At 34.9% G+C, this 68,584-nt stretch overlaps 4 protein-coding genes and 2 pseudogenes across 6 annotated transcripts; 4 read left to right on the top strand and 2 right to left on the bottom strand.

Moving 5' to 3' along the window:
• Positions 1-6,143: 6,143 nt before the first annotated feature.
• Positions 6,144-10,838, top strand: LOC143574365 (transcription factor PIF3-like; annotated as a pseudogene). The gene is made up of 9 exons (XR_013142578.1): positions 6,144-6,358; positions 6,694-6,856; positions 6,946-7,789; positions 7,876-7,980; positions 8,088-8,153; positions 8,386-8,451; positions 9,254-9,628; positions 10,370-10,454; positions 10,546-10,838. The product of XR_013142578.1 is annotated as a transcription factor PIF3-like (transcript).
• A 587-nt stretch (positions 10,839-11,425) lies between these two features.
• On the top strand, positions 11,426-14,186 carry LOC143574367 (uncharacterized). The gene is made up of 9 exons (XM_077059010.1): positions 11,426-11,600; positions 12,517-12,611; positions 12,722-12,786; positions 12,861-12,904; positions 12,996-13,073; positions 13,142-13,295; positions 13,511-13,618; positions 13,718-13,777; positions 13,867-14,186. The coding sequence occupies exons 1-9, from the start codon at positions 11,458-11,460 to the stop codon at positions 13,975-13,977; spliced, it is 858 nt and encodes a 285-aa protein (XP_076915125.1). The 5' UTR covers positions 11,426-11,457; the 3' UTR covers positions 13,978-14,186.
• Positions 14,187-33,589: 19,403 nt separating this feature from the next.
• On the top strand, positions 33,590-37,461 carry LOC143574366 (uncharacterized). Its single transcript, XM_077059009.1, has 10 exons — positions 33,590-33,805; positions 34,896-34,990; positions 35,064-35,128; positions 35,227-35,270; positions 36,251-36,328; positions 36,428-36,581; positions 36,658-36,840; positions 36,912-36,971; positions 37,055-37,172; positions 37,292-37,461. The coding sequence occupies exons 1-9, from the start codon at positions 33,663-33,665 to the stop codon at positions 37,160-37,162; spliced, it is 930 nt and encodes a 309-aa protein (XP_076915124.1). The 5' UTR covers positions 33,590-33,662; the 3' UTR covers positions 37,163-37,172; positions 37,292-37,461.
• Positions 37,462-39,747: 2,286 nt separating this feature from the next.
• Positions 39,748-40,320, top strand: LOC143574364 (uncharacterized). Its single transcript, XM_077059008.1, has one exon. It carries the CDS (start codon positions 39,748-39,750, stop codon positions 40,318-40,320), a length of 573 nt encoding a protein of 190 aa, XP_076915123.1.
• Positions 40,321-40,620: 300 nt separating this feature from the next.
• LOC143574384 (intermediate cleaving peptidase 55, mitochondrial-like) lies at positions 40,621-46,483 on the bottom strand (annotated as a pseudogene). Its single transcript, XR_013142581.1, has 14 exons — positions 46,305-46,483; positions 45,974-46,048; positions 44,468-44,731; positions 44,293-44,385; positions 43,295-43,500; positions 43,094-43,197; positions 42,943-43,009; positions 42,755-42,862; positions 42,551-42,643; positions 42,364-42,454; positions 42,173-42,243; positions 41,952-42,007; positions 41,803-41,863; positions 40,621-40,896 (listed from the first exon to the last, which is right to left on the bottom strand). The product of XR_013142581.1 is annotated as an intermediate cleaving peptidase 55, mitochondrial-like (transcript).
• An 8,952-nt stretch (positions 46,484-55,435) lies between these two features.
• Positions 55,436-57,384, bottom strand: LOC143574382 (dephospho-CoA kinase-like). Its single transcript, XM_077059023.1, has 3 exons — positions 57,277-57,384; positions 55,987-56,132; positions 55,436-55,880 (listed from the first exon to the last, which is right to left on the bottom strand). The coding sequence occupies exons 1-3, from the start codon at positions 57,382-57,384 to the stop codon at positions 55,436-55,438; spliced, it is 699 nt and encodes a 232-aa protein (XP_076915138.1).
• Between the last annotated feature and the right edge of the window lie 11,200 nt (positions 57,385-68,584).

Here is a 68,584-nt window from a genome sequence, read left to right as displayed (position 1 = left end):
GAATTGATAGGTCAATATAAAAAAAAACATATATTGCAAATATAGAACTGATTCTTATTTCTTACGTGATAATATACAAATATAAAACGCCAACCAAAATAAGCACTTTCATTGTTTTTATATTCATTATGTGGGTACAAGGATACTAATCGTATGATAATAATCATGTGCAGGCTACAGAGAAACACAGTCAAGTAATACATCTGCAGATAGGATTGGTGATTTTTTAGCAGCAGTGCTGTACTAGAAGTGCGTGAACTGAATGCTATGTATCTTTCACTCATAATATTAAATAATACGGAGTACATCATACATTAAATGTTTAAATTTTCACATATAAAAAGAATTAGGAACTAACTACTGTAAATCGCTCATATATTATTATACAATTATTATATCTTAGATGATTATAAACGTTCAGTTAATAGTATTGTAAATGGCATTGTCACACTCCGACTTAAGGCCTAGGAGCGTGACCCATCAGTTGGTACCGATTTTGTAAATAAATCATAGTTGTGGTTTAAATTTAGCGGAAGTCTTTAATAAAATATTATTATTTTGAAAACTTATTAAAAAGTCGGGTTTAAATACCCGTTCAATGTTTAAAATACATTTCTTTAGAAAACATAACTCTTTGTGATATTTTGAAATAAAATATCTGAGCCATCAGATAGTATCTAATGACTATAACTCCAATCTTCTATTCCTTCTTGCTTGTCTGACATTTCTTGTTTCCCTGTAACATTGGTGGGAAAAAACGACAGCACAAAGCTGGTGAATAACGCTGACTCTAAAATCTCTTTTCAATACCTTTGTGAAACCAACAATAATACCTTTGTGACTACTCATCCGGCACCCAACTAAATTGGGATAAAATTTACCCTAAGTACCATGTACAATTAATTATATACACAATATCATTTCTCTGAACAGTCCCGTAGACCTTCAGAGACATGTTGATGATATGCATGGCCTCGGGGAACTCCGAGTCACCATGTATGTTTGGATCCAGACACATGTATACTCTTAATCAGAGTGTCCGTTTCTTATTATCGTACACAAAGTTTTTAAGGATTCGTAAATCCTATGCAAACATTCAGACTCAGTATAAAAGGTTTGGGGCATATTCACCTTATCTTTTTATAATCAGTTTCTGTTATTGATTCCTGTTTTCTGATTCTGTCTCTTGATTGGTTACCTCGGACCTATAGTACGAGAATAACATTTGTATAAATAACTAGATCATCGATCTAGCTTCAGACCTTTAGTCTGTTTTGTATAACTTTAACCTTGATAAAATCATTTAAAACATTTGGACCTTTAGTCCTCTTTCTTTATCAATCATATGCTACGTTTCTTCTTCAAGAGGAAACGTCTATATTGAGTTTCTTCCTCAAGAAGAAATATTAATTTAACTATACTCTTTGAATATTATATCAGCTATACCTCCGACTATGGTTTAAGCCATTTATAATAATATAATAACTTAGGCAGAACCCCTTACCTCTCACGGGTATTCGGAGTTAGATATTCCTAAGTTTATACGGCCAACACTTCTACTCTATGCACGTTTCTCGAGATGTTCTTGATCAACCCTTCATGGCACGTAAATCGAGGTGATGTTTGGTGGCCGGGTCGTGCACGTATTTCAAGACGGAATGTCGGGTTTCTTGAGTGGCACACACTTCGAGGAAACACCGGGTATTTGGCACGTATTACGATGTGTTATTTGTCGGGTCGGTGGCACGCAAAACGATGTTCGGTACGCAAACCGAGGTAGAGATAGAGAAATTTTCTAGAGAGAGAGTGGCTGTGGTGTGTGTGAAATGAGCCGGATCCCTCCCCTTTTATAGCCATTTTTGTGTCCCATCGCGGTACGCGATGGGTACCTTTTCCAACACCGTCGCGTACCGCGACGGGTACCATTCTGACACGTGTCGCCACGTGGTCTGACAAGTGCAAAGTGCGCCATCAAAGCGCCACATTGCGCCCAACGCCCTTCGCCGTCGCCTTCGCCTTCGCCTTTGCAATCGTCCTCGCCCGAGCCCGTGCGCGTCGGGTGCTACGCACCCTCCCCTAAGACTACTTGGTGCATGATATTCATAAAAGAATATTAATATGGAAAATCTCTTCCTTGTAAAGAGCTTCCATTTCTTTATCACTTTCCATGTGGGATGGATTCCATCTTCCTTATTTATACCTTAGTGGAATGCTTCTACTTTCTTACATCTTCCAATGTGGGATGGAATTTCTTTCATGTAAGTAAACTTAACTTAGGAAATATTTTTATTTCTTATTTTTCTTATATTTCCTTTATTTAATATTTTCCCATGACTTGTCTTTAATATTATTTTTGATCCCTCAACTTTCCTAAGTTGTCAAATTTGGATCAAAATTTTGGGGATGTTACATCCTCTCCACCTTGGAATGAATCTCGTCCTCGAGATTCGTTGGTTTAAGAGTGAATGGTTCTTACCTTTCAAACACTTTGTTGATTAGATTCTATCTAATCTGGTTCTTGTTGTTATAATCTGTATATAGGATGACTATGATCTTTATTTTATTGCTAACTTACATCTTTGAATGATGTAACCAGTAAATGGTTCAGAATGTCATTAGTAAATGTAAATTGATAAACACAGTGATCAGTTGTGTTTAACTATTTACCTTACCGTTTGTATTCTAAACATTTACCGATGTTAACTACATTGTTGTTTGGATTCAGTCTATCGAATCTATTCCAGTAAGTTGTTGTTTAGATTCAGTCTATTGAATCCATTCTATCCTTGTTCTTGGTCAATCACGTCCTTTATATTCTAACAGTACTCTTGCACTTTGGCTTAATTTCATTCGTTATACTTAGCGATTGTATTTCTTAAATATCTTTGAGCTCTTTTTCTTTGACTTTTTGATCAACCTTACTAGATAGATAGTATAATATTCTTGAATGAGCTCCTTTCGATAATATTCTGTCCTTGCATATATATATTTCCTAACGTTTGGTATATCATCCTCCTAGATGATAATTTTCTCAATGTTTTCTTTGTTATAAGTTTCGATTGAACTTTTCAACATTTGAACCTCTTGTTTGTTCTTTAGAGGCAACGAATATAAGCATTCTTGTGTATTAACCCTATCTATATGAGGTTTGCCATAATATCCCGAACAGCTTAGGAGTGGTTCTGATACCATTTGTAACATCAAATCCCTCATATCATAAATATTGTACGCTTTTCCTTATAGGGTAACGATGTGGAGAATATTAACATGGAACATTATAACACCCTAGGCTACACCGACTGTGCCCAAGAGAGATTCTTGGTTTATAAGACATGTCTTGTCTCTTACATCACTAACGCGTTTTGAGATTAATTGGTTGTGGAGCAGATGAAAAATCCATAGTTTGACGTGATTATGTGTGGGTAGTATATGGACATGTGACCTCTTGGTGGTATGAGTGGTCAAATGTTACAAATAATTTAAATTTTTTTTAAGTTAATTCCAAATTAATTTAAAGTTGTTATAATTATTCTAAGTATTTAACAAATTATTATTATTTTTTACTATTCGAATAAGTAATTTGACTTAATTTCAGGATTTAACTAAATACTAACTAATTATTTAATTGCTAAATATGGAAAACATTAATATTTTTAAGGTGTCTTTTTTTAATTATTACAACATCCTTATTTTTATGGAACTTTCTTCATGAATTTTTAATGGATTTGTTAATTAATATAAATCTCTAAATAAGATCAACAGATCGTCACAACACATATGTTTGTGACGATTTCCATCTTTTATATAAAGTTTTGAATGTTATCAACGACAACAAGGTTTCATTTCTCTTATCTAAAGTTATTTATGTTATTACTAATTAACACTCCCTTCAACATGCAGTTTCACAACTACGTGAACAGGAAAATAAGCTTGAAATCGTAAGTTAAATAATTTTTAATAAATTTCCAAAAATGTGGAATAATTTAGGATTATCATGGCAAATTGATATGATATAAGAAGGGGCCCACTTAGATAGCAGCACATCCGTATCTTGTTGAGAATAGGGCCCATGTGGCAATGGACCATGCTTAATTATAGTAGTGTGGGTCCCATTGTAGGAGCTACAAATCAATCGAATAGAAATACGAGTACATCATGACCACATAATTTGCCACGTGTGTACATTTCCATCGATCAAATTTGAATATGATGTTTCTTGGCCTTGCATGTTATTCATACACTTTAAATATTGTGTTTCTTTTTTTTTACAAGTATGACTTTATTGTATGTTAGCTTTATCACACTGAGTTATGTTTTCTTATTCTGATTAGACTATGTTGTTATTTTAATTGGGTTTAGTCTGACTTTAAAGATTGGTTTGGGCGTTCCTCCGGTAAACTATACCATTGGCTGTCACTTGACAGTTGTCGTGCCGTCACAATAGCAGAACTCTTTAGTATATACAGTGGGATGAAACTCGAGTGGACTTGAGATTAAAACTGAAAACCAAACAAAATCTAACTCAAATCCTTCATTGTCATGAGACACAAGTGGAGATAGAACTTAGATTTCAACCAAAGAACCAAAGTCTTCCTACAATTAGGCTACAATTAAAAGAATAAAATGGAATGTAGGCATTTTCTAGTTTTAATTTTTAACAACATTTTTAGTACCTCCGATAGTCAGGTAAATCTTTTTTAGTTGATATATCAACTATAAATACTGATTTTAATTAATATTCAGATTTAATTCACTTAGAAACATCATTAAAAAGCTTTTTATTGCTTTCCATTTAACTAGTTTGAATTATGTAAATTTATTATTTATTAAATTCGCTTAATATAAAATAATAATCACAAAATCTAGCCTTCTATTATCCAATTTATAACTTAATAATGTTTCTAAAATTATTAATAATGACTACTTTATAATTGTCAATTATAATTTATACAATGCCGAATTATACTTATGGCTTAGGTGGCCGTGTCAAATCACACTCCTCCTCTTTATTCTTTTTTTGATTTTTGTTCAAGCTTTGTCATCGATTAAATATGTGTATGAATAGTTTTTTTGAATGTTTTCTATTACTTCTTTCCCTATGCAACTCATTGCTTTTTATATAAGCTAAAGGTGTTGTATGGCACAAACTCTATTATTTTAAGTGATTCTTTGAATCGTGTATACGATATTCAAATATCCTGGTTAATAATAACATGCATGCTTATATGTTATATGAATACATCTCTATATTTGTTTAATAATCTGCATTTGATCAAACTTAATCACACTTCTAAAACATAGATATTTCAATGTAAACTAATAAAAAAAGTGGACATATTAACACACATGCTTTCTTCTCAAGTATAACAATAAGTTTTAGTGATTTTATCTGTCACATTCTCCAATCATGTGACAAAATATTAGAACTCTAAAACTTTTGAAATTCAAAGTCTACTGGCGTGCACATGTAAAGAAGACTGAAGTTGCGTGGGATATAGAGTGTACGAGTTTTCTTTCAGTTGAAGACAACACATGTCCGTATGACGCAATTGCAGTGATTAATGACGTATTTTATTTTATTTTTCCATAAGTTTCCGAGTACATGAAGATCTTTGGTCATCAATGCTAAATTTCTTACCATCTCAGATTCTATGCCCCAATGATTCTGCCACTAATGAACGCCATATCAACACTTCATATATAACACAATAATCCAGATCACTTTAGAATGTCTAACCTTCACCTGACAAGCTTCTCTCAAACCATATACTATGTATGACCAAGGCCTACGTAGTTCATGCTCGTGACCAATGATGCGAAGCGACACCTAAACAAAAGAGTGTGGTATATCATACGTGTTTTGAGCCAAACTTGAAATCGGTAAAAAACTTAGAAACAAACGTTTTAAAAAAGTTAGATAATAAGATTTATTTAAAATAATTAAATAAATAAACTTGAATAGTAAAAATATTAGAATCTTAAATACTCAAATTCAAGGCAAGAAACCAAATAAAACCAAAACAATGTACAAAAACACATTGTTATTTCAAGAAATAGATAATTTAATTTTTCGAAATTGTACAAATTTGGAAGTGAGTCAAGTTAACAGTTGTATAGCAACTTATAAACTTGATTACCTCCATTTTCCGCAAGCCTTTCGCCGTCTTCTACTACTTAATCTCCCTTATTTCCATAAGATTTTACCATTTTCAAGATATTTACACCCAATTCGAGCTAAATAACAACTGGGTCTTCAATATTATCACTTATTAACATCACCATCTTCTCAAATTCATCATCAAATTGAATTGGTTTGCTTAAAGCTACTCAATTTGGGGGTTCTTGACTCAGATTAGAGGTGGGTTTTGTTTAATCTTGTTTATTTATTATTTATTATGCCTTTGTTTGTTGATTTGGATAATAAAGATGATTAATCTATTATTAGTTAGTGTTTGACTGGTACTTAGCCTAATTTTGTATATTAATTAGATTGAGTTTGACTGATGATAAGAATAATAATTGTTATTATTGTTTATACATTTATTGTGGCTAGAGGTTATATTTTGTCAGATTAAGACATCACAGTAGAGGAAAACATATAAAAAAATGTTGGGAAATAAATGCAATTATTTATGTCAGAAAAAATAGATATAAAATTAAGAATCTCACTATCTGGTCTCATGGTTTTTGCAGGTGTTTCCTCAAGTGGGGTTTAAAGCCTGTGAATTAATTTTGAATTTTTGAGATAGTTTTTGTGAAATCTTGATTCAAAGATGCCGCTTTCGGAGCTGTATAGATCATCCATCAATAAAAAGAATGAATCTTCTCAACAAAAATCAACTGATGTTTCATATATGTAAGGTTTAGTTTTTTTTTAAAGTTTCTTGATTCGTGTTTTCGATACTGTTATTGTTGGTTTATTGGTGTTTACGCGTTGTGTTACAGACCGAACGATGAGTTTGTGGAGTTGATATGGGAAAAGGGTCAGATCATGATGCAGGGTCAGTCTAGTAAAGCGAAAAAGACTCCGGTTTCAAGTAATTTTCAGTTTCAAACACCGAAAGTTCAAGGAAAAGATTGTATTTTGGATGTATCTATACCTGACATAGGATTGAATCAAGATGATGATATGGTCCCGTGGTTGAATTACCCGCTTGAGGATTATAGTTCTGATCTTTTACCCGAGTTATCGGGTGTCACGATTCATGACCCCCCTATGCATGTTGGGAATAATAATAAAGATCCAAACTTTATCGATGTAGCCCGATCAAACTCATCTAAAGGTTCAAGATTTTCAGATCCAACGGTTAGATTGGGAGTTTCTGACATAAGTAATGGTAATTATAGAAGTAAAGCTAGTAACACGAGCCATAAAGATCCAATGCAAAATCTTTAAAAAACAGTGCAAAATCATGATTCTGTAATGCCGTGTTCGACGTCCACCATGTTGAATTTTTCTCATTTTTCAAGACCGGCTGCAATGGCTATGGCTAAAGCTAGTGGTCAACATCATGGACCACAGAAAGAAACGGGTCAACTCAGTTTGGATTTGGTTAAAGCAGGTTTAAATCATGAACCAAGTAAGCAACTCGATGAGCCACATTGTGTTGACAAGTCAACAAATGATGTAAATGGAGGTAAAGGCGGTTCAGAAACTGTAAAAAGCAATGAGCCCGTTGGTGCTTCTTCTGCTTGTTCGGGGAACAGTGCTGACCTGGCGTCTAATGATTTGACCAAAAATTGTAAGAGAAAGTTTGGTGAGACGGAAGATTTTGAATGCCAAAGTCAAGTATGTTAGAATTTTGATAGCTTATTGTTTATTTTCTTGTTATGTTATAGTTTCATGTGTTGATTGTAGTTAGGGTTTTGATTTAGGATGTTGAAGATGAGTCCTTGGCGACTAAAACGGTAGCTGCTTCACGAGGGGGTGCGGGCTCTAAAAGAAGTCAGGCTGCTGAAGTTCATAATTTGTCTGTAAGGGTGAGCAATACATAATTAATATGTTTATTATGAATCTAACTATTTAAACGAAAACAATTTAGGAGGTTTTATGCGTTAAAAATAGTTGATTTTTGATTTTGAAACAGAGGCGACGGGATAGAATAAATGAAAAGATGCGTGCTTTACAAGAACTCATACCAAATTGCAACAAGGTACACGATGTTTATGACTTTCTTTTTATGTACTTTTGGTTTGGATTTGAACTTATGTGGCGTCTTTATCGTTAAAGGGCCATCCTTTTTTATTCAACAAGTTGGACTTGGTTAAATATATTCGATATATGACACATCTTGTACATTCAACGAGAGTCTTCGAGTATTAGTAAAGAATTAATTACATGTCCCTTAGTTATATTCTTTAAGATCTTAGTTTTTAAATTACAAGGTGGATAAAGCATCAATGCTTGATGAGGCAATTGAGTATTTAAAGACACTTCAACTTCAAGTACAGGTACAATGTGTTAACATTTCTTTACATTATACTAATCGTCTTTCCCTTTTATATCTCTTTATATTATCATGCATTCATGCTTATCATCATCTATGTTTACTCCCTCAATATTGGTGTAAAGGAGCCAAACCCGATTTTTTTTAACTCGAATTCGGCTTGAATAACATAAGAGAGCTCGAGCTGGAGCTCACATTAAACTCTATATTTAAAGCTCGAGCTCAGCTCGTTTGACTATTCATTATTTATTCTATTTTTCACCTGTATATGTGTAATTATTTTTATCATTATAATTATATATATATATATACATAACATACTTTATTTACTTTATTTTACATAGTTATTTTTATCGTAATTACAAAAATCAAATATAGTTATATTTATTATATTAATTAAAAAGATATTATATTTGCATAGATAATAGGCTCATTTAGGTTCGCTAGGCTATTCAAGATCAATATATAAAGCTCATGCTCGAGCGCAAACTCGTATAAGCTCAGCTCGATTTGAGCTTTTAGCAAGCTAATCAAGTAGCTTAGCTCGCTTACACCCCTATCCCTGAGTTTTGTTATATTTATTATAATTATAAAAATAATAATATTTACTATTTAATTATATATTTACTATATTTTGGTATTAAGAGTAGGCTCTTTTTAGCTCGTGAGCCTATTTAAGCTCAATACATGAAGCTCTGGCTCATTTAAGCTCGACTTAATTTGAGCTATAGCATCGTTACCAGCTCACAAGTGGCTTGGCTCATTTACATCCCTATTCCTAAATTTATATTCTACAACAATTGCAGATTATGTCAATGGGAGCGGGATTATGCATGCCACCAATGATGTTCCCGAACGGAATGCAGCATATGCATCCTCATTTCTCCCCCATGGGCATGGGTATGGGTATGGGATATAATATGGGAATGGAGATGAATGGCGGGCCCCATATGTTCCCATTTTCTCCTACTACACACGGGCCACGCCCCTCTTTCCCTTCTCCACCTATTTATCCTCATCCTAGTCAAGGAATGCCATTGTTCTTACCTCAACCACCTATGCCCGGGATTCCTGCTGTTCGGCAAATTGTGACACCTGTCGAAGTCCCGGATGTGGGCGCCAGTTCTAAGGACCCGATACTTAATAAGAACTTGCATTCGATGACACAGATATCTAGTCAGGTACCACCTAGTTGTTTTCACACAATTTTGTGTTTTGAAAAAATAACCATAGTTTATCAAATGATATGAATGGCTTAAGTACATCCAAGTGCTATTTCTTATGGCATGTTTATAACTTACTACTGATTTTTTTATTTGAATTATCAGTTTATTTTAAAACTCACATCCGAACACCCCCAAGAATTTAGGCATGTGAACGAACACGAATAAAGCATGTTTGTGTTTGTTCATTTAATTTAAACCGAACAAATGATTGAACACAAACTGTTAAGAGAACGGGATTTTCTTGTTCGTGTTCGTTTGTTAAGAAAATGAACATGTTTGTGTTCGTTAAAGTAAACAAACAAGCATAATTGCGCGAACACCAATCAAAAGTAAATTGAACATCAACAAATTAATAAAAGTGCACTAAATTGTAACTAGTGATGTTTAAGCTCTATAAACTAGACTAAATTATAATGTGCCTATATATTTAAGTGAATGCATAAATGAATAAACGTAAACAGACGAATGAGGCATGTGTTCATGTTCATTCATTTAGCTAAGCGAACAAAAAATTTGTTCATGTTCGTTCGTTTATTAAATAAATGAACATAAAGGAACTTCCCGCCGACGGTTCACTGAACGTTCGGTTCGTTTACAGGCCTACCCAAGATACATTTTTCTTATTCCAGTTATTCAGTGTCACATAATTCACTTCATGTATTTGTGAAATTAATAATATTCCACATTTGATGTCAGTCCCAAGTTGCAAACAAGGGCCTTAACCGGTCTACTTCGGTTGACAAAAGCGATAAACTTTTGGAAGTTGGATGTAGTGCACGCGGTAAGTTGGTCTCTGACTCTCTGCTAGATATGTGTTATAAGCTTTGGTTTAATTCTTGAAGTCGAATTGAATCGTGATTGTTTTGATGTAGGTGTTGATTAAACAAACAATAGAAAAGTGATGAAGGTTGTATTGACTTTTGTTGACTATCTACAATGACTGTTTTGGAAGCATCAATATCCATCAAGATCTGCATGGTGATTTTAGTGTTGTGACAGGATGTATCTTTTTGGGTCCCTTGATGTAATTAGGTTATTTGGTGTCAGTACAGATGAAAGTGTTTCTTTGTAAGCTATTACGCGATAACAAACATCAGAATCGGTGAAACAATAATTGTGTTTTTCATGTTTGACAGCAGCATGCTTTGCACAATCTGCAAGTACACTTAACATTAGGGTAATTTATATTAGGAAAATTGGATTTAAATAATCCCACCTTTAATGGGTTGGCCAATAATAATCCCACCTCCGGTATTTTCCGCTAGCAGTCCCACCTTTTCAATGTTTTTTGTTTTATAAACCAGCGTTAAAAAAAACTTAACGAGGTTAAGTTTTTGCTGATGTGGCTGGTGAGTTGGCAGTCATAATCCTACATGGCTTTTCCCTTTTAATCGTAAAATGCAATTACTATATTAATCCTACAAAAACGGGCTGCAGAGGATTCGAACCTGTGCCTCCAGCCCCGCAGTCAACACCCACATGCATAAGCCAACTGATCTGAATTAATTTGGGGTATCCATTTGCGCGCTTATTTTTAGCATAACCCTCTTGATAACATGGACGTTAGATGACGTATAACGTCTCCATAAATTACGACTACACATGATTTAAGATAGATGTGATGATAAAAAAATTAGTCAAAAAGAATATATTTTTTTATAGTACGTTTTCATGTTTGTATATTAAGAAGAAATGTGAACCAATCACGACCAAATCTAGAACACCATCGTTGACTTCATACCATAAAGAACAAGTGTCTATTATTCTGATTGTATTGTTGATTCATGGAAGATACTAGTAATCATGTTGACCGGCCAACGATCATGGTCACAAACGATGATGGAATACATGCTCCGGGACTGCAAGCTCTAGTTCGAACTCTTGTCTCTACCAATCGGTATCGTGTTTGGGTCTGTGCACCTGATTCGTACGTTCCTATCTCCCTACGTTACTGATCATGTGATTATTAATATATGTTTTAGATAGATATTCATAATCATCTTCATATTGCTAGTTGAATTATAGTATTATTATACACAAGAAGCATATGATTGAAACCATCCATGTGTAGCAACTGCTGATGATGATGCCAATTTAGCTAACTTTTATATTTTTATGTTAATAAGTCACTAGCACACAACAGGGCCGTCTTCGAAAACCTTATTTTAAATTTAGGGGCGAGTAGAAAAATCATGTTTTGAATTAATTGGGTTACATTTATGTTTTGATTCTTTTGAATTAATTGGCCCCAAAATTATGTTATAAAAAATTTGATAATTTTATCAATTGGGTTACATTTTCAAAGCCCAATATACGGATCAAAGAAAAAATTAATAACAAATAACAATAATAAAAAAAATAAAATAATAATAATAAAGTTATTAAAATAGCTTATATAAAATACAAATGTATTTTATTATATGAGAAAACGAACACCGCTAATGAGAATTGAACCCATGACCACTGTAATAAGGAGTCATTTTGTAGGCTTTTGTTCTAAAACAAACTTATATATAAAATATATATATTCTTTATAACAGTTATGGGCATCTCGAGAAAGTGGGCCTGGATCGGTCGCCCTCCTCGACTTCCCTTTGGGCCGGCCCTGGGACATAATCACATAAACACACAAAATAAATATTTGTATGCTAAAAACCAGATTATATATATAATTTTTTATTAGTATATTAGATATATATTTATCAAATAATACTTACTATACATATAAATATGATAAAAGTATTCTTTTAAAAAAACTAGTTATAGACGCTTAAAACATTATTCATAAATGTGTCAGCTCGAGCTCCTCTCGTTAATTATAGTTTTATCTTGTGTATTTTTAGCGAGAAGTCAGCTGCAAGTCATTCTGCTTCGGTGCGCGGTACCATCTCTGCAACGCCAACTGAAATAAGTGGAGCAACAGCCTTTGCTATTTCTGGTTAGTTACATATTTATGTATGATATGCTAGCTATTACTGTCATAACTGCCACAAGGCTAGTTATATATTCATTTTAATGATTATTTTTGTAACTATATTTATAACACAGGAACTCCAGCTGACTGCACATCATTGGGAGTCTCGAAGACATTATTTCCTTCAGTCCCTGATTTGGTAGATTATTAACCTTCCGTAGTTGCTTAAACGACAAGTTACATATCGAAGTTACTCAGTTGTTTTAACTACAGGTATTAAGTGGCATAAATATGGGCACCAACTGTGGTCTTCTCATGTTAGTACCACTTTGCAAATACTATTCTTACTTTATTATTTTATAACATTTAATATCATCACTTTTCTAACTGATGATTGATCAAATGCAGTGTCTTCTCGGGGACGGTGGCTGGTGCTCGGCAGGCCTTTATCCATGGCGTACCATCCGTCTCAATATCTTACGATTGGTTTGTAATAAAATGCTTAGAAATTTTATATTTAACATGTGAAACAAAGTGTGACTGAAAATTTGCAGGGTTGAGGGTAGAAGCAATATTAATGACTTCACACTGGCTGCAGAGGCTTGCTTACCGATAATAAGTGGCATTTTTGTTGGGATTGAGAATAAAACATATCCTAAGAAATGTTTTCTGAATGTGGATTTACCCACAGATGTTCTGAATCATAAGGTGAGTTGCATGTTGCATGTATTATAGGCAAAGCTAAAGTTTTGAACCCTTTGACAGGCAATCCATTTATTTACAGAATAAGTTTAACAGCCCCTTGCTCGCCAACAGTTAACTAGCCCGTTTCACATGTGAACAACTCGATTAAGTCCAGCAATTTTGTCATTGTAAAAAGTTTGGAGTATTGATCCTTCATGTTTATTGTGTTCTGTTATTAGGGATTTAAAGTGACTAAACAAGGAAACGGTACGTTGAAAGCTAGTTGGAAGCAAGTTTCTTCTGATGATAAATCTGTTTCACAAGAACCCCGTTTGTTCAAGATGGAGGTGCGTCGTTTTTTAGCATTTCAAACATTTTTCTTGATTTTCTTCACAAAACCGGATTATAAGATTATTAATGGATTGTGTCATTATACTTCCTTTCAGTTCAATGGAGTCGATGTGTACAATGATGGAACCGACTTAAGTTTCCTTCAGGAAGGATATGTGCGTTCGCACGCTTTTCCTACTTTCTAAATATTATTATTATGCAAGATCATCTGGTTATATATTTGATGGTTGTGTGTTTATTTCAGATAACTGTCACACCCCTTGGAGCCTTAACCAATGCTGATATTGACTGCCATACATTTTTTAATCAATGGTTACCAGAGTGTACATCTTCTGATCTTCGGCCGTGTGATTAATCATACCAGTTCAGACCATAGTTGTATGGTAATCTTGTTTCTGTGAATTAACAATTCGGCATATGTACATGTATGTTGATGAATAATTAATTGTGTAACAATGTGTTTTTTTCATTTTTCAAATGTAACTATTGTTAACAATATGTCATTCATGATAAGTAATTAGCCTGAGTATTAAAAGTTGAAGTTGGAGTGCATACGAATGTGTGATGACTTTGTCAGCATATTCACCAAAATGAGTTTTATAACTTCTTACATCATTTTTTTTTGCTCTAGACGCTTGTGTAATTATTGTTTTAGACTTTTCAAAACTATTATTATTTGGTCAACCAATTCAGGTCTGTTTGCCTCAAATTTGCACACCATTTTACTTATGCAATACTTGGATTAACATCAAAGCCATACTGTAAGTTTAGGCCTGTAAACGAACCGAATGAATATGAAGATGGGAATGTTCGTGTTCGTTTATTTAACTTTAAACGAAGACGAACACTTAATCAAACAAATATATTGTGTTTACGTTCGTTTGTTTAAAAAATAAACGTGTTCGTTTGTTTAAAATCTAAACGAAAAGTTCACGAACATAATTGAACAAATATAAACAAACATAAGTGAATATATATAAACTAATATAAATGAGCACAAACAAACATAAACGGACCATGCACACCCCTGCTTCCAGATATCATAGTATCCATTTGTTGGGGCTCATTGCAAAGATGGGTGCCAATTTAACATCATATCAATTAAACATTTAACACATTACACAACTACTGGGACCGACACAAACTATGGAGTTTTCCGGGAAAAATGTGACTTTTCCGGCAAAAACGTTATTCTGGCCACTTGAAAGTAATGGCGTTAGGATGCTGTTAATCGCAGACTGTTTGGAACAAATACCTTAAAAGATGAGACCGTCAACAGTCAATTCGTTAGTTGGGACCGGCAGCGATCAAAAGATGATAGTTGGAATTAATAAAAACCAATATTCCATTGATTAAACAAACACAAATTTTTTGTTCGTGTCCGTTCATTTATTAAATAAACGAACATAAATGAACTTCCCGTCGAACTGTTCACGAACAACTCGTTGAACGTTCGGTTCATTTACAGGCTGTAATAATTATTTTAATCAACTCTAATCAATTATCGGCGCTCTAAACACAAATTTTCATCAAAGCATCACTATGGGTTTTGTAGTCCATTTATGACAAATTTCTTCCATATGCATTATTAAGTTCTTAACAGTTATAGAATAGTTATTTTAATAAATTCTAATCAATTATCGGCGCTCTAAACACCAATTTTCATCAAAGCATCATTATGGGTTTTGTAGTCCATTTATGACATGCTTTTTTTAAAGCCCAAATATATTAGAAAAATAAAATAAAAGGGAAACTCACAAGGAGCCCTAATGTACAAACAAAAGGAAACAACTAAACTAATCGACAACCGACCTACGAAGGGAAACAAAACATTAACAAAATTTATGAAATTGAACCTGCATCACCTCTCTTAATCAAATGATGTTCTCTTACTTCTAATGAAAAAGACATTAGTTTATAAATGAATGTTCATTTGAGCTAAAGTTATTGGTTTCTAAATTATTATTAAGTCACTAGGTGTTTCTTGTATTTACAAATAACATTTGCAAGGTCAACCCGAAACATGACATGAACAAGACATAGTTTTAAGTGTGTCACTGTTAGGCTTATAGTTGGTGTCTTTGGAACAAATATACATACGGGTTGGGTTGTGGTTCACTTATTCGACTACTCTCATTCACAACCCAACTTTAATTAATTTCTCTCTTCCACTTATACAACCCAACCAAATTCAAATTTTCACTCACATTCACAATACAACCAACCAATATTTTATTTAATATATATACTACAATTACTTTTTAATATACTAAAAAAATAAAATAAAATTTATTATTTATAAATAACATTTATATTAAATGTTTAAATGTATAGAATCAAAAATAATAAAAGTGAAATGAATATATCATTATATTCTATAAAACAAGAAAAAAATTCTTATGAATTTTGGTAATCTTTTTATATTTTTCTAATTAAGATTAAACTTTTAAATGAATATATTTATTTTTAAAGAAATATAATCAACCACTTGGAATTTTCTAGGTGGCATATTCAATTAAGTTTGTCTCGCCCAATTGTTTTGTTGGTGTCTTGACCAACCGACTCGTGTTCGGTGGACCGAACAAGTTAGTCAAAAGAATTGAGTTTTCATTTTTTATTTCTTTACACCCAACCAACTAGATGATATATTACCGATGGGAATGGTCTTTAACTTGATAACTCAAAATCTGTCATCGCCAGCTCCTAACTTGACATAAGTGACACTCTTACTCAAACCTAGTTGCCGCTACATGTTTTTCTTACTCTACTTTATCACATACATGTAGTACTCTTAGTAAACCTTTTCTTATAAACATTCACTTACGTAAAAGAAGTAATTGAACAACATTTACACATTGCAATATACAATTAACTATCAAATAGTAACTTACATTTAAAACCAGAGCTGCAAGTTGTCACAAATTATATACATATTAAATGTGAAATTTTGTCTTCTCACATTTGTACACTATTCTACTGAAGAAACACTAAATGACTCCGGCAGATTAAGGATAATCTGGGGGTTAAGTAGATGTTTCCCACGAGGGTTAGGTCCAGCAAAGATGGTTATTCTTCTCGACCTGTAAAACAGACGCCGTGAGCTCGTCACTGAGAAGGGGGGGGGGGTTCCTCCTTGTGACCACCCTCCGGCGTGAGAATCAGACTAGATTGCTCTGAATATAAGTGTATATAGAGAGAAATAGCTAGAGAAGATAAGATGATGATACCGTTCCAAGGTGTTGGAGTATTTATAGCCGAAGGTAGGTTTCCAAGCAGGTACGGCCAGCTTTATAATATTCCTTTTCCACCAACTACGGGCTATGTTCGTGCCACGATGGGAGTTGGTGGGTAGGCAGCGGCTGATAGTGACATTTTGTACTGGAGCGTGCTGCTCCTCGTACTATTGTCGGTGAGCTGTCACCCTGTGATTGGTTCATGGGTTGCTTTTGCCAGATCTTGTCTATTTGTCCATACCTTGGTAGGTATAGTACAAAAGATCTTCTAGAAGCGTACGGACTGACTCTTTTGGGCGGGAATATTCCCGCCCTGCTCATTCCTTCTTCAGGTGACATTACTGAAGTAAGAGTTAGTGCCTTATGCGTGTAGCCTTACTGTTAGTGCGGGTAGCCCTCCTTCTTGGCTTGTATCTGCAGCTGCGGGAACAGGCAGGGTACTTTACCAAGGGAGGCTTTCCTGCGGGAGCAGCTGGCTTACTGCGTGTAAGGTCTTCATCTCTCTGAGCATGGTGGGTCCTGCGGATCCAGTTGGTCTTTGCGCAGACGTCCCTCTTCAAGGTGAGTCTTGCGGGTCCAACATGGCTTTGCTGGGACCTACCTCTTCAAGTCCCCCCAGTCCATTGTTCTTCTCATGAATTATTAATGAGGGGAACTTTTGGACTTTAAGCAAGGGGTTTTGAAAAGGGTTTTTCGTTTTTTAAGGTTTTCCGTGGGGATTCTTCCCGCAGTTTTCCTAATGTCACTTGCAGAAATTCCCGACTTTTATGCCTGATCTTTGGGTATGATGCGGGTAGGTGTGTAATCTCCTAGCAAGTCGGGAGCGTTGAGTTTCACTTGTGTAGATTCTCCACGAGGTTTTGGTAGTTTGACATAGTGATCAGTTATGTTAAACAACCAATTCCACCTTGAAGCTTCAAACAATCTAGTCTCAACGTTCTCGCCATGCGGGGGTGCTATTTCTCTTTCCGCAAGCATGGCCCATAAGATCCTTCTTGGTTTCAATTTCCTGCAGGTGCTAAGTATGTGAAGGGTTTCGCCTTGACACTGTACCCGCACTTGTCTTATGGTTTCTTGTTTTCCAAGGTAAGGGGGGTATATTCCCTCTTATTTTTGAATCTTTTTGAATCTTTTTGGAATTCGGAGAGTTGGTGAAAGGATAAGGACAGTCCAAACGGTTGAAGGGACGTTGGCGTCTTCTGACGGTTTCAGGACGTGCAGGAAGTTATGACGACGTGACAGCATGTGGTCAATCAGGACGCTTTTTCAGGCGCGTGGGCGCGAGTTTCATGTCACGTGCCATTCCGACACCTGTTGCCAGCTTGCTTTATCCACACGTGTCGCCGTTTCATTAAATTCATCGCATTCATTGCGATGAGTATATAAGGGGGGAGAGGGTGTATCTCATCCCATACCTTCACTTCACTCTTCTTTTCCTTTTAAGCGATTTCCGGCGAATACTCATCTTTTCCGGCGAGCATTCTCCTGAAACCGCTTTCTTTAACATTTAAAAAATGTCGTCTTCTACTCATGATCCTGAGGTTAACGTCGAGGAGTCTGACGTTTTCCTCGAGAACCCGACGTCTACGTCCGATAAGGATGATAAGAGTACTGCTGGCGAGTGCCAGTGTACTCTTTCTGTCGATGTATACCATTACATCGTCAAGAAGTTCATGCTGGAGCTGTATGAGCCAGAGTTTCCGGAGCCCAACCAGACGGTGTACGATGCCCATAAGGGCAAAATAGGGGTTTACGCCTCGTTCTTCATATATGGGAATCTAAGATTCCCATTAACGAAGTTCGTATACCGTGTTTTGGAGAAACACGGTGTGCATTTGACGGAGGTGCACCCAATGGCGATTGCTAAAGTTCGCCATTTCGAATGGGTGTGCCGTATTTTGGACATCGAGCCCCGCGTCGACCGTCTGATGACCTTCTACACCTGGAGGTGCATCCAGGGCTGGTATACCCTTGTTACTCGGATCAAGGGGTTGAATATCTGCGCTACTGAGCGTAGTCTTCGTTCTTGGAAGCGGGAGTTTTTTTACCTCTCCGCTCGCGTCGTCCCCATCGCGATGACGTTCAAGAATGGGAGGGCACTCCCTAACCTTCACGCCTCCAATTACCAGGAGACGGAATGGTTCGCCAAGATCTCCCAGATCCAGACTCCGGTTTATCGCTTGGCGGAGTCTGGGATGGTGATGCTTGGGATGAGCCGCGTGTGGAAGGATGCCGGGTCTGGGACGCCGCAAATACCCATCGTCCTTGAATACGGTTTGAACTATATCCCTTACGATATGCTCCATTTTTTGTGTTGGTTTAGGGTTTTTCTTCTAACATTGTCTTTTTTTTTTTATTTTAGAGGGGAACGACTTACAGTCGCTCTTGCATCCGCGGGAGACTGTTGGTCCCACACGGTTGGGTACTCGTGATCTCGATGAGAACGAGTTGCCCATTTTGGAGCAGACGGCGGATAGATTCGTAGAGGTCTACCCGCCGGGCCACGAAAGTTTAAGCGCCACTCGGCCAGGTAAGGAGTTCTTTAATCCTCGTCCTCTCCATGCTCAAACTTCTGCTGGAATTCCTCTGATTTTGTCATCTTCTGATGAGGGATCCACAGATGGGCCTTTCTTTGTGAGAAAGAAGAAGGCTGCTGGCGTGAAGGGCAAGGCGAAGGTTGCTTCCGTCGTCGACCTGGGGAATCAGTCTGATTCCGAGATTGAAAGTGAGGAGGTGGTGGGGAACCTTGATGGTAGTGACGAGACCATTGTCTCAGAGGTTGAGACAACGGCTGTCACTTCCGAGCCACCAAGCGCTGCAAAGGTGACTGGCGCGAAGAGGCCAGTTTCATCGGGTCTATCTTCGCTTGTCAGGTCTTTCAGGTTCAAGAAAGCCAGTAAGTATATTTTTTGTGTACCTTTCCGCATTTCCTTCCGCCTTTGTTTTTAATCTTTTGTTTTTCTTCATGCAGGAGTGGACTTATCCGCTTTCGAGAGCGGTGCGGGAGGAAGCGGTTCAGGACCCACGACGATAGGTTTGGTCAACCTATCCGAGGCGATGAACCAGGAGGCTGCGCCTGTTTCTGGTGCTGGTTCAGTTGCTCATACTGTTGAAGCAACTGTTCCAGTTATGACGTCATCTCCGCCGGCCGTCAGTGCCATCTTTACTACATCCTTCACCGGACCGGCGGTGACATTTTCCGCAAGCTCATCTGCGGCTGCTACCACGGTTATGAGTTCATCTCAAATGAGTTCATCTCCGATGGTGTCTACCTTAATGGCTTCTGCATTGTCGCATTCGGCGTCAGCGACTACCTCTGTTGGGGCCAGTTCTCCAGGTATGTTTAGAGTTGGAACCTCTAGACTTACCTCTGTTGATGAGGGAGTCCCACCTTTGCTTCTTTCCCATCTCCTTGACCTCTTGGATGGATATCCTTTAGGTTCAGGCGATAGGTTTAGCGGCTATCGGCCTGTTATCGACCCTACAGGTGCGTGGGGTTATTTTGGCCTATTATCCATTCTTATCATTTTTTCCTAACTGTTTTTTGTTTTTGCAGTTTCGGATTCCAATGAGGTTATGCTCCAAGGTGGAATATCCGCCGGGGAACAACTCTAAGGACGGCTGCCGACTGCGTCGACTGGGCGTGCCATGCCGCTCCAAGCGGTGCATTGGGGGAGGCAATGGCTAGCTACCAGGAGGGTAGGTTGTCCAATGAGCTTCGAATCCTTCTCGCCCGGATGCAGCCGCGTGTCGAGTTACTTTGTCGTGAAAACGACAAGTTAAATACTGCGCGTAGCCTGGAGGTGGCTCAGGCGCGATCGCTGCGGGAGGAAAACAAGAGGCTTGCCACCATTGCTGCGGAGAAAGAGAAGGCCTTCAAGGACCTTGAGGCCGAGATCCAAGCCAGGCATGAGGCCCGTTACAAGGCTACCCAAGCTGTTAACGAACAGCTTAGGTTGGCTAAGGAAACTGCACATAATGCCACCGAAAGGGCCACCAAAGCCGAAGCCGTTGCTGAGCCTCTGCGCGTTGAGAATGAAGAGCTTAAAGCCAAACTGGAGAAGCTTCAGCAGGCTCATGAGGCTTTGGCTTTAGAAGATGCCAAGAAGCTTACAGGAGCTTTTGGATCAGAGGGCTGTGCTTGATCGCACTGAGCGCAAGCTTAAAGGCGTTGAAGAGGCTGCTGCCAAGGACGTGTTGCTTGCCAACCTCAACAAGAATGAAGCCGAACGCGCCCGCGATCAAGCTCAAGCTACCATTCAAGAAGCTCTATCTAATAAGGATTGGCTTCTACGAGAAGCGTTGCCGCAGGTATGCGTAGCTCCATAACTTCTTTGCTTTGGGCTTTTTTTTATACTTAGAAAAATTTTTGATATATATATTTTTTATTGTAGGTTGTGCATCGGATTTTCGCGAACACATCCTATGATGATGCCATGAGCGCCGCCCTCAACGCTTCTCATGAGGATGGGGAGAAGGCTGGCTTCTTGCTTGGTCTAGGATTTGCAGAGAAAGGCATCCCGCCTTCCAATTTTCCTTTACACGATGTTGATACTGAAGCTGCCTATGACCAAGCTGTGAACCAGTATGCTGCCTTCCCGCATCCGGTTGTGGAGAAGATGAATGAAGTTGCTGCTGCTGATGACGGGCTAGCTGTTCTCAAAGCTTTCCTCGAACCGCCGCAGCCGACTGATGGTGCGGGTTCAAGTGGGTTTGGAGGAAGTGGTCCCGAAGCTTGAATCTTGAGATTCCTTCCCACCGTTAGGATAGATTTGTATTTTTTGTAGGCGGGTAGATACCTAGCCGTTTTGTAATGTTTGAATAACTTTTATTGTGAATATAAATGTTTTGTTAACGCCTTGCCTTGTAAACATTATATGATTTGCTCATGCATATTTTAGTTTAACTTAGCAATTTTCTAAGTGTTTTGAATAAGTTAACCTTTCGACGCGTGTTAGCTAATAGGTTAATGTTCTGTTTCCTCTATCATGATTGTGCGGGTAGGACCGTCACTTTCACTTAGTAGGATGACCAAACTTTATCTATATCTGACCTGCGTGAAGGTTTTCCTCATCTTCCCCTTAGAAATATTTACTGTTTTTTGTGTTTATGCGGGTTGTGCCGCTTTCCACACACAACGACTTACTTCCTCCCTCACTTATTTATGCGGTGAATACCGGCATATCAGTGTGGTCAGTTCATAAGTATAAAGGTAAGGTTATCAACACAATGTGATAAGGAGAATCATTTCCATTAGAAGTGGCTCTAGGCCTTTTCTTTACAAGTTTGGAATTGATCTACATGTAACATCTGCGTAATTGAGCTCCATTCCATGTTCTTGGGATGGGGGTGCCATCGAGCCTTTCGAGCCGGTATGCGCCCTTTCCCAAAACTTCTTTAATAATGTATGGACCTTCCCAGACCGGGGCCAGCTTTCCTGGGCGCTCTTGGTTCGAAGCCTCACTGTTACGCAGTATGTAGTCTCCGACATTGAAGTTGCAGAGTTTCACCCGCGTGTTGTAGTACTTTTGCATTTGTCGCTTGTAGTTCTCTTCACGCGCTGCGGCTAGGTCTCTGCGCTCTTCGGTTAGCATAAGATCTAACCGTCTTTTCGCATCATTGTCTTCTGGTTGAGTTATGACTCTTGGTGAGGGTAGACCAATCTCGACTGGGACCATGGCTTCAGTGCCATAGGTGAGGCTGAACGGAGTCTCGCCCGTGCTTGCTTTTTTTAGCGTTCTGTTTGCCCAAAGGACATGTGGAACTTCGTCCACCCAGCCGGATCTATGCTCCAAGAGTCTTTTCTTTATGCCGTCGACGATGCTCTTGTTTGCTCTTTCCACCTCACCATTACCCTGCGGGTGTGCCACTGAGGTAAAGGTGTGGGTGATTTGAAGCTCTTTCAGCCACTTTTGTAGCTTCTGGTCAGCAAAGTTGGTTATTCTTCTCGACCTGCAAAACAGACGCCGTGAGCTCGTCACTGAGAATGGGGGGTTCCTCCTTGTGACCACCCTCCGGCGTGAGAATCAAACTAGATTGCTCTAAATATAGGTGTATATAGAGAGAAATAGCTAGAGAAGATAAGATGATGATACCGTTCCAAGGTGTTGGAGTATTTATAGCCGAAGGTAGGTTTCCAAGCAGGTACGACCAGCTGTATAATATTCCTTTTCCACCAACTACAGGCTATGTTCGTGCCACGATGTGAGTTGGTAGGTAAGCAGCGACTGATAGTGACATTTTGTACTGGAGCGTGCTGCTCCTCGTACTATTGTCGGTGAGCTGTCACCCTGTGATTGGTTCATGGGTTGCTTTTGCCAGATCTTGTCTATTTGTCCATACCTTGGTAGGTATAGTACAAAAGATCTTCTAGAAGCGTACTCCCGCCCTGCTCATTCCTTCTTCAGGTGACATTACTGAAGTAAGAGTTAGTGCATTATGCGTGTAGCCTTACTGTTAGTGCGGGTAGCCCTCCTTCTTGGCTTGTATCTGCAGCTGCGGGAACAGGCAGGGTACTTTACCAAGGGAGGCTTTCTTGCGGGAACAGCTGGCTTACTGCGTGTAAGGTCTTCATCTCTCTGAGCATGGTGGGTCCTGCGGATCCAGTTGGTCTTTGCGCAGACGTCCCTCTTCAAGGTGAGTCTTGCGGGTCTAACATGGCTTTGCTGGGACCTAGTTGCCGCTACATGTTTTTCTTACTCTACTTTATCACATACATGTAGCACTCTTAGTAAACCTTTTGTTACAAACATTCACTTACGTAAAAGAAGTAATTGAACAACATTTACACATTGCAATATACAATTAACTATCAAATAGTAACTTACATTTAAAACCAGAGCTGCAAGTTGTCACAAATTATATACATATTAAATGTGAAATTTTGTCTTCTCACATTTGTACACTATTCTACCCATAGCATGTTTAATGCATCATGCACAAACTTTTAATGCACAATAAGTTGAACATGTGGGGTAACTCGTGACTTTGGTTCTCTACCTTCTTAATTGTTGATGTTGACATATAAAGATATTTCATATCAACCACTTTATTGTATTTGGCCTATAATCAAACCACAGCTTACGAATTCACTGAATGGGTAACAATTGCTTTTATGTTTTCCTGCATTTTATCTTCGTTTGATTGATTAGGCTAATGTGGTGTGTATCTATTTGGCTCTTCATATGTATTTTGGTTTTCGATTATCGTAACGTTTTTTTCTATCGTTTCTTCTTACTTTTATTGTCATGAGTCGTTCACTTAAATCTGTTAAGAAAAATCGATCGCAAACAGAATCGAAGCCTGTACGGTGTTACCGGACTAGAACTATTATGGTTGTCCATTTTGACACCTACACATGCATCACCCATTTTCTGATTTGGTAGTAGTTTTAACCCTAACATACTTTATTTAACCATTAATCTTTACTTGATTTACGGTTTTTTATATGCTTTATCATTCATTAGTTTAATTATATTTATGTAACAAAACCATGCCAATATCATACTATAGATAAATAGTGATGGCTTGGTTCTGCAATCACGTTATTGAATCACTTGGCAGAACGTGATTGTGCAACAACATTCTTTTGTTTTTTTTAAGATTTTTTTACGTTATTTTTTTTGGGAATGTGAAATATACGATGCCATTTAAATTTTGAATACATAATATTATTATCAGGTACGTACCCCTTACTAAACACTAATACAAAAACATGTTGTAAGGATCAAATGATCATCTCAAGTCGCTCTTCAATTTAGACGAAGACGGATATGTGGAGTGAAATCATAAAAACACGAAAGATAGAAGATGCATAATCGAAATCGAATGACTACATTAAACCGTATAATTGCATTACGAAGAAGTTAAATGAATCTATTAAGCCCTTTTCCACACAAGATGCGAGTAGCAAATACCCATTTTGTAACATATTTAGGTCGTACCTATAAGTCTCATTGCTACTTATTTTGCTACACATTTTTCTAAGATAATCATGTTTAGGATGATTTTACACTTTGGTCTCCCAAGTTTGTGCAGTCTAAACGTTGGCCGTACATCTATTTAATTAAATAATATTAAGTAAAACATTTGTTTTTTTTTTCGATTGCATTTTAATCCATTTCCCGACAACAAGTTCCCCGAAACCCGACATAATAAAACATTATTATGGTTTTCAAGATTTCATATATTACAAGTTTAATGTCATGTACAAAACATAATAGTTTATATGCCACACATCTTACATCACATCAGCCTATAAGCTATGAGAGGGATTAAAGCTCAATTAGACTTCTTCTTCGGCCATTTCCAACCGGCGTCTCTATTTTCTTTTTCAGCCGCCTACGTCAGAGGACCAACTCCTCCATCTTAGATACCCAGATACCATAGTGCCTGCGCAAAGTTTTGTATTGTTCAAGTTTGTTTCCGCGACTTTTCTCTTCTCTACCTCTTGATATGCAACTCTATGCCAATAATAAATTGATGCGTCTTCTACATGAACATGAAAATTTCTTAATTATAAAAATTGTAGGAATCTGAACTAGATATAGAACTTCAAATAAAGTTGTGTTACCAAAGGGTGGAGTTGATCGCTTTCGGCCGGAGTGATTTCCTTGTTAGCTTGGGTGCTTCAAATTGGAGGCATTTTTACGGTGGTTTCCAGAAAAACATACAAGTATATTCCATTCTTAAAACAAAGTTGAAAATTATAACACAAAAGTAACTTAGTTAAAATCAAGATTACATCATCGAGCATGCAATTTCATATCTTGAAACATTGATTTTATTGTTGAAAAAACATAAATTTTTCTTGGATCTTATTGACCTTGATGTTAATGGTTTTGTGGGTATGGAAAATCAGGCAAGCATCACTTCCATTATCACAGCCTAAGCATAATCAAAGACCGCATGGTAGCAACACTACCTTTGCCATCTGATTTTTGTAGCGAAGGCACATCCCATCAAATTGTAAGCGGCAAGAGGGGTTGAAACTCAATTCAACTTATTCTTTAAAGTTTCCTTTCTCAATCGCCTCCAACTCAGACACTCGGTCATCAAAGTGCTTGCACAATTCTTTGTATCATACAAGTTTTGTTTCCACGACTTTTCTCTTCTTTGTTTCTTGATTTGCCACTCTCTGCCACATATTCAATTGATTCCTCTTCTGCATGAACATGAAAATATCTTAATTATAAAAGTTACAGAAATCAAAATCGGATATAAAACTTCAAATAAAGTTATTGTCTTACTAGAGGCTGGAGTGGTGGAGCTGATCGCTTTTGACCAGAGTGAGCTCGGCTTGGTTGTTTCTGATCGGGGGTATTTTTACGGTGTCTTTGATGAGCTACAAGTAGAATAAAATGGGCAATCAACGAACATGTGGTGATTACTAATAAAAAAGCTTTTGTCATTTGATGGACTTTTATGGATTAAAATCGATTCCATCCGGGGTTTTTATAACCACGAGGATGCCATATATTTATTACTGATATTACGTGAACATTATCACCGGAACATAAATGCTCTCGTAAGAAACGTATTTGTTTTCAACCAAACAAAGAATTTGTTTAAAAAGGTAAAAGAATTAATGATTTTTTTGTAATTAATAATGAACGCGCCCGTAAACCAGGTTTCATTCAAAATAACAAGTTTTAGTTTTTTTACTTTATTTAATATATAATTGATATTATTCAAATAACTTGTAATGTTATTTAATAAAAATTAATTATTTTCATGATTTAGTATAAATTTAAATATATAAGATATAATTATTAATTAATACATAGTTATTAAAGAAAAAAAATATATTTATATGAATAGAATACAAAACAAATCCCGGCTTGTAAGAATATTATTTTATTATTCTTTTTTCTTTTAACTATAATGTATAACCTAAAAATCATTATTATTATTATTATATTATTTATATCTATGTCTATATCTATAACATATATGAACGAAACATCTAAAATTTACGTGTTATGCTCTGGTCGCCTCCCACCCTCTATGAAGACACCATGTTGCTTGATTTTTAAATGTGAGCTCTCGTTGATTTAACTCGGTTTGGACCCGAATAACCCTATGGGTCATAACATCTCTCTCCTCGTCCTTTGATTTTGTAAACCCTACTTATCTCTTTTGGTGTCTTCAGTTCTCTTTTTTTACACAATTGTAAGCCTCACAAAGATTATGCCGGACTTATCTTAAAGTTTCACCAAAACTGACATAACCGAGCTTCGGTGCGGAAGCGTGTCGAACGGTGATAAACGAGCTCGATTCAGGATCGATCTACAACATGTATTCACTCTTGAACGATCTAATGGACGGATGAGATGTATTGGGAGAGAGCCCAATTCGATTAAAAATAATCAATAAAGTATGATGAACACATATATGTAATCGAAACACAAACAAGATAGAACTGGCAGTATGATATTATAAGCCGAATGATTCTCATAAAGATGAACCACCCATACATACATTCATACATACACAAGAAATATCATCTACCCCGGGAAATCTCATCCCGGGGAGGAGACTCTCTCATAGGGAAAAAACCCTAGATCTCAATCAATACGCAATACACTCAATCACTAGACAAATGAATAAAAACATCTATTTATACTAGTCTAGCATGGCTTGGTCTTCAATCCATCCACCTTTGGTTGAGACCAAATAATATATTTTTCACCCACATATTAATTCGATGCGTCGGTCTAAAATATAAGATCCAACAAATGGTATAAGGCAAAGGTTTCCCCCCGATCTTCTCATTCACTCATCTTTTTAAACCCTAAATTCGTCATCCTCCTTCATCGTTCATTTCTAGGTCCTCATCTCGTTCATGTTTAAAAGAAACTCGATAAAAATATAAGGTTGTGATAAGTATTTATTCATTAGCCGACTCGAGTATAAAGATAATTAAGTTGTGCTCACTGACGGACTATACACATAAGTGTGTTTTTCACAGTATATTATAAATTATTTTTTTTTACAAAAAAGACATAGATTTTTAAATTCGCTTAATATAATAATGTTGTAAATATCTTTTATTATGAGATTGATTAGATTTGTATTTTTTTTAAAGCTAAATATACTGAACACTATAAAATCGGTTTTTTAACCTAAACCGGTTTTGGGTTGAATTGAACTGGTTTCCGGTTAAAGCAGTTAAAACCAGCAGTTAAAACCGGTTTTGTTCCAAACCGGTTAAAACCCGAACCGGTTAGAAACTCTGGAAACTCGAAAGTTGAAATTAGTGTAACCAGTTAGGTTCGGTTCCAAACCGGTTTTACTTGAACCGGTTTGCATGTTTGAATTAAGAAAAGCGCAGAATTTTTATGCAACATTAAAGTGGTTATATAGCTGTATATTTAATATATAAACTGATTTCCATATGTGTAAATGTGTAATAATAGTCTCACTCCCACCGTTTGAAATTTTGAAAGTTGAGAATTTAGACCGATCTACCACTAATTGATGAGCCTTAAATGGATATTTAAGACAATGGACCAGTTTGTCACTAAGACTGTGTGTAATGGGTGATAAAGTGGGGCGAATTTGGGCGATAAGGAGGAGGAAAGACCCCCCCCCCCCCAACGACCAGGGGGTGTTTTTGTCGCCGACGAGGTTTGAAGAATATTAGTATTATTATTATTTTGTGTGTAGCATATATATACATAATATATATATATATACACACACATCTTTAAAAAGGGGGAAATTACCAAAATAGACATCTTTGACCAAAATTTTACCAAAATAGACATGCCTATTTTAGCCTACATATCTCAAATTATTAGTTTTTTGACCGGTAAACAACTAACACGTCACCGAAGTTGGCTAAGCCTTAGCCGCCACTTTATGAGCACGGAATTTTATGAAAAGCAAATGAGTTCCACCTTTATCCAATAAAAATTGGTTTTTAATGGTCACAACTATTGTCTTTTGGTCATTGTTGATCCCAACTAACGAATTGGTCACTGATGGTCTCAACTTTTAATGTATTTGTTCCTAACAGTCTGCGGCTAACAGAATCCTAACGCCGTTAGTTTCAGGTCGCCGGAAAAACGTTTTTGGCCGGGAAAGTCAATTTTTTTGCCGGAAAGCACCACATGAACATCGCCACCACCACCAATTGACTCACCGACAACCAACCACCATCACTTAAACACCATCAAATGATTCCGACGATGGTTCTAGGGTTCCGGCGACCTCAATAATGGGGGATTTTACAAGAAAAAGGTTCCTAAAAAGGTATGATACAAAGTTACCATGACGTTTGAGACAAAATTGTTAGGTTTTCGGGAAAAAATTGTGTTTTCCGGCCAAAAACGTTTTTCCGTTGACCTGAAACTAACTATGTTAGAATTATATTAGTCGCGGACCGTTAGGAACAAATACATGAAAAGTTGGGACCGTCAGCAGCCAATTCGTTAGTTGGGACCGATAGTGACCAAAACGCGATAGTTGGGACTAATAAAAACCAATTTTCCATAAAAATTCGACACGTGTCAAAGGCGTCTAAACTTAGCCTACATCTATGATTATTTAGCCGGCATCTATGACTCTTAGCCGGCTTCGGGATACGTGTCTATTTACTTAGTCGGCTTCAAATATTCCTTCTTAGTCGACTCCAACTCGGCTTGTAGGCTAAAGCTTCACTTAGCCGCCTTCTTTTTTTTCATTTAGCCGTCTAATTTTAGCCGACAAAATTGAATATTTTACCAACCTTACTAACTCTATTAAATATTTAGCCGGCTTCACTTAGCCGGTGTAAATTTAGCCCCAAAAATTAAATATTTTTACCTACTCAATTAATTATTTAGCCGGCTTCGCTTAGCCATCATTTTTTTTCTCCTAGCCGACATGTTTTAGCCATCAAAAATAAATACATTTACCTACCTAATTTAATTTTTCACCAACCATTTTTATAAAACTATACAACCATATTCACTCAATCTTATAAAACTATCTTCGCCCTATCAAACTTTTTTACTTCCTTATCACAAGATCCTCAATTTTTTTAAAAAATATGTTTGTTAACTTATAGTGGTGAGAATTGGCTAAGTAAAGCCTACAACCTGATCTGAGTAAACGACGATATTAACAAACATATAATTTTTTTTTAAAATGAGGATCTTATGTGATAAAAATGGTTGGCGAAAAATTAAATTTGGGTAGGTAAATGTATTTATTTCTGATGGCTAAAACATGCCGGCTAAGAGAGAAAAAAAATGACGGCTAGGCGAAACCGGCAAAATAATTAATTGAGTAGGTAAAAATATTTAATTTTGGGGGCTAAATTTACACCGGCTAAGAATACGGCTAAATATCTATACTATATATAATATAGGAGTGATGGACCTCTTAAATTTTAAGAGGTACCACTCATATTGCATATTGTACAAGTAACAATGCATAAAATTTTAAGAATGTAAGGGTAAAATAGTCTTTGCATATCAAAAAATGATATACAATAATGGTCCTTCAACTTTAATAGAGTTTTGTTAATATATTAAATAGTTACATGTTTCCCCCTAACTCTTAACCAACTACCACACGACATTTAAACGCCCGCAACTTTTTTCACACGTCAATATTTTTTCTAAAAAATTACACCATAAAATCGAGCATTTTATTATCTTTAATTTGAGTATGGTATTGCTATAGTTTATTAATTTTTAAAAAACTAGCATGTTACATGATTACCAACTATTACCGGCAATGGGTCGGACATGTTCGACTAATGGTTTGGAACGGGTTAGGGTTGGAACAGGTTAATATAAAAAGGGTTAATTTAGTTCATGCCGGGATGAGTTTAGATTCGAAAGGGCTCATGTCAAAACGGACTTCGGGTTAAAACGTTTTCGGGTCGAAACAAGTCTGTAAAAAAGGATTGGGTTAAAAGTAGTTTATTTGAAATTATTGTACATTTCATCATTACTTCTTGCTTATCGCCACCTGTTATGCGGTTCAAGCATCAGCTACATGGATGACATTGTTTATACATACCAGGTTGCTCGCCTATAGGCATTATGTGGAGCGCTTACTGGCACCGGTTACACGCCCGATGCCACGTTAAATGCATACGACCGTCGGGTTACGCATGTACTGTTGCGAGGTTACAAACATACTAACACCGGCTTCGTATGCACGTACACCGCTGCATCGCGCGGGCAACTGGCTAGTTTAATAGAGTTGGCAAGGTTGGTAAAATATTCAATTTTGGCGGCTAAAATTAGACGGCTAAATGAAAAAAAGAAGAAGGCTAAGTGAAGCCTTAGCCTACAAGCCGAGTTGGAGCCGGCTAAGAAGGTATATTTGGAGCCGGCTTAGTAAATAAACACGTATCCCAGCTGGCTAAGAGTCAAAGATGCCGGTTAAATAACCATAGATGTAGGCTAGGTTTTGCCGCCTTTGACACATGTTGAATTTTTATTAGCTAAAGGTGGGACCCGTTTACTTTTCACAAAATTCCGTGCCCATAAAGTGGCGGCTAAGGCTTGGCCGCCTTAGCCGGCTTCGATGACGTGTCAGTTGTTTATTGGTCAAAAAACCAATAATTGGAGAGATGTAGGCTAAAATAGGTATGTCTATTTTGATAAAATTTTGGTCAAAGATGTCTATTTTAGTAATTAAACACCATTCACTGATTGGCGTCACATGTCATAAGTCGCCTCATTTTGTATCTCCTCCATTACACATAGCCTAATAGTTAATTCTGTGCATTAAATGGATGAGCTTAAATAGTTAAATGGATATTTAAGGCAATGGATAAGCCTTAGATGGATTCCAGCACTATGCTAATAGTAACACATAGGTAAACCGGTTTTATCCGGGTTAACACGTTTTTTTTTCAAACCGGTTTCAAATAGTTGGGTTCAAACTGGTTAGAGCTAAAAAAACCTAACCCGACAGATTACAGTTGTTTAAAACCAATTTATATTAAAACGGGTTCTGTTTTCCATTAACCGGTTTGTATGTCCATCTCTATTAAATACTATGACGATTAAACGATTGACCAACAAATTTATATCTAAACCATCTTACCACCCAATTAAAGTGGCCAAGTGAGAATGGCATATTTTTAATTTCTTGCTATAAATAGAAAAATAAAATATATGTAATAATGTTGTTTTGGTTTGACTACTACTAGTTAGTTTAATAATAATAATAATAATAATAATAATAATAATTATTATTATTATTATTATGACAGAATTACAAATTTTGTCCTTTAAAATAAGACGAATTACGGTTCGTGTCCTTTTCTAAGTTTCCTTGCAGGCGGTGTAATTTAAACTTTTTTTTCCTACAACTTTTGTCCTTTACGCTAACTGGGTTAGAAAAAGTCAGTTAAATACCCTCACGTGAGACGCATGTGAGGTCATTTTTGTCTTTTCGCCTGTACCTGAAAAAAGTTTATCACCACTCCCATACCTCCGGTTTCCGGCACCTGAACCACCACCTCCGTTTCCGGCCACCTGAACCATCACCTCCGGAACTTTATTTCCGAAAATACCCCTAGACCGCTTACGTCAGTCTCACCCACCGGAATCGTCACTCTCAATTCTCCCACGTCATCCTCCTCACCCACCCGCCGGCAACGTCCTCGCCGGAATTACTCTGGCGACAATTCCGACACGCCTTCTCCGATGACCATGATCGAACCGGCGAGTACAGTTCCGGCATTGCCGTATATGTTATCTGGTGGGAAGGAGGATCTGGGTGCTTTAGCTATGTTTGAGGATAGTGTTAAAAAGCTTAAAAGCCCCAAATTGTTATCTTATCAAACCCTAACAAAACCCCAAATTGATTCATCACTGGAGTTATTATCCGACTGGATGTATGAGCACGGTGGGTCGGTTCCGTTTTCGAGCCTCGAGCACCCGAAATTCACCAATTTCTTGAATTTAATCGGGTTACCGCCGGTGACACGTCGGGACTTCGCCGGAGAACGGTTGGATTCGAAATACAAAGAGGCGAAACTGGAGTCGGAAGCTCGAATTCGCGAAGCGATGTTCTTTCAAATCGCGTCGGACGGGTGGAAATCGGGTGGTGGTGGTGGTGGTAATCATCATGATCAAGGTGAATTTGAGAATTTGGTGAATTTGTATGTGAATTTGCCTAATGGGACTAGGGTTTATAGAAGAGGGGTTTTTACTAGTGGGTATGTGTTTGCTAATAATGCTGAGGATGTGTTGATGGAAACAATTAGGGAAATATGTGGGAATAATTTGCATCAGTGTGTCGGGATTGTGTCCGATCGCTTCAAGTCAACGGCTTTAACGAATCTTGAAAACGAGCATCGGTGGATGATCAATCTTACATGTCATTCGGCGGTTAAGTTGGTTAAAGGGATGGCTGAGGAGGTGATGGTTCAGGTGGCCGGAAACGGAGGTGGTGGTTCAGGTGCCGGAAACCGGAGGTATGGGAGTGGTGATAAACTTTTTGCAGGTACAGGCGAAAAGACAAAAATGCCCTCACATGCGTCTCACGTGAGGGTATTTAACTGACTTTTTCTAACCCAGTTAGCGTAAAGGACAAAAGTTGTAGGAAAAAAAAGTTTAAAGTACACCGCCTGCAAGGAAACTTAGAAAAGGACACGAACCGTAATTCGTCTTATTTTAAAGGATAAAATTTGTAATTCTGTCTGTTATTATTATTATTATTATTGTTGTTGTTGTATTTGTCACCCATAATACACGATCCTTCCATATCTATATTTGATTCCATTCCAATAATAATAATAATATTCAGTTGCAGTTCCCATCTCCATCCCTGATTCCTTCCAATTAATTAATTAATGGAAGGTGTTAAGAATGGTGATGAGCTGCCGACGATCATGATTACAAACGACGACGGAATTGAGGCTCCGGGACTGCAAGCCCTAGTCCGTACACTCGTCTCCACCAATCAATTCCAAGTTTGGGTCTGTGCTCCTGATTCGTACGTGAATTCTCAACCATCCTTTTTTACTTACTCACACATAATCAATCAATTCCTTTTATTATTATTATTATTATTATTATTATTATTATTATTATTATTATTATTATTATTATTTGAACAAACATAAGCTCTGCTGCCTGTCAATTGAAACCCTTCCAATTATCATTTTTTTCTTTTATTTTAATGTCATAAATCTTGGGTTATAAATATAATATTGCTCTCCTTACCATTAAAATTGTCTATATATTTTCTTTTTTATTTGTCCCATTACGAATGTACACATTCAAAATTTGTTAGTCAGTTTACAAGAGTACTCTTAAACACACACAACTAACATTAGTAAACAATATTGATAGACCTAATTTCCAAGGGCATTATTGCCATTTGGTAAAAAAAACTAATCATTCTATCTACTTGAACTTTGTGTTTTTCAAACCATGACACTTTTAATGGGACGGATGGAGTATTATGCATCCCGCGTAAAGGGGTGGAAACGAGCGGTTCGTTTTAATTTACTAGAGCTTGAGCTCAGCTTGTTTTGAGCTCTTTTTCTAAAGCTCGAGCTCGGCTCGTGAGTTGCTTTATCAAGTTCGTGCTCGGCTTGTTTATAATTTATAAATTAATTTATATATGTTTTTTTATTATTTTAATATATTTTGAGAAAATTCTTAAATGATCCTAAGCTAGGCTCGAGCTTGTGTAGTACCTTAAACGAGCTTGGCCGTGCAGTTTGAAATTAATACATCAAAGTCAAAAAGAGGTAAAACTTAAAAATGCACAAAGCTTCCCATACAAGGCTCGAGCTCGGGCTCGATAACTAAACGAGCTTTATTTGAGGCTCGGGCTTGAAAAAGCTCAGCTCTTTTCGAGCCTTTTATCAATCCGAGCTTGAGCAGCTCGGTCTCGTTTGCACCTCTAGAAGTGTTGGACACGACTAAGTAGCTCCAGAGCCTTAGGAAATCAAAAGTATCAAATGCAAATGGTGCAAGAAGAAACTTGCTATTATCATCTGATGGTATTGGTATCAGTTGGAATTGTTGCACGTGTGAATCAAAGCCCTGATTTTAATATTGTTTGATCATTTCAGGGAGAAATCAGCTGTCAGTCATTCAATCACTTGGCGTCATCCTCTCTCTGCAAAACAAACTGAAATTACTGGAGCAACGGCGTTCGCTGTTAATGGTTAGGATTTATACTTTATACACACCGGGACTAATTGTGTTGTTCAAAGTATTCATTTGGTAATGCATTGCAGGAACACCAGCTGATTGTACTTCACTGGGAATCTCAAAAGCATTATTTCCTTCTGTTCCTGATCTGGTATATTATTTAGCTTCATCGTATAATATAAAATGTTTCAGTATTTGATGTATATTATATTAATTGTAAATTTATAACTTTCAACTCACTCTTAACAGGTATTAAGTGGCATAAATATGGGCAGCAACTGTGGTTTACACATGTTAGTTCCTGTTTTCCTTGCTATATGATCTCTTTTTCCTATATGTTAAATATAAATATTAGATTATTAGTTATTATTAAGTTATTTTTTTTTGTTAAATGCTGCTATATTAACCTCCTGTTTTTACACTTTACAATAAATGTACTAGTTGACTTCATTGAGTTTTAGGATTTGAACCTAGTAAAAGTAGGCCGTTAAACGAACTAAATGAACACAAACAAGGATTGTTCGTGTTCATTCGTTTAGCTTTAACTGAACAAACAAACGAACATGAATTCTTAAACAAACGTATTTTCTTTTGAATGTCTACTTGTGAAGAAAATAAATGTGTTCGTGTTCATTTATGTTCATTCGTTAATATTAAACGAACGGATCACGAACACAAAACGAACACAAATGAATGAGCATAAACGAATACGTACTAAAACTTTATGTATCTCCAAATTAAAGTTTAAAAATACCATGATCAATAAATGCAACATTTAAAATGTAAACAAAGAATCAAAGATATATAATAAAGGTCTTTAAGTATGTAATTTAATTTGATATTAAATTAATATCAATAATAAATAAAGTTGCAGGAACATTTAAGCAAACGTAATAGAACGAGCATAAGTAAACAGTCTAACAGATAAAAACGAATGTAAACGAACGAACGTAAAGAGACGAACATAAACAGACAGACATAAACAAATGTAAATGATTGAACAAGGCATGTAAAAGACAATCTCTATTTTTATTCAACTAGTTTATTTGTAAAAGCATATTAATCTAGCCCAAATGCATTTCATTTTGTTAATAAACAAAAATACCAACTCTGTTTGAATTAAAACTATATTAACAGATATAATGGGAGTTGTACACTTGTACCTTAACTTCTAATCAAACATGTGTAACTTCTGCCCATTTATGATGTCATATTTTTTCCCTTCTTGTCTTATTTATTTATTTATTTTCTATAATAACTTGTTAATTTACAGTGTCTACTCGGGAACAGTGGGGGGTGCTCGTGAAGCCTTTTTCTATGGCGTACCATCGGTCTCATTATCATATAATTGGTATGTAAACCTCAATACACTCAAATTTTCACAAAGTTGACCACTTTGACTTTTTAAACATAATCTTTGAATTGGTGAAAATACTTATATTATTTGCAGGGTTGGTGGTACAAGCAATATCAATGACTTCACATTGGCTGCTGAGGCTTGTTTACCTATAATAACCGCCATTACTACTGAGATCAAGAACAAAACGTATCCTAACAAGTGTTTTCTGAATGTGGATGTGCCCACAAATATTCCGCAACATAAGGTGAGTCGCATATAGTCTTTGTAAGAATTCAAATAGTTTATTAATATTTACACGTGTTTTTATTTATTTACAATAGGGTTATAAGCTGACTAAACAAGGAAGCAGTCTCATTAGAATGGGTTGGAAGCAAGTTTCATCTGAAGCACAAGGACAAAACACTATTAGTAATATGTTATCTACCATGACAAATGGCCCGAATTCTGTAGTGTCAGACACCGATGCTAATATTTCACAAGAAAATCGTTTGTTCGTTAGAGAGGTTTTTTTTTATTTGAATTTATATTATCGTTTTATATAATATAAATTATATATATTTTAATATTCTTTTAGGTGAAAGGAGGGCAGGTGGAAACTGGCGAAACGGATTATTGTGCCCTTAAAGAAGGATATGTAAGTGCATTTCTTCCTTTTTGGAAGTGATTTTTTATATTAAATGTTAAGTTATTAATATCGTGTTTGTGGTTTTGTTTCAGATAACTGTCACACCCCTTGGGGCGTTAAGTCATGCGGATACCGACTGCCAGACGTTTTTTAAAGAATGGTTACCAGGAGTAGCTGAACATGCTTCTTCAGCTTTATGATCACTTCTCTGTAAGTATATACTGGAAAATTGCTAAAATTTGCATCTTGAACTTCAAAACCATGTTTTTTGGGTGTTTAAACTTCAAAGTTTGAACCTTGGTTTGATCTTTGGTGTTATGTTGTTGCAGGATGTGTGTGATATCAGTCTTGGTTCCTCGGCTGATAAGTCATAAACAAATTATATGTATCGGTTTAACTTGGTAATCAGAATTAAACATAGCTCAATCATATTGTCGTGGTCGTGTTTGCCCGTTCTGATTATGTGGCAAAATAAGTAATTAAGGACCCTTTTCTGTCACACTTGCTTCTTTAGGGTATCGCATACATATAACAATAATATTATTGTTAGAAGTGGGAGAGGCTATGATATATAATTTCATAGATATGTGACACAACCTGAGATATAATACATATCACATGATATCTCCTATGAAGTATGAGGGGTTTACAAATTCAAGCACTTAATTATGATCGTTTACACACACTTAACGGAATAAGTTAACGCCCATCTATTATTGGGATCATCAGTGTTACGTTTTGACAAACAATTGGTCTAAAGTTGCAATATGTCTAAACAGTAGGACCATTTGTTTATTAATTCTATAAATAAACAAAACCAAACATTTTTTTCATTTTTTAAAATTAATCTTAGTAAGACCATTTGCATCCACGAAACCACATACGACTGATGTGAAAGACAGAAGGACGTTGCAGACGTAACAAGAAGAGAGTCCTTGTGGTTAATGGTCGCGGATCATTCATAGAAAAAGAAGGAAGCTCTTTTGAGAGGAAGAGAGAAGTGGTAGCAATCCGCCACTATGTAGGAAAAAGAGAATGTTGGTGGTTTGTGAGATGGAAGCTTGACATGATGATGTGACTGGTCTCTCGACCTCTAAGACCAAGTGTTGTGGATGTGGCACCCGAAGCCACGTCACATTGTTTACGCTCCCAACTTTTAGCCAACTCATTACACATGGGCGTCAAAGGAATACAAAAAGCTCCAATGGGCTAAGGTAGTAACGTGCTCTAGGGCTCTTAGAGCGGAGCCATCAACTTATCAACAAATCAAAATCATCCGTTCATACTTTCATTACAAAAGATCAATAAATAATAATTGTGTTGTTAATTAAACCATCATGCATTTATTATTGAAAAGTCAGTGAGAATCCCAATGTATACGTTACAATGACATGACAACTTGTTTTTCACTTTTTAGTTAAACAGCTACACATAGTTTAATATTACAGAATCTCTAAGCTAGCTATACAAATGTAGAGCTCAAATTTGTTCTTTTTTGCCTTTTATTTTAATAATTTATAACGAACATTTTTCCTATGTGTATATATTCTTTTCTTAAAGGTCTACCTCTATATTCTTAATATTTGATTCCCAAGTATAACTCATCAAAAATGAATATAATAGAATTAAATGAATGAATAAATATATGCAATCTTCCAAAGTTGATAGTGTAGTTCACCGTGTACACTTGTATTCCATAAAAAAGGGTTGGTCCCGGCCAGCAAATTTGTGGGTTGGCAGTCGCCACCAGCCTGCTTGATAAATTACATGACGTGACATACACGAAACACACACGCCCCACTCGATTGTCTTTTTTATCTAAACATGATATAATACTACGAATGTTGCTAATAATGACTTGTTTTCTAAACTCACAATGATGAATTGTTTTCTTTTTCTATTTTTTTAGTGATAATTTAAACTTAATAAACTAATGCCGTAAATGACCCTAGTAAGTCTTAGCTCCTCTAAGCTCATGCTCAACTCGCTACGAGCTTTATAAAAAAGCTCGAACTTGTATGTAGTTTTCAGATTTGATTTCTGCTCACTTATCATTTATTAATTATTTAATTATTCATTTCCTATACGTGTGTAATTATAAATTTCATACGTAACATAATATATACTATTTTATTTATTTTATTATAATCATATATGTAACAATAATAAATAATTGTATGCATACATTTAATAAAAATTATATAAATACTAGACTCGGTAACTTAGTCTAGCTTAGCTTCGACTTGAGCTCGTTTATCATATTAGCTTTAATAAAGACTCAAGCTCGGACGTAGACTCGTTTTGTCTTAACTTGATTCGAACTTTAACTTCATTCGAACAGACCAATCACGAGTAGTTCATTATTTATTATTTCTCCGATTCCTTTCTTCCAATTCCCCCAAAATCAAAATCATTTAAATCTATTCTTAGTTTCCCTGCCCTTTATACCCTTTTCTCACATTTTCTACTTCTCATATTAATATTAAATGAATCCTTCATCAATGAGTTTATTCTAAACTCCATAATGAAGGATTTTATTTTTCCATCTTGTTTCAACCAAAATGGAGTTCAAGTAGCAGACTCATCATGTTACACTTCATCCACCATTACTTCTGTAAGTAAAACCAAACCAACTCAAAACTTAGTCATATGTGTTTACCAATGCAAACTACTTAACAAATCTAGCTTAATCATTATCAACTGGACCAAGAATATTATGGGTCATTGTTTTAGTATAGAACTTAAACATCCATCACATAAACATCTTGTTCATATCAAACCTTCCATGTTCTCCAAACGAAAAGGTTCGAAGTCCGTTCATGTCGATTTAGATACTTTCGACGTCAACTGGGACCTCACGGATGCAGAATTCGGGTCCAGCCCAGAACCGATCCGTAGTTTCTTCGTGGGTCTGGTTTTTAATGGGGATATGGTGTTGTTGATTGGGGATAAGGAAAATAAAAGTTTGACGGATTCGATGTGTTTATTGAAACGGGAACATGTTTTTGGAGGGAAAGTTTATGGGACGAAAGCCAAGTTTAAGGATGATGGTCGGGTTCATGATGTTGAGATTGAATGTGATGCGTTTGGGCTTGATGATCCTCGGCTCGTGGTGCGGTTAGATGGGAAGGTAGTGATGCAAGTGAAGCATTTGGTTTGGAAGTTTAGAGGGAATGACAAGATTTTGGTTGATGGGGTTCATGTGGAAGTGTACTGGGATGTGCATAATTGGTTGTTTGGATCGATAAATGGAAGTGCGGTTTTCATGTTTCGAACGTGTTTGGTTGGTGGTGCGAGTGTTGATTTGTCGCAGAGTTTGGGTTTTTGTTTAACACTTTATGCTTGGAAGAATGAATGATTTTAACTTTTAAGCATGATTTGAGGAAATATGATATTTGCTCTTTTATATATGAACTTCGCAATCGCGATAGCTTTATGGTTTAGTTTGAAGATATGTATGACATTTCTATGGTCACTAACATAAGTTAAAACTCACATGAATAAGAACCTCAATAGGAACAATTTTCGTCTTCGCTTTTGACTTTTTGTTTGTCCTTGCGTATGTAGTTTTCGACGATCTAAATTAGTAATGTAACTTTAAGCTCTAGTTATTTTAGTGACTAGATTAACGAACATCAAAACAAAAAAACGACTGTCACGCAGGCCTTCATAATCAACTTTTAATAAAAATGTGTTGTAACAGGTGTTGTTTCTTATTCAAGTTGTAACAGAATTAATATTTGTCGTCTAATAATACATAAAAAAATGAATAACAAAATATTCGAGGCAGGGTGTAGACGACTGCCTGGAACACTAATTTAATTCAAAAATTCGAAGCAAAAATGTTGCTAGTCTCCGCTCCCACTCCATAGCTGTGGTTGTTCAACAAGGTTTCGATGTGGTTTGTTTCTTTTGGTAATGATCCTGTAAGACCCTATTTGCCAAAAAAGTAAATATTAAAATAGCCATTCATCAAATGTCTAAAACGCCCTTCAATCACAAATTAAACATGTCAAAATAGAAATCATCAAAATGTTCACATAGAGATTAAAGTTTATGAGTACTAAAATTTTGACCATAACTTAACCTATCAACCCACCAACTTGCTTAATCCATTTATTACAACCCAGTTAACACATTTAAAAGTTGATTACAACCCGTCAACCATTTGACTCTTTTAGATGAATGGGTTAAACTAGCAGTGTGAATTTCTAACACGGCATGAACTTAACATGAAATTCGTGGGTTTGGATAAAACGGGTCCTGGCCAGTTTCGGGTCGAACCCACCAACACGTGTAGCTAAATGAGGCGTGCTAATGTAAATTCGGCGGGTTTGTATGTTGATCCGTTTAACCCGTTTATTTTTTATTTTATTTTTAAATGTGTGTATGTTATAAATTAAATTGATTGGGTAATTTATGTCAAGATTTAAAACTTAAAACAGAAATTGACAAATAACTTTATAGTTGAAATGTAATTGTTTTACACACATTTTTATTTTTATTGTTGTAAAGATACAACTTTAAAGTACTGAAAAGTGAGGGAAAAAAAAACTGAAAAATAAAAACTTTGGCTAAATGAGTTGTGCTTGGGTTCATTAGTCTGACACTCTGCCATGACTTTCGGTTCGTGTCGAGTCAAACCCGCGAACAAAGCCAGTTTAGCAGCCTCAGGTTAAATGGGTCGCGTTTAGAATGCATGATTTTATGTCCTTGAGTTAGGTTTAATAACATTGGCAGTTTGGCACGACTAAACATACAGGTTGTGTTTGGGATTAACGATTTTAACGTGCTAACCCGACACAATTAACACCCTATCTCTAAAATTCCATCCTCATACCTCGTAACCTGATTCTGTAATCAGGACTTCATCCTCAATCCTGATCCCAATGCCTTGATATCTACATCAAAAGAATTCAACTGTTTTATAAAACGAGCATCCGCATTTAGTTTCGAATTCTACTTTAAATTTACAAAATCAGTAATTACCTTGGTGCACAGTCGAAATTAGGCGGGATATATACTCCTGGTTCAATTGTTATCACCTGTTCATAAGAGTCAAACAAGCTTGGTCAAACAGATGTCAACCAAAATAAAGAACAATAAGCTTGGTCAAACAGATGTCAATCAAAATCAAACAGATGCATAAATAATAAAATGATTTTATACTTTATATGTCAAAAAGATCATTAAACGAATAAAGCACTTACAACACCTGGCTTTAAAGTGCGATCATAACCGATCTTTGAACAATCGTGCACGTCCATTCCCAAATAATGGCCTGTATCACACAAATAAATTCTGAAGTCATAAAACAATTTCTAGTAAACTGTTTATTATTATATTATATATATATATATATATATTTTAAAATTCTGCCTAATAACTTTAAAAAAATTACCTATGCTAGTTGGATTCAGCTGGTGGTAGCTTTGAATCCGGTTATTTTTCAATATTCCAATCTCCTTCAGTCCTCTACAGAGTTTGTCAACCTACACAAACAAACAGGTTAGACAGTAATAATAAAAAAAACAGTAACAGTAATAATAATAATAATAAAGAATAAAAAACAACTAAATAATTCATACCGAGAAATCGTGTACGCGTTGTATGCTCGTACCAGGTTTGCAAAGTTCAATACATTCTTTGTTGGTTTCTAAAATTAAATCATAGAGTTCTTTCTGAAATTAAATCATTATGAAATTAGTATTAAAAATGAAAATGAATTAACTACAAATGAAAAAAAACTACTCTACCTCCTAATAGTGTTAAGTGTAAAGGTGGCCACGTACATGAACATCAGAAAATCTGCCACATGGCGGCCAGGTTCGTGTAAGATCACTAACGTAGCCGTGCAATTCGCACCCGATATCCATCAAAACTAGATCTCCATCTTTGACCTTTCAACAATAATGATAAAAATAAATATTTTAAACAAGTAATTATATTAATTATATGAAATAAACAAAATCAAACTCACTTTCTGGTCGTTTCGTGAATAATGAATAACACTACCATTAGGACCGCCACCAACTACAGGGTTGAACCTGTGAAACAATATTAGTATATTACTTACTATATTGTTTAACAATAAGAAACGTAAACACACGCGCACACGTATATACACTTACGCCATTCTTTGGGCACCTCTCATTCTGCACTCGTATTCAACTTTGGCTGATAACATATTCTCATAAGGAGATATCTTTGAATGCAGCATAGTTTGTAAAAGAGCCTATCAAAGAAATTATTTTTATTTAGTGACAATATATTGGCTCAACCGACTCTAATATATCCAAACAGTAATATATAATTGTGAAATTTTGACATACCTGGCAACCAATAGAAGCAGATTCTCTCATTAAATTAAGTTCAGATGGTGATTTTACCCATCGTGCTTCATGGTGTACACAGAAAGATCACCTACTTTACCATTATAGGCAGTTTTTTGAAATGCATCCAAGTTTGTATAAGTTGGGATAGCGGTCTTCACATTATGATATAGTTTTGAACAATTTCTAATCATGTTTGGTAGGACCTTTAATCAAATAAAAGAAAAGTGAGTAAATGATTGCATAAACACGTGCATAACATTAAAGTTTTGAAAGTAAATCATACTGATGATAATAATATGCTATTTCGTGATAAACTTATTTTGACTACTAACTTCAATTTTGAACTTTGATCATGTTATTATCTCGTACAACAAAATGGGCATAAACGAAGAATAAATAACGAATGATAAATGGATATCATTCGTTATTTTGACGTTATTTTACTAATCTCGTGAAAATAACGTTAAAAGTGGCGGAAGGTTAATCAGGCATCATGTGGTGGCGTTGATAGCCGAAAGACAAGGGCACATGCACCAATCAGCCGGTGTCCCGATGATTGAGTGCTATGTGCCTTATGTCCAAGGCTTGATGCAAAACTACTATCGAGCCGGGGGTCTCACCGGAAGCAGCCTCTCTATCCCTATGGGATAGAGGTAAGGCTGTCTACATCTTACCCTCCTCAGACCCTACCATAGCATTGCTATTGGTGGGATATACTGAGTACGATGATGATGATGATGATGATGATGATGATGAAATAACGAATGATAAAAGCATCCAATCTGACCAATGTTTGTATCTCTTTCCCTTAATCTAATCTACTTTTTAGCTTAATAATCAACATTCAACTAAAACAACAATTTAGTAGTCTTCGAAAGAAAAAGAAAAAAGTTTGCTTTGCTAAGAATATGGTAGCATGCTCTTTAACTATAAACTAATAACAAGTATAAGTGTATAACTGAATATAAAAAGAAAAGAAGTGGTACACTACTGACATTGTGTAACTGGCTAATAGGAAATGACTGATTAGCCTTAAAAACCTCTGTAGCAACATCAACTCCAGCAATCTGTCCTTGCCAAGTAACGTCCTACAATGCATTCCATATATTTTTAAGTTTTGATATCAACGTATTTATATTATATCACAAGGCTTCAAGCATAGTGGCATACATAGGGGGAAGGTTCAGGCATGAACATGCACAAACCAAAATCATGACCTAATACAGCAATCCCACCAGGCTGTTGGCATCCAGTTATATAAAGATAATCAGCATCTTGGCGAAAAGTGTAAGGAACAACATCAGTCATCATCTTCACAGGAGCAGATGCGACAATAGCCACACTATGTTCTGGAAGATATTCCAGTAATCTTTTCCTCCGTGAAATATATTCATCACAACTGATTCCTGGTGTAATTTCGCCTTCTTTTAACAACTACAATATCATCACACAAAATGATACTCATCAAAACAGTACGTATATTGTATAACACTAGTAGATGTGACGCCATTCAATATATTAAAAAAAAAACATAATCTTCTTATTATAATATATAAGCAACTTGGGTTGCCACATGTCGACTTCTGGTAATATATAGATTTTTGTTTCTCGCCTCATCTCTCCTATTAAAACTTACTAAATCATAAAAATATTTCAATTATATCTTACTAAAATACAATTTACAATTCTTAATCTTCATTATTCTTATTTTACCAATGGCTGATGACATCCAACAAACAGATCTTCATAGAAACTACTAGTCAATACTATATTATAATAGATTTAAGGAAGACAAGATTGTCTTTTTACAATACTTTTTAAGAGTTTGAGGCAAAACTGTCTTTTATGAGTTTGACTACCTGAATTATCTTTTACACACATGGCAATTATGTGATTAAATACAAAAGGAAAAAAAAACTGAATAATATTGATTATAAATACTGTAAATTAGTTAGACTACAACTTCAATTTTGTAGTTATTACAATTAATTACGAATTTCTTTAGAAATCAAATTATGTAAACAATCAATTTCTTGTTTAACTAAATTCTTTTTTTTATTTTATATGATTTAATATTACTGCTATAGAGAAAAGATGGTGGTTTGGTGCCTCAAGTGGCCAAATGGTCCACTTGACGGCACCTGAGCGGTCAACTTTTTCTTTAAATATATTTTTTTCTTTTTTTAGTTATTATTATTATTATTACACCGCTGATACCAACCGAATTCACGTCAATTTGCGATAAGCGTTGGTCATTATTTTTTTTTATTCGCCGCGATTTTTTTTAAGTTTTATGTATGTTGGTTAGTTGTATTTGGGCTCGAATTCGAGTTGATTCACGCTCAGAACACATTATTTTGTTTTTTTTAGTGTCATCACCTTCTAAATCGACCAAATTTGTGTTGGTGCGCCAGCGCAATGCACGCTTTTTATTTTTTTAAATATGCTAATTTGTTGTATTTGGGCGTTGACAAATTATTATTTTTATTGACTACACCATGTCACCATCAGCCCGGTGCAACGTGCCAGGTGTGATACCTACTTTACTTTAAATTAAAATCTTTTATTAAACTTTCAAATGTATGTGTTAGTGCGTTGTGTTCCCATAGTATCACACGCAGCAGCCTCTAGTAAGATAATAAAAATGCAACAAATTAATTATGGAGTCAAAGATACCTGAGGATGAGTAGCTGGAGTTGGCTGTCCAGCATCAAAGACCTTTCCTGAAGAATAAAATTGTTTACATAGAACCTGCAAATGAAAGTATTATTATTACTATCAAACATATGCAATCAATCTTCAAAGTATTACTATTAATTTGATTTACAGCTGCTAATGTGGCATGTGTATGAGCAGATTCTAACAGTAAGTAATCACCATCTAGTTGAATAATAATAATAATAATAATAATAATAATAATTGATTATAATAACCTATACAATCATAAATTCAATAGATAAATAATAATAATAAGTAAAAATTGAAGAGATTAGAAAAAGGTACTGACTTGATTGATTAATTTGAATGAAGACTTATTGGTGATTAGTTTTCTCTGAATAAGATATTGCATTCTGCAACTTCTTGTGAATAATAATAATAATAATATGTGAAATTTTTGAGGTTTTAATAAATTAGGGTTTGGGGCTAAACGTGAAGAAAGAAAAGGGGGAAAAGCCTTAAACCTCTCTGTCCAGGTTTCATTCGCCTAGTCACTTTAAAATAATATAAAACAATGAATTAATTTTTTTTAACGGCTACCACCTTAAGGCTATGTTCAAGGTTGACTCTCTGACGGTTGTAAGACAACGTGATGGAATCCTAAACCCTGCCTGTAACATTTAGGTTTTTCGTTTTCTTATATTTGTAACCGGTACTCGTCCCGGGTTAGTATTCGGTTAATCCGTCAATAAAGTTTCGCATGCATTTTAGTATTTTTATTGTTTTAAATTTAAATTTTAATTTAATTTAATAATAACAATGGAAACATATACATAAAACACTCCTAACTAACATTTTAGCCCCTTTTGCATCCAACGCCAAATACCAAGGACCAATTTGCAAGTTTTGTTCAAAATATTCTTCTCTCTTCTCCCATCGCCAACACTATCCACCCCCCCCCCCCCAAATTTCGGCCATAATAAACGAATTTGACTTACCAAATCAGTTATTAACAAAAAAAACGAGCTTACCGACACTCTAATCTTGGTAAACTACAACAATTGACAACTGAATTATTCATAAACATAACCATAACGAACAACGACTGTTTCGACCCAATCTATCTATACTATTAAATCAATAAGTTTTTGGACACTTGTCTTCTTTGTATTGGTCAATTCCCATAAATTCCATATATACTATGCATTCTTAGAATTTCTTGGAATTTAAATAACTCAGAACTAAAATGTATTGTTAGAATTTCTTGGAAATTAGATATTTCCACCCACCCAAATTGTTCTACAATAATAACTACGTTTGTTTAATTCATATAATAATGTGTCCTTTCTAATGTGGTATTTAGCCATTAGGTCACCCCGTGCGGAATACCTAGGTATTTTATGTTTGTTGGCTTTCAAAAAAATTCATATAATAATGTAACTGCCTTGGATATTCATAAATAGTAGTAAATGCATTTTGTGGCGTTTGAAGTCAATTCAACCATTCTTTATCAAAAATTAAGCCACAAAAATGGCATGAAATTAAATTAACAAATGTATTTACGTTTTTTTTTTAAACTCACAACCATAAATATTCAAATAATTATGGAAATGTAATTTCTCGATTCATTAGTCCACTGTGTGTTGTGAATCAAAATTAAATATTCAACTAATTAGTAATGCAATTTGTATATATATTGTCTAGCACAAAGTATGCGTCTAATTATATGAATACGGTTATTTCCTTTGTTTATAATTTCAAACAACCTTCCGTTGTAATATCACTTTTTTAATAATTACATTATTTAAACCGATTACAATCAATATCTTTCGTAAATTTCTAATATGAGCATGGATAGGTGAATTCTATTCAAGTATACACTTTTTATCGATTCATATGTATTAGACTACTAGTTTGAGACCCGTGTATTACACGGATAATTGATGAAATTTTAAAATGGTAACTATTGGTAAAACAATTACAATTTACAAAAAAGAAAGAAAGAAAGAAAGAAAAATAAATAAATACATGGATTACAAAAAAAACATTATACAAATATGCTACAAATAAGTAAATATTTCCATGTACACTACATTTGTGATTGTATTGGCCAATATCAAGATTTAAAATATTTAGTCCATGTCTGTTTGAAACTCTTAAACCGAGAATCACACTCTTTTATTGGTCAATATACCTTATTCCATAGTTTTGTTGATCACAAAAATAGGGGAGGGTGATGCATAGTTAAGTTAAGAATATTAATGGTAATAAAAGCCATGTAAATCCGTTTACCTAAGAATGACCCATTTAGACTGAAAGGGTAAAATAACATGTCAAAAAGGTCGTCCACAGTGATCCAGAATGCTTAAACCTTCATATCTCATTATTAACAATAGTTAAAAGAGAATAACAATTTAGTTTTCATAATCTTATTTAATACAATAATGATCTAATATAGACAAAACGTGCTCACAACTTGACCAAACCAACCCATTTCCACACGTTACACAACTTGCCCGAATGCACATAGGATTACGAATGCATGACCTCTTGCAACTCATATGCAAATAAACCAATCTGCTCCTCAAGTCCTTGGTAATGAGTGGGTCAAGTGGTTCCGTGTATAACAAACAACAATATATAATTCAGTCAACATACTTTTTATCGCACGTAAACGTATTGCTTTGATATATATATATATATATATATAATACTCACAACCAGTCCACTCTGGTCACATTAGAAGAAGTCATTGTATTTATGATGGCAAACTTTATTGTAACAATCGTTCCTGCAATACAAAACAAAAGCACAAATTTTCAGTCTTTATTTTATTGTTATTCAAAACTATTTAAAAAAAATATTAGAAAGCTTGGGGTGATGATTTTTCTAACCCACAATTACCATAAATTCAGGTCCTGTGACTCATCTAAGAACTTGCAGACGGTCATGATCTACTCAAGCTCAATATGGCCTTGATCTACTCAAGCTCGATATTAAGCACCTGCTTAAACTAAGGTGACAAGATCAATGCTTGTTAGTGAAGTACTTGATTTTCATATTTGAAATTATAAAGTTTTTCTTCAAGCCCATAAAAAAATACTTTCTCGTTACCAACAATCAAGTGTATCAATTGCACAAAAATTCAAAAGCACATTAAAGAAATCAAAAATTTATTCTTTTTTATGAAAGTGTACACTTAAAATTCAAACGCACATTACAAAATCAAACCTTTGGTTAGATTATTGAAGCCGATATGCTCGTTTCTTCACATCTTCAAACTTTTTCATTAAATCATCATTCCTAGAATTAGCACAAAAATTTAAAAGCACATTAAAAAAATCAAAAATTTATTCTTTTTTATGAAGGTGTAAACTTAAAATTCAAACGCACATTACAAAATCAAACCTTTGGTTAGATTATTGAAGCCGATATGCTCGTTTCTTCACATCTTCAAACTTTTTCATTAAATCATCATTCCTAGAATTAGCTCCTGTCAAAGATTTTCTAGCCTCTTCAATCTCCTATTTTTGATTTAGCATCAAAGCCTGAACAAATTTACGAATCAAGTTAGCCACCACCATTGAATTGATTTATTCTAATTTACAGATCAAAGCCTGTATTCGATTTATTCTATGTGGTAAGAAAGAAGATGCTATAAACCTAATATTACAAGTATTTAATAAGCTTATTGCGTGTTATAAAAGCCGAAAACAATCATATCTGTAATCTGACTATGCGTTTTCTAAAATATAAAAACTCTTACTCACACCATCCTAAATCACTCTCTACATTACCAAAAAAACATCTCTCCCATAAAATAAGAGGGTTGGATAAGAATGCTCTAACATACCTAAATAAATCTAACATCTAAAAAACTTACCCAACGAAAATCACTTTAACATGAAAACATATGAAAAAAAATCATTTACCATTAATTAGGTCTACAGGCTCAAATCGATATGAGTTTAATGGCATAATCAAATGCAATTAATATAGTTTCTTCATAAAATTGAAAGAGCAGGCCTAAAATTAAGGAAATTGAAATAACATAAGACAAAGAAATTGAAGAAGTATAATCACGTTTAAAACACTTTAATCTCTTAACGCCTTCAATCCACTACCACAATCCTGAAACGAAGGATCAAATTAACCCTAAAATTAAAAGAAAACGAAATATGTTCTACCACGATGACATGGGGCTTCCAATCAGGGAGGGTTACGATTGTGTTGAGTGAAAACAAACAGGTTATAACATATCCGAAAATCAATTGTTGAGTCGGGTAAGACTGACTCGGGATTCGAAAAATAAACCATATGTGAAAAACGGGTTTTAAAAAGGTGAGAAAGGCTGAGAGAGTGACAAGTGACACAAAGTGGTATTGTTTTATTAGAATAGATAGATGACCAGGTACAAATTCTGTCAAGGTCTAAGTTACTATATGTATATTTTGATTAAATTAGTCAATAATTATTTAGAAAAAAATTTAAAACCAGTAAATTGTATAAATTAACCAAACTTATAATTCCTGTTTTAAAATCGTGTATGCATATTATCACATCAAAGTTTATTCCATCAGAATTATTATGCATATTATCACAAACCTCTATAATAAATAATCAATACGCTTAATAATAATAATAATCCAGATAATAAATAATCTTATGTTAATAGTTAAACATTTTAAAAAATCGTATTATTATTATTAAGTTTTAAAAAACCGTATTATTATATTTAGTTATTGATTTATAATTAAACATTTTAAAAAGTCATATTATTATTATCTTTATGTTAAACATCAAACTTATCATTCCTATTTTAATTTCGTGTATGCATATTATCACATTAAAGTTTATTCCATCAGAATTATTATGCATATTATCAGAATCCAGATAATAAATAATGAATACACAATAATAATAATAATAGTAATTCTAGAATCCATTTTAAATCGTATGCATATAGGTGATCCCAGAATCCATTTTAAAGGTCAAAATCGTATTACTATTAATTTATGTTAAACACCAGGTCCATAAGTTACTCAAATTATTAGTTTCTACCATAAAAAACTCTAACTTAGTTATAGATTTTAGTTTGAAAACTTATAGATAACTTCCATATAAAACTCTAAGTTAATTAAGTTATTAATTTATAATTACACATTTTTTTAATTAAAATTGTATTATTATTAATATTAACCAAAACTTTATATTCAACATTAATATAAAAATAAAAATCATTAAACAGTTTTATATGACATAACAATAGCTAATCGTATGTATAAATATGATATGATGTATATGAGTATATGACATGATGTTCAATAATACTATTAAAAATGATATTAATGTTATCACTAAAAGTTCATTGCTTGACTTTTGAAGTCAAATGGCTGGTTTGTTTTTCTTTATATAATTGATATATATTTTTAAAGATTTTAAGAAAAAGCTGGTAAGTATATAGAGGCTTGTGATTATTGCAGATAAAAGGAATGTATTTAGGTCAAAATTCATAATCTCGTAACGAATTCTAAATTTTATAAACATCGAGTTTGACTTCTAAATGTCAAAGTTTAAACCTTTCTATGCAACACAGAATTGTACTGTAGTAGTGTATCATAATAATTTCTTTTGATATATAAGTTAGTGATTATTACAAATAGCAGAAACACTTGGGGTCAAAAGTTGTAATCTCGTAACAAAATCTGAATTTGATAAACGATGAGTTTAACTTCTAAATGTCAAGGTTCAAAACTTTATATGCAATGCAAATTTGTACTGTATCATAATAGTTACTTCTGATATATAGTTTAGTGATTATTACAACTAACATGAAAAATTGGGATGAAAAGTTGTAATCTTGTAAAAAATCTGAATTTGATAAACAATGAGGTTGATTTTTAAATGTCAAAGTGCATAACTTTATATTCAATGAAGAATTATATTCTAAATTGAATTTTAGAGGGTTGAAAACCAAGTGAACAGATATATTTTTCAAATAGAGTCTCAGTCAAATAAGTTAAGAAAAGGAAAACCTGTTATGGATGGGAAAAATCTGGAGCTCAATGTAATCAAGTGGTGCAACAGGATCAATTATTCTTTCCATCTTCAACAACCTGAATCAATAAAATTCATAATTCAGCTCCTAGTCAATTTCAATTCCTGAAAAACTTCTACATAAACTCACTTTCAACAACAATTTAAAACATCATACAACCAAATTCTTCAATTCAATAGTAACATTATACAACCAAATTCTTCAATTCAATAGTAAATTCAGTAGTTCAATACTAACATCTCACTCCAGATTTGCATAGAGATCATCACCTACATCCATTCTAAACTAACATATAACAAATTATCAACGATCATTAATAATAATAATAATAATAATAATAATAATAATAATAATAATAAGTTTAAACGTTGATCTGTAAACAATTAAATAATAATGATAATAGTTTCTTTTAATTTAATCTGTAAACGTTTACATAATAATAATAATAATATCAAATACACATGATCTGTAAACAACTAATTAATACACAAATCTCAAATTAAACATATTAAACCTAAACCTTCAATCATCTAATATCAAAATTCAATCAAAAGAGTTAATAATAACAATATTATTACCTGGTGAAGATGAGAGAAAGAGATTTAAGGGTTTTGAGGTCCATCGTTGCGTCGTATATGTATATATATATAGTAGATATAGTGGAGAGGGGCGATAGTAGTGGTGGTGGACGTGGAGAGGGTCTATTTCGTTGCCGACACTTGAGGTGGTGGTGGAGGCCATGGAGAGGGCCGATGGAAAGGCATACGTGATGGAGTTGGGAGATATTTGGGATCTAGGGTTTGATTGGATAAAAGATAAGAGGTTTGAATAACAAATAAAGTGGGTGGGTAATGACCCATGTAGTATCCATACTAGCATGGTGCCCGCACGATGCAGCGGGGTATGTACGCAAACATGACATCGAACGCATAACCGTGTTACCCTATCAGTAAGTGCGTGACTTCACAACAGTATACGCGTAACCCGACTATAATATGCTCGTAATGCGGCATTGGAAGCTCAACTGGTGTACGGTGTCAGTAAGCACGTCAAACGACTGTACGCGCGCAATCAGGTGTCGATGCACACGTAACACTACATTGAATGAGTCTTGACCAGCCACCCGTTCCGCCCGACAATGTTATAACCCGAAATCCGTACTGATTTAACCCCTTTCGACCCGAACCGTCCCGAGCCTAACCAAATTAACCTTTTGTGTATCGACTCATTCCAACCTTAACCTTTTAGACCCATGACCTGAACGGCGAACCCGCCCGACCCGTTTTGCCGATTCTTAACGGTAATCACGTAACACATTAAGTTTTTAAAATGAAAAAAAATATAGCAATACCATACTCAAAATAAAGAGAATAAAATACTCGTTTTTATGGTATAATGTTTTTTAAATAATATTAACGTGTGAAAAAGTTATAAACGTTTAAACGTCATGGGGGTAGTTGGTTTAAAATAAGGGGTATATATGTAACTATTTTATAAATTAACAAAATGTAATTAAAGTTAAAGGACCGAATTTGTAATTAATTATTGAATAAATTAAAATCAATGGTACATTGTTTTTGCTAAAAGACAAAATTGTCAAAAGACAAAGTTGCCCCTAAAATATCTTAATTATATGCATTGTGGTTTGTACTTAAAGCAACAAGTTTGGTACCTCTTAAAATTTAAGAGGTCCTTCACTCATGCTTTATATATAGTATAGATTTAAGAAAATGGGTTAAAACGTATGAGAATGAATGAGAGGGTGACAAGTGGCATGTAGTAGTAGTTATTTATTAGAGTAGTAAGATAAGATAAGATATTGGCTAGATTGGTGTATTATTATTAATTGTTATATTGTAGAGGGTAACTAAGTGTATTTAGTTACTCTATATATCTGGATGTAATCTCTTCATTATTATTTGAATAACAATATCAATCTAATTTGGTATCAGACGCAATGACACATAGACTTGCAGGCAACACATAGACTTGACTTACACACAATGACACAACAATTCTTACAAACATAAATATTGCAGGCAACATAAAACACCCGAGTTACTACGGAGGCACCAGGGTCGGCTCGTTAGTTATAGCAAACCAAGCAAGGGCTTTTGGGCCCCCAAAATAAAAAGGCCCCCAATTTTAAAAAAATCTAGTATATATGTCATCCTGGATTGGTGGTACGACTCTCGTTTTATATCCCTATGGTTGCATGTTCAATACTTGTTCTCTGCATTTATTTTCTTTTTTTTTCTCTATTGTTTTATTTTCTGTCATCCGGTTTTTTGCAGCCCATATTTTTGCAGCCCAATAAAATTAATCAAAATCAACCTTTTATGAAGTTAAATATTAAATCATTTTGAAAGAATATGATATATACAAGACAATATCTAATAAAATTAGATTAATTTGAACATATGAAACGTGAGTTCATTGACTATAATTGCTTTTCACACGATATCTGAATAAATTAGATTAATTTGAAAATATGAAATGTGAAACTGTTTTTCACAGCTTTCCTTTGTTCTTTTTGTAGTTGATTTTTATAACTTAATTACATCATTTTAATTCAAAGTTCTACTCAATTTACAACATAATAACACACACCAATGTAAAATAAAAAAATAGAAAAGGGCCTCATATTTTTACTTCGCTTTAGGCCACAAAAATGGTTGGGCCGGCCCGTAACGGAGCTTAAGTGAACTACATAAGTTGACCTCACACACCGCTGCAATTTTGTATAAACCAACCTCCTCTTGGCAACCATGTCACAGAACGGACAGAAGCAACAGGAAGAAAACGGCCTACAGAAACCTTAAAACACCTCATTTTGAACAACACTTCAACTGCAGCCATATCAGACAACCCCTCCTTTAGCGTAAAATATCTGCTGAAAATTACATGTTGTAAAATGCCACCTTAAAACACTATAAATCGTATATGTAATCATGTTTGAAACTTTTCTTAAGGCAACTGCCTGTCCCTTCCGCTCTTATGCTTACAGTTTCTATAATTATCTATGACAAAATTAAAACGTTATGAAAATGTTTCTTAACAAACTTGACCCGGCTCTTATGCTTATAGTTTATGCAATTATCTATGACAAAAATAAAACATTATGAAAAGGTTTCTTAACAAACCTGGCGCCGGGTGAAAATCTAGTTATGTAAAAAATAAATCAAATTATGCAAGCCGCAACCTTGTCATCTAAAACCCCGCCGCAATGGCGGGTCTACCTACTAGTTACTTACCAATAGAGAAGGGTCAAAAAGTACAACTTCAATGCAACAATACCTCACAATTGTATATATATATATATAAATATAGAAAATTTCTGAAATACCATGTCTAGAAAGCCAACGATCATCAAATTATATTAAAAAATTATCAAATTTTACAACATGCTTTTGATTGTAGAATCACACGTATTCAATCAACTTCTTGCATCCAAGAACACCTGTGAGTATTGATGCACAAGCCAGTGTAACACCCTGTCTAGAAAGCCAGAACTCCTTCCATGTCAAAGGCTTGGTAACTTGATCTAATATCTTCTTGAAGTTTTCATTTAAGTCGTCAACAGATCCGTTATTATCAATCACTATGTCTGCTTTTGATCTTTTCACGTCCATAGGCATTTGGGCGTTTATCCTGTTTTGAGCATCTTGAGCAGATGATCCGTCTCTCGCCATGAGACGCTTGAGTTGTGTTTCAGTATCAATCCACACAACAATAGTTGGGCTTGTCCAACGGTCCCTTTTGGTCTCGAAGAGTAGAGGGATATCAAGAACGATGATTTTATAACCCTTAACCCATAATTTAAGAACCTCCCAAAACAGTCTACGCGAAATGTAAGGGGCCAGAAGCCTACAAAGAAAGTTAGAAGAGTTGAACATTCACCAAATACTTTAGGGGCCGGGTAGATCGAAGAGAACTCATGATCTGTATTAGAATTTTTGTTGGTCTACGTTACCTGCTAAGAGGCTCGAGTTTAGAAGGATCACCAAATACGATTCCACCCAATTTGAGTCGATCAATCTCCCCATTTTCCAGAAAGATGTCTTCTCCAAAAGCCGCTACAACCTTCTTCAAACCACCACTTCCTTTCTTCACTACAATCTGTCATTAACATCATCAAATGAACTGTTTACTCAATTTTTGGTTTATTAGGAAATCAATAAACATGTAACTTTATTTATAGTTGCCATTTATATCATTGTTCGGCTTTCATCTATTAGGGTACCCGAACTTTAGGGCAACGGTAAGATTGATGCTATGACGGAGCTACCTTTAAGGGAAAGGGGTTGCAATAACTAAAGTTATATTGACCCGATAGATATTTCGAATTGGACACACATAATAATATTAACAAATTAAGAAGTAGAAGCATAGGTGCTTCATGGCAGAGTGGCATGAACCATGAAGTATAATAACTTTTTTTTGTTTCTTTATCTGTCTTTATTTGTTAAGTTTTTTTTTTCATTGTGCTTCTGACCTATTATATACATTTCCCTTTTGTTTGGTTATAAAATTACCTATAAATCACTATAGAAACACAACTTATTTCGGAATAACGGATTATGTATTTATGTTATAAGCATATACAAGAATGGCGAATTATATTATATTATGTTTAAATCTTACAAGTTACTGTTCAAAGTAATTTCAGACTTAAGTCACAAGTCGGTGAACTTGAGGGACTAATATTGACAAGCTGGTCATAATTGGTTGTGTTTCCTAATTGTATTGTAATTATAATAGGTAATATCTTTGATAGTAAGTTAGGTTAGTCCTATATAAACATGTTATGGTTAGACATTATAGAATGTGTTGTGTGAGATGTAACCGGGTAGGGTTCATCTATCTAGAGACACACACGAGATGCAACCGAGTTAGGGTTCATCTAGGGTGAGGTTGGTGTAACCGAATAGTCAAACCGAGTTAGGGTTTGATAGGTTTGTATCAAGTTTTTGAGTCAGATTTCTTGATCATCAATAAAGTTTGGGTGTTAGCCAAATATTGTTCTTTGTTCTTGTTCATTACGAACCTTTGATTACCATAGTTACCCGACCCAACCTAAACAGAAAATTCTATAGTCGGGTATCAATCGTCATTGCATGTGACCTGAAGGTCACAAGTTTGAGTTGTGAAAACATCTCAAGTTAGCTCGACACCCCGAGTACATGCAAGAGCCTCATGCAACGTATTTGAGCTTTTATCCTACCAAAATATGGTATTTATGTGTGTTGGAAATGTATCTTACTCTGGCTATGGCATCGGCATCGACGACCGGAAGCCCGCTAGCTTTAAAGAGATTGGAAACAGTACTCTTCCCGGCTGCTACTCCACCCGTCAAACCTATTATCCTCATTTTCTTCAAATTAACTGCAAAAGATGGTATCAATTAGACCCGTTTTTACTTATACAAAACAAGTTAATTATATTTACTCTTCAAGTTAAACCAACTTAAGAGTAAAAGGAAACCTGAATAAATAGCTAACGAGATATTAACAATTGCCACCGATCCATTGCTATAAATATAACATACGAGTTTGTTGGTTAACTTTAAAGAATTGGCATATCGAAGCACGTTGTTTGGTATATCACATTTTTTTGTTGACTTAGAGAGGTGTTTGGGATTGCTTCTTTAAAATGTTTATTGCTTTTTAGAGAGGCAAAACGTCCAAAATGCCCCTCCAAAAGCACCTAAAAGCACCAATTAAGTTGGCAGCATCTTTAATTTGTAGCACCCTCTCATGATCTTTCAATGTGCAAAATTGTTGTGTTTTTTGTTCCTACCAAACGAGTCATTAACAATTGTAACTTTATAGTGGCCAACCCAAAAAATGTTTTAGGGTCAGTTGTTATTGCGAATATTTAAAAAAAAAATCTTGCCCGGTTCGGATGGGTCGAGTCACAAAATAAAAACATAGAGCCAAGTTAAAATTTATATATATGTAGAAAAGACCGAAAAATATAAGTTTATTTTAGTAGTGTCCTTTTCAAGTTAGCAATCACTTGAGGACAAGAACATATAGCTAGTATTGGCGAGTAAGTGTTTTATAAGGTTTGTAAGTACTGGTTCAGACAATGTAATAATGAGTGTCAGTCAAAAACCTAAATTCTATATGGTACTGACGAATAAGGGTTGATCGATCCTATACGGTACTGTCAAATAAGGGTTGATCCGATATGGTATTGGCAAAGAAGGGTGAGTTGGCAGCAACTCACGTAACTAACTGACGTCGAATGGACCGGTCAAAGATAAAGAATGTATATCCTAATTACCTTAAGCTAATTATAAGCGTAAGAAGGGTGTCGAACCATGGAGAGTTTGTGGTCGGTGATCTAAGTTTAATCGATTAATAATTGTGAATCTTTTTGAGTAGTCGTCACTACTAGAAAATGTACCTTTAATGACACGCGAAAAATGACACACAGTTATTTTATGACAAGTAAAAGTCGCTTGTCATGAAACTATGTCATCTTTGTAAAAATTGAAAAGGCGATGACACGAATTTATGTGTCATCATTTTAGTTTCATGAAACTTAAAAAAAAAACACGCGCTACCCTTTTTACTGGGCCGGGTCATGTTTAAACGTCACTTTATAATTTCTAGGGTTTTTACCCTTCATCGACATCTCATACATACGCTCTGCAAAAGAATTTGACACACCATTCGTCTGATTGCTCTGCATCGTCGTCAATTCACGCTTTGCATCGTTGATTACTGATATGCTGCATTGCGATTACGGATCTGGATTCATAATTACGTCACTGTATGTGCTGATTAGGAGTGTTTTGTGGCTCTGGATCGTCTGATTACTCACTATTACTCGGCCTGAATACTCAACGGAACTAATAACATCATCTTCGTAGGTATAGTACTAATTTCAGTCTTAAATTATACTTAAACTGAACGCCGTCTGCATATGTCAATTTGATATATGGAGAAGCTTGATTGTTGATTGTTAGATGCAAGGAATTGACCAATTCTAGGGTTTCAGCATAAATTGGTGCATCTCTTACTTGTTGTGTTAGTTCACGTCTGTTAATTGTAACCTAACATTTGTGTTTATTTGACAAAAGTACTGATTATAGTTTAATATTTACCTATAATTTGTGTTTACTCGAATATTGCTATTGACTAACTTTTGGTTTTAGTTTTTATCTAGTAAGATTTTTGACTGTTAGATTTAATATGTTGACATGATTGTTAGGTTTAATCCGTTTGTCATTTGATATACGGAGAAGCTTGATTGTTATTTGATATTGTTTCGCCTTTTCAGGTTGTAGTTTCCTTTATGGTTCCCTTTAATCGTGTGTAATATTTTGTGATTATAACAACTTTTGATCATCATTGGTGACTTGATGATGTATGCTGTTGGTTCTGCTACATGGTGCTTGGCAGCTGAGTAGTCTAAGGCTTGTCTTTTGATACACTTCCTTTTTTATTACAGAGACTCTCATATGTCATAATTGCTCACTAGGTAATAAGATATTTCCAGTTCTTAATTCTATTTTATCTTAACTAATTAGGGGAAACTGCAGTTTCATTAATGCGTAATCAATTCCATGTTACTATCGCTAATCTTGATTATTCACGTCGCATAGTTAAATACGAACTCGTATAAGCAATCACCAATATTTGGTTTTCAAAACTTAAAATGTAGTTATTGGAGTTGATTAAATGGATGTATAACTGAATTTAGAGAACCGTTTAGATCTCACAAAAGCAAGAGAGAGAGAGAGAGAGATCACTAGCGTAACTAAAAAGAGAAGAAAAAAGGCGGCGAACGGTATTGTGTTGCTGCTTTTTTGGGTGACGAAAGGTGGGGTCTGTAGTGTTGGTTCGCGGTGGCAGTACCGTGGAGCAAATAAGGCAGTGCGCAACGGGTTCAATTCGAGCATAAAGTTATTGACAACGGCTGTACTCGATGGCAAGGCAGTGGTGATAAGGGATCCGAGGACTGAAACAGCGAAGGATTAAAAGCGATCAGTCAGGGATTAAGCTGCCTGCATCTGTTACGGTTCGCGACAATAGTGGTCGTTTAGACTTAAAACGAACTCGGACAAGCGTGTGGAAAGTTAGCGAAATGTGTAAGCACGTAAGGTGAGTTCATTAGCCCTCTTTTAATCTTTCTTTTTGTTTAGTTCTTATTGTTGTAACATCCTACTTTCGGTTATATTAATAGTTCGTTTATTTTATAGCGGGTCGTTATCGGTTTAGTTGAATAGAATACGAGATGGACTTGTGTTGGGTAAATGGATATGGGTTATGGACTTGGGTTATGGTGAAATGAAGGAAAGACCATGGGCTTAAGCCCATGATCAAAAAAAATATATATACCCTTAATCCTCCATTTAATTTATTTACACATATCCCTTACACCTCTCAAACACACACACTTAAGCTCTCTCTCTCTAGCCTCTCTAGCCGAAATATAGAAGAAGAAACGGATCCCGACCCAAGATATGATAGTATTTTGTTGTATGAGCTTAAATCCGTTAGATATAATCATGAAACGACGAGCCGACACCGTTAAACCGTTTAAGTCACGAGATCCGGGTGGATTCGGGTATAAACCGAACCTATGATGAGCTTAGGGGTCACCCTAGCTCAGATCTGGATCGAACGGGACGAAAAACGGTGAAAAACGAGTTAAAACTCGTTTTTTCCGACGTGTTCGCGGTTTTCCGGCGGCTTTCCGGCAAAGGCGGCGCCGGAATAGTGGTACGAGGTTAAAGGGAATGTCAGGGAATGTTCTGACATTCCTGACCTAACCCTAGTTCGCTATGGGGACTTAACGAACTGAGGGTTATTCGCTATGGGGACTTAACGAACTGAGGGTGATTCGTTAGTCGATTCGCATAAGGGGGCACATCGTCTCCGATTCGTTAAAGGAAAAGGGTAACGAATTACCCTTGATTCGTTATGATTAGTTCGTTAAAAGAAATAACGAATTAGAAGGTCCAATTCGCTATATGGACTGATTCGTTAAGAAGTCCAGTTCGTTAAGGGTTCAATTCGTTATAAGAACCAGTTCGCTAGGATAATCCAATTCGCTATGAACCAATAACGAATTAGAAGTTTAACTGAATGACAATAACAGTCCCTGGACTTAGAAAAGAATGATTTAATTACAATTAGGCCCTTGAACTTTTAAGTAGCAAATTAATTAACGATTCAAAATGTTAATGGAAAATGTGTCACGACAGTTAATGAAAATAAAATTTTTCCAAGCTGACCTGGCAGCTTAACCCCAGCCAGGGGCTCTGCCCCTTGGACCCCGCTAGGGGCTGCCGCCCCTAGAACCCTGCTGCCAGGGGCGCTGCCCCCGGACCCCCGTTCGTTGAGGGTAATAATTAAACTAGAAAGACGATATGTGTAGTGATAGTTATTGATACGTATAATTATTATACAGTTAGTCGCGCACATCTAAAGAAGGGGATAACCGTAAACGGAGAACGCAAACCGCCTTGAGGTGAGTTTCTAGCCCCACTTCCTTGTTATGTTTTCGGGGCTGTGTGCATACTCAATGTGATAGTTAATACACTTATCTTAAGTGGTAAGTGTATGCCTTTATAATATCTGTGATGTTAGGGACCAGACCCTAATAATATCTGTGATGTTAGGGACCAGACCCTTATAATATCTGTGATGTTAGGGACCAGACCCTTATAATATCTGTGAGGTTATAGGGCGAAAGACTCTTTAAAACGTATGATTATGTATGTAAAGAAAGTATGAAGGTAAGAATGAAAGTATATGCACTTATGTGTGTATGAAAGAAAGTTAAGAGGTTAAGTATGAAATGTAAGAAGGTATTTATGATTATGTGATTAACTAGAACTCACTCAGCGTAGCTGACTTTTAGTATGCACGTAGGTGAGTAGAATGAGGCAAGTAGCTTGAGGAGGGCACATGGCAGAGTTGGACGAAGCTGGCATCTGGAGATTTTGCTATGATGTTTTATTTTATAAGACTATGTTTTGTTTTTAAATGACTATGAATGCTCGATAAGACAAGAATTATGGTTATGGAATGTAATGATTTGAATGTTTTTAATGTTCCGCGAATGTTTTAATTAACTCTGATATTTAGAACTGCGTTTATGAGTAAATCCAACACGAAAGTAGGGCTACCGGTAACGGGACCTTACAATTGTTAAGATTTTGACTAAGTTGTTTTTATTAATGGTTTTTCTGAGTTATTGAGTTCATATAGATGCTTCAGAAGGCAATCATTAATCATACACTCTAATGAGGTCAATTGAGCCATTGAATGTTTTTTAACAGATGATAATAATACTTGATCAATACATTTTATCTTATGCATGTTTATTAATTATTATTAGGTTGATCTTTACTTTGGATAGGTAGATGCTATTCATCCTGTTGGATTTTGCGGTCAAAGAAATGAAATAAAATCTCTTTATTCAGTATTAATTCTCAACTCATGAACCATTAGTGTGGCAAGGCATCAGACATCTCTTAAATGTCAATGGTAAGCTTACATTCAAATTCTAAAATTGATGAAATATGTCTCCATTTTTATTAGTTCGTTAACCATGTTAAGTAGTTCATGTGAATTTAATAAACATATTTTTTTTGCTATGTTTTAATTTTTATTATGGAAGGACACTTTAGGAGAGTCACAAGTATTTCATGGAGTGAGAGACCATCATTAACTTATATATGTAATTATCTTTTTTTGAAAGATAACTTATTTGTTTTAATGATAATGAGCAAATATGTAACTGAACTTGAAATCTTTCTTCAAAATGGAATCGTTGCATTTTTCAAAATGGCAACTTTCAAACAGTCAGGGCTAGAACTGAGATTTTTCAAAATATGAACATACCAAGGGGTCTTCTGATGTAGGAATGCATTATTAACTTCAGTAATATTATGTTTAATTTATTTTCAGATTTCACTAAATAGTCACATGAGGCAGGTTACAATCATTCATGACTAGCAATTTCAATACTTCCATTGCCAATATTTACGGTATGCTTCATTCACTATTTCAGTTAATTATTCTACGATGATTAGAGGCTGTCTGTTGAGTATTTTTGTAATTAGTAGATAACTAAATTAGAATCATGATTGTTGGTTTTAAGAGGCGTGCTATTTCAAGGAAAATAAGTGTAATTTGACTAATGAATGATAAACTTATTGTAGCTTTGCTATGGTATTTGTTTTGTGGTTCAGAATTAGGCTATGACTTTATCAGTATTAGCGTTTAACTGTTTAGCGCAAAAAAATTTGCTTTCAGTTATTAGCATGTAGTGCCTTGAAGCATATTGAAAAAGATTTAGATATTGTAAGACAGTTTATTAATGATTGGAAACATTATGATATAGATCTAACCATCATGAAGAAATGTACATTATGTAAAGGAATCATATAACCGAATAGCACGAATTAGGATGGAAGATACTAATGTATGTTTTTTTATATTTTGCTAATTATTTTGTTTCTGCAACACAAAGGCAATTAACAAGGGTATTGGGGTGGATAATATGCATTACATTATTATGGTCCTTGGAAGGTAATATTTGTATTGTTTTTATATATTTGAACATTAACACTTTTAGGAAACTATGAATTTAAACTTATGTCTTGCTTTAAGAGTTTAAAGGTTTTTTTTTCCGGTTTTGGACATAGATAAGGAATTGGGAAGATTGAGGGTACAGACTACAGTGACAACAAGATGTACCAAAGTTATTGTTGCATCCTACACAACCATGTTGATAATTTTCTTACAAAAATCAAATTACCAAGTGATGTCCCCCCTTCCATAGATGCATTAATGGGTCAGGTAAAAGTTTTCAACCTAATTAGCTTACAACTAGTGCAAACAGACAAATTTACCCATATACCTTGGTGTGAACCAGTTAGTTATTCAGAATGAAATTGTTTGACTTCAATTTTTTTTTGTGGATTTGACTGCAAATTTGACTAACTGGTCAAAACTGTAGTTTAATGGTCAAAAAATAAGCTTTGACTGTTAAAAGTCAAACGGATCTGATAAATAAATCTTCAAATCATTTGAACTTTAGGTTTAACTAATCTAAATTTTTTCTCAGGTTGGAGGAGGGAATAATGAATACACGGATGCTGATATTGATGGAATTCGTGAAGAATGGTCGACTTTTGTGGCATCCTTTATTTACCAGTGAATGTTCGTATCGATGTTAATTAAATGTTAAACTTTGAAATATTGTGAAGAATGGTCGACTTTTGAATGTTTGTTAGTATGTTGAAATATTATATGAAATGGATTATTTTGCTATATATGAATTTTAGCTTTATTATGAGACGCTAATTGCCATTATTTAATGTTGAAATTATAAATCTGTCAAAAACATTCTATTTTATAATACTTGAAACCATGACACGCAAACGCGTGTTGAAAAAAAGATGTCAATAATGCTTGTCATAAATGCATGTCATAAAAAGATGACATACAAATTTGCGTCATTGTTTCTTTATGACGTGGTCTTCCTTGACACGAGATATCGTGTCATCTACCCCTTTAACGACGTGCATAGCGCGTCATTAAATGACTATTTTCTAGTAGTGCTTATAGACCAAATATGATTTAGATTTGAATTATAAATAAGTATTTTCTAGTCTTAATGAAAACAAGATTGAACAATGATTATGAAACGAATCACACTCGAGTTCCAAGTTCTATAAGCAATTTCGGGTATCACACACTATAAAATAAAGTTCATGTAATCACGATGATTATTAAGGTTTAGCAAACAACAAAAGACATCATTATTCGTCTATCACTATTCACTAGTAACGAGTGCAAGGAGAACCTTCACAATATGAATTATGTACAAATATATGCAATATTAAGAACATTCATAACCCTAACAAAAAAAAATCATAGCAATTATTATCTTACGAGGTTAATGATGCTAGGAAATCTTAACAACACAAGTTTATAACAATACAAAATTACTCAATCCATGTTAAACCCAAATAACCACACAAAATATTGTCTCAATTTATAGATATGATATAAGTATAACCACTAAACTTACATAATTCTACACTCAGGAATGTTTACAGGAGTAGCTGATGTAGTTCTCCCTTGATTGGGTTGTTTCTTCAGAAGATTGATACCAATCTTTGGTTCAAAATTGTCGTGTCAGGTTAAAAAGTCCTTATTTTAATTCCCAGGTTATGACTTCAAAACCTTGGTTTGCGTGGGCTCACCCAACTTAATTTGTTTATCACTTAAGAAATCGATGACCCACGTATTTTTTATTGGATATTAGACTTATTAGTATGAGCTCACGGGCTTAGGTTGCTAGGATTCCTTGTGAACTCAATATATATTGTAACCTAATTGTTTAATATGATCAATTAACTACTTACCATTATCTAGCTTGGTATCAAAGCCTTAGATTCTGGTTATCTTTTTCTAACACAAGTACAAAGTTATCATGATGTTTGGGACAAAATTGTTGAGTTTTCGGAAAAAAATGTGTGTTTTTCGGTCAAAACCGTTTTTTTCGGCAACCTAAAACTAACGACGTTAGAATTCTGTTAGTCGTGGACCGCTATGAACAAATACGTTAAAAGTTGGGACCGTCAGCAGCCAATTCGTTAGTTAGGATTGGTAGGGACCAAAACACGATAGTTGGGACCAATAAAAACCAATTTTTCTAAATAAATAATGAAGCCCACAAAATATAAAATAGTAAAAAATGGGATTGTGATTGCTCACCTTGATTACTGAATGAAAAGATCAGGTCCTTGATTAAGTTTGGGCAAGTCCTAACGAGTAATCCCTAAATCAAAGTAATTAATGCTTCTTTAAAATGCGAGGGATAAATAAAGGTTAAAGAAACATATAACACGACAAGAAGTTGAAAAATAAACAAGAAAAACGAAATCCGTTTTGGACAGATTCTGTCACCGATTGCATAAATGTTTAAAAAAGTCAATAACTTCTAAAAAATTATAAAAATCTCCAATGAGCTAAAAGGAGCAACTTTTCTTTATAAAGTTTTCCTAAATTCGCACCCTAGATACGCTAAAATAGTCGATTGTCAAGCCATACGAAAGAATAAAAATACAAATAATTAGTCGTTAGAACCGTAACTCAATAAAGTTAATAATAGGCTTTGGCCTTGCATCGTTCTAGTTTGTTATGACCAATTTATTGCTCAACCTTTGTCGAATAATTCTGTTATCAAATCTGGAACATTGTAAACAACAATGTTTTTTATGCTTTGGAATGGATTTTGATAAAGAAAATTATAAACCCCTTGTGGTATGATAAATACAATATATTTAGTCATGTATCATCAAAATTCTTATGGTTCTTGAATTAAAATAAATAAAACAAACAAAAACTTCAAGAATGTAAGAACTTGTTAAGGTGTGGCAATTAAAGATTATCTTGCAACCTTTTGATTTTTGTCTCCTCCACCTTATACACCATAGTGTATATATTATAGGATCATAAACATAATTATGTGATGGTATTAGAACCATTAAAACAATAAGAAAATAAGAAGAAACTAAAATCAAAGATAATAAAACACTAGAACAAAAGTGTACGCCTACCTTGTGGTACTGATATGAACAAACACAGGAAATTATAAATTAAATTAAAAACTTTATTGGAAGAATTATAATTAGAGAGAGAAGGAGAAGAAGAAGGAAGAGCAAAGGAAAACGATAAAAATGAGGAGGCATTTATAGTTGTGATTAGAAAGGGATTAAGTAGGTAAGCTTTAAAGAAAATGTTGTGTATGGAATATGCTAGAAAAATGTTTTTCTTTTAATAAAATATGCCAAATAAAATACTAAGGATAAAAATTAATTTAAGATGACCATAATTATTTATGTTACATGCTAAAATATTAATCTAGATAAATCGGTTCAACATGTCAAATTAACGTTGACACATGTAAACAATGAAATGAACATAGATTCAAGTATATGCACATATGAAAATAATAATAATAATAATAATATAACGTTGAAATTGAAGTTGTAACTTAAAAATACAAATCATTGATAAATATCATAATAAAAAAATAAGTTTCATGAAAATCAGAATTTTAAAACGGTCGGATTTTCGGGTTTGAAAAATAGCAAATGTTACAATAGATACTATATACGGTCTGGTTAGGGATACTTGATAGACTGATGATGCGAATGTGTATGAATGTATGCGTGTATGTTTGATTTGATAAGGAGCAGGGGAAGAATTGTATGTGTATCTTCTTTGGATACGAATGAGTAACAAAGTGTAAGTATAAGTATAACATGTTGTCTATTAAACGTACTAGAATTCATTCAGCGTAGCTGACTTTTAGTATGCACACATTTTAGATGTAGATAGCGAGCTTGAGGAACACACGAGGCTATAGAAGACTAGTTGGCATTCGAAGAATGAAGGAAAATGTTGTGTTTTGGTAACATTAAGACAAGATTTACATTGGTTTATGTGTAAAGAATGTTTAAAATAAATGTTTTCGCAAAAGTTTTAAGTCACTTTGATTATTAGACTGTGTTTTGAAAAATCCAACGTTTAGTTCGATACCCATGTTTAGTCCTTACATTCGTAGTAGTGTTTCCTAATTTGTTATCATTTGTACAACTATATATAATACAAAGAAGAGAATTGCAAAGTTTGTATCCTCATAAAATAATAATGATATAGAAATTTAATCATATTGTTAATTAGCAATTAAATACATGCAACGTACGTACATTACAAAATTTGTTAGGGGAAATCCTTAAAATAGTTATTTTTTACCAAACGTTTTCAACTTTAGCCATCAATTACTCAAAATCCCCAAACAGCCATCAAGAATCGTCGGATCCGACGGAACTCGTATTTACCCAATGGATCCAATGGAACTCTCTAAGGAACAATCGGATCCGACGGAATTCGTTAAAGAACCGTCAGATCCGACGAAATTTTATATGGATCCGATGGAATTTTTCATCTCATACCTCTTAAACTCTAAACCTCCATTCCATGTTTCTTATTTCTTCACAAAATCAAACTTCATAGTGTAAATCACTTAGTTTTTCAAGGAGAACACAATCATAGTGTTTATTTTCCGCGAATCACATCTATTGTTGAGAAACTTGCGCAAGAACGAACCCTAGATTTTCAATTGGGGGGGGGGTTATTTCAAGTTAATTAATATATAGATTGAAACTTAGTACACTATGGTGTTTTCCTCGAAAAAGTAAGCGATTTACACTATAAATTTGCTTGATTTTGTGGGGAAATAAGAAAGATGGAGATGGATGTTGGTTATGGAGGTTTAGGGTTTAAGAGATAGGAGATGAAAAATCCGTCAGATCCATAAAAATTTCCGTTGAATTCAACGGTTGTTCAACGAATTCCGTCGGATCAGTTAATACGTTAACACGTGGCGAAATTTTGCAAGTCAACGAATTCCGTCGGTTCCGACGGAAAAAAAATGGCCATTTTGGGCATTTTTTCGTAACTATGGCTAAAGTCGGAAAGACTTGATAGAAAATTGCTATTTGGGGGATTTTCCCTATTTGTTACGGT

The sequence above is a fragment of the Bidens hawaiensis genome, unplaced genomic scaffold (assembly GCF_021521415.1).
Source record: "Bidens hawaiensis isolate Kalapana, Puna unplaced genomic scaffold, B.hawaiensis_p1.1 tig00026901_1, whole genome shotgun sequence".
NCBI lineage: Eukaryota > Viridiplantae > Streptophyta > Magnoliopsida > Asterales > Asteraceae > Bidens > Bidens hawaiensis.
Note: the sequence above shows the minus strand (reverse complement) of the source record. Positions and strands in the feature narration are given on the sequence as shown.

Bases quoted from the DNA above. Each gene is read 5' to 3' on its own strand.
- LOC143574367 (XM_077059010.1), top strand. From the start codon at position 11,458: ATGGAAGATACTAGTAATCATGTTGACCGGCCAACGATCATGGTCACA. The intron at 11,601-12,516 runs GTACGTTCCTAT...GTGTATTTTTAG, and splicing joins TGGGTCTGTGCACCTGATTC to CGAGAAGTCAGCTGCAAGTC. The intron at 13,778-13,866 runs GTGCGTTCGCAC...TGTTTATTTCAG, and splicing joins GTTTCCTTCAGGAAGGATAT to ATAACTGTCACACCCCTTGG.
- LOC143574366 (XM_077059009.1), top strand. From the start codon at position 33,663: ATGGAAGGTGTTAAGAATGGTGATGAGCTGCCGACGATCATGATTACA. The intron at 35,129-35,226 runs GTATATTATTTA...CACTCTTAACAG, and splicing joins TTCCTTCTGTTCCTGATCTG to GTATTAAGTGGCATAAATAT. The intron at 35,271-36,250 runs GTTAGTTCCTGT...GTTAATTTACAG, and splicing joins AGCAACTGTGGTTTACACAT to TGTCTACTCGGGAACAGTGG.
- LOC143574364 (XM_077059008.1), top strand. From the start codon at position 39,748: ATGTTCTCCAAACGAAAAGGTTCGAAGTCCGTTCATGTCGATTTAGAT.
- LOC143574382 (XM_077059023.1), bottom strand. From the start codon at position 57,384: ATGAGGATAATAGGTTTGACGGGTGGAGTAGCAGCCGGGAAGAGTACT. The intron at 56,133-57,276 runs GTAAGATACATT...TGTTAATGACAG, and splicing joins ATGCCGATGCCATAGCCAGA to ATTGTAGTGAAGAAAGGAAG. The intron at 55,881-55,986 runs GTAACGTAGACC...CTTTCTTTGTAG, and splicing joins AAACTCGAGCCTCTTAGCAG to GCTTCTGGCCCCTTACATTT.